Genomic DNA, 60,096 nt, shown 5'->3' with positions numbered 1-60,096 from the left:
AAAGTTTACCAAGGTTACGTATTTTAAAACAACTGCATAAATTATTTTCCTTTTAACATGCAAAGGATGGTATTGTTAAAGTGATTGGCAATCTTGAGAGACTTTATAAGATCAACACTGATGTCTGGATCTAGTTAGTTTAGGCCATATAGTTAAAAAAAAGTGGATTCAAAAGTGGCTGATAGTCAGCACTACAATCTTACCTTTTGCATAATGTTGCTCAGAAGCATTTTCTCCTTGAAAGGTAGCTAGCAGAATAACAGTATAAGCATGGAATCAAGTACTGCAGAAATCTTTTCACTTGTAACAAGAGGTGTAGAATTTTTAATTAGCGTAATGGATTAAATTAATTTGAGTTGTTTTTAGGAATAAGTCCATATCATTCAGGACTGGTTGTCTTTAACTAAGAGTGCATCCTCATATTTAATTACTCATTATGAAAAAGACTGGTACATCATCACTTGGCCTATGTTGTGCTCACTATTATATTGCATACAAGGGGTGGTCAAAAAGTTTTGAGTTTAACCCATTAAGAGAAATACCAGTAAAACAAAACAAGTCTCGTTTTTCAAGATAACCACTGAGAACACTAATGTAGCATTCACAAAGCTCTTCTATTTGATTCCGATTCAATGTTTCGTCAGTCTTGTGCAAACACCCCTTGGTAACTGAACTGACCTCTGCATCATTGGCATAGTGTGATGCATGGAAGGGCCAAATATTAAAAATGGGTTTTGTGTGGCAACTCTCCACATCCACACTATCCCAGATAACATATTGGAATATCTTATCTGTTACCTAACAAACAAGCCTAATGGATTAAATGATCATTTGCAATATTTCTTATGTTCTAATGAATTTTACTCCAAATATTACTTTTAAAGTATTAGGAGTGAGTTTAGATCCACGGTTGTACAAGAGATGTACAAAATGTTTTGTCTAAAATGGGCTGAGAATAGGGACATTCCAAGAACATTTCACCTAGCGATGCACTCACAGATTGGATAATGCCCTGGGTATATTTTTGACAATTTTAGATGAGATGTATGTAAAGGATAAACATATTTTTTGAATGTAGTGTTATACACGCGCAAATAGGGGGCAGCCAACACGCTCGACGCAATGTGAAAATACAAAATGGGGGGATTTGACACTGAGTGCTAATGCCTTTCTCCCTTATTAACCAGGAAAACAGAAGACTAAGATAAATACCTTCCGAAGCTCCTCCAAGAATAAGATCGTTGCAAGTCCCACGAATCGCTTATCTTCTGGGTTCCAAACATCCAACTCTCACGGATGACCTCACTTCCGGTCCACTCCTGATGATCTCACTTCCGTCTACTGCTTGTGTCATCATCTCCGTCTCATCCAATCAACGTCACATCTTTCATCCATGTCATTTCCTGCCTTGACTCCATAAAAGCTTCAGTTCAACCCCTACTCATTGTCTCTCAAATGTCTGTATTGTGCTGTATATGTTCGATATCAGTGCCAAAAGAGTTGTCAAGACCAACAGACAGTATACGGGATGGCATCCCAAACCTTTATTTGTGTCTCTTTGCTTTCTTTTCATTACACTAGATACACTATTGTTATTTTCCATGTCTCTTGTTATCTGTTATTGAGAAGGAAAATATTTTTGAAGTGCAAAAGTACCTTAATCTTATATGTAGGACAAATGAGGGAAGATGGGACAATTTTCTCTTCTTTTTAGTTCTCTTTAAACTTTCTCTGGAAATGATGAATGGATAACTGTACTCCAAAAGCTTTCTTTTGCCAAAATTTAGTTGGATTTTTTTTCACTTTCACAGGTAGTGCAATCACTTTGTGTTGAAGGGTGTTACACTTTGAGTAAAATGCAGTTTTTAGGTCCATCACCACTGTTCAAGTTCAAGTTTAGATGGCTCCAATGATCTTTTCCATTACGACTGCATTCCAGACTCCACTGAACATGATGCTAATACCATAATATACAAAAAATATTCATAGTTGCGTATGCTTAATGACAACCATTTGCATTTCTGGTTGTAAGTCTGTGTAAGTGTGAACTATGGTAGACTACTATAAATTTCACAGCTGAATCTGGCCTTGTGCCTAATATTACCAGAATTTGGTCTGGCTCCCCATAACATTAGAAATGAATAAGTTAGGAAAACTGATATTTGAATTAACTCCATACTTTATTAAGAGCACTGACAAAGCTCTTCCAGCATAATATTTCCATCTGAGTATATTTTAATGGGACAAAATACCTTTTTTGTGAAAGGTTTTCAGTTGTGTTATTAAATAATATTGTAAATATTGATGACTTTGAATTCAAGCAAAATGGTCTATGTATGTAATGTATTTCCAATCCACTGAGCAAGAACAATTTTTAAGTACTAACAAAATAAAACAATGTTAATGTTATTTTATGATATTTTCCAGGTAAGGAAGACAGAAGCTTCAAAGTTAGTTAGCTATACTCACTAATCATGGCACAGGAGAGTGTTGATGTGATGCAATTAAGAATTTCAGTGTGCTCCTTACACATGACAGTGATGACCATATCAACCTATCAATGCATTAAACAAGCTGAAGATGTACTGATTAACTGCATGGCCTGAAAGCTTTGTTTGTTTCTCAGCCTTGTTATTGTCTGTGTATAGGTTTTCATAGGGTTTCTCCTAAAATATGTATATTGTATTAACTGGTGGCTCTTAAGTGGCATGAAATAAATTGAATGTGGGTTTTTTATGTGACTTTGCCCTGCACTGGATTGATGTTTCATCCATGGTTGGTTCCTGCTTATGACCAGTGCTAACAGGACAAACATCGTCTACAGTTACCTTGTAATGCAAGAATTTAATCCATAAAATCGATGGATGCATGAATAAAATCCATGTTTGAATTCAAACCATAAAACTAGAGCTTGTTTAAAGATGCAAATCAAAATTATATGCAAGGTTATCTGAAGCAGAAGGGAACACATGTAGCCAGGGATAATGTGCAAGTTTGACGAGGAGACCCATTTATTTTGTGACCTTGCATATACCATTACAAAGCTGAAAGATGTTGGTACGTGTCCTGTCTGATATGCCAGGATAGGGCAATTGCAAAAAAGAAAATCCACTGAAAGAAATAAAAATAAATCAGTCTGTCAAGTGGATAAGATGACACCAGCTGTGATACAGAAAAAATCAAGAAAGCAACACAGAAATGTATCCCTCTAAATATTTGTTCTCAGCCCAAACTGCAGCAGTACCCAGGGTCTCATGGTGAATGAAGCATCCATAGAACATTAAAAGAAAAAGAAATTAAGTGCATAGCACTGGCACACTACACTGAACCACTAGCCCAAGAAGAGGGCAATTAGATTGTTTGAGTGAACCAAGAAAGACACCATTTTTAAAGACAGTACTGTACTGTAAAAGTGCAAGAAATTTTACTTTGCAGTTGTGAAATGGGAAAAGCCACCTCTCATTGGTTTAAAGCCTTGAAAAATCACTACTTTTAGTAAAACAGAAATCAGGGATTGGCACTCAAACTGATGGATACCATGATCACCAGTAATTTCAGACATTTTCCGGGGCTTTCAAAGTTTTAGATTTTTTAGATTTATTTGTATAGGTTTTTTATGGCCTTTTTGTCTTGATGACGTGAATGAGTTTGCCTTGTAGTTTGAGTTTTCCCAGGGTGCTATTGCACATGCTTCAACTGACGACACTATGGTTATGTTAAAACATTCATCTGAACTCGGCTCAAAAATAAAAATAAAAAAAAATCCATGCCACATTTTTTTTCTGAAAGATGTTTGCATAATTTAAAGTGTACATCAAAACATTTGCATGTTTGCGGTGTGGCAGAAGGAAAGGAAGTCAACAACTGTGTCATCAGTTTATCGTCCCCCCCCCCATTTGTTACCTGGACAGAACCTCAAAACACTCCTTTGACACGTGTCTGACAGGAAGTATTAAATAAAATTCCCGACTGTGAGGTTTACAAACTTGGGATGCTTGAGGATTGCATTGCTTGTCTACTTTTTTATTGCTCACTTTTTTCTGATTTATTTTTTTTTTTCATCTAAATTCCTTTAACCGTCACACTAAAATGACCCCATATGAATGAGTATGTGTGTGTACAGTATGATCTGCAGCTGACTTGCATCCCATCCAGGGCTTTCTTCTGCTTTGCTCCCATTTATTGAAGTGTAGGTTTGAGCATCCTACAGCCTTATATTATATAGAGGGTTCTAAAAGTTGATGAAAACAAATACCAGATAATACTGTATATGCTGCAGTACTACTAATTTTGTGTTAAAATTGTTAACAGGTTGATCACTGCTAATGGGTTAAAGAGAGCTATAGAGCTATGAAAGTGTGCTGACCTTGATGGATGTTGCCTGAAGCAAGGGCACCATCAACGCTGCATGGGAAATAACCACACAAAAGAAAGAATGGCATCCACACTGGCAAATAGACAGAAACTTGGCATGATAGTGTGAGAAATCAGGAGTTACTCTGGGCCATTAGACAATCAGGCCAAGGACCCTAGAATGTAAGAACTGATTCTTGACCATTTCCAGAGAGAGAGAGAGATTGGGACCATGAGGGCTGATAGGAGGTTACAAGGCATACTGACTTGTATTGTAGGTGACAGCAGGGTTCTTTCCTTTTGATGAAAGTAACTAATATGCCTCCTCAGAGAAAAACTAGACACTATAAAGTCTGATAGGAAGTTGGAAATCTCCAGGCGATGAGGGTTCACAATTCTGAGAAGAAACAGATAAGGCTGCGCTGTCAAATTACAGAAAGTAGGCAGCTGAGGAGCATACCTTGGACACCTGGTTCTCTTATGAGCTACTAATTTTTCAGGAAAACCACCTTGGCAAGAACCTGTGATGCTGAGCCGATGAGCACAAGCTGAAATTATGAAAATGAGAAATTTAGCCAGCAGAAGTAAAATAATATTATTGTGTGCTAAAATACTACTGGTACTTGAGTGCAGACCTGGGATGTCGTTCTCAGCTCTTTTACTGTATTTCAGTAGGTTTAGCGTCCATCAGTTTTATTGATGAACTTATTTTCATGCAGGGGCCTGGGTTATATCAGATGCAAGGCAGGAACCAGCTCTACAAGTGGTGCCAGTTGTTTGCAGAACAAACTCACTTAGTCTAGGCCAGTTTAAGTTCACAGATCAACATATACTGTGTTTAGACTTTGGAAAGAAAACTGGGGTGATTGTGCCAAATTCGAGGTGAAGCACTTGTGTCAACTACTGCGCCACCGTGCTCTCGAAATTAACCTACTTTTGCTCTTGCCCAATAAACCACGATACGCTTATTGACTACTAGGGGGCGCTAATTTACTTCAGATTTCAAAATGCGCTTCCTTAGCAGGCAAAAGTTAACAGTCACGCAAAACGGTCACACTGCTTTTATTGTAAATGATACACACTTAAACAGTATTAGGTGACTGTGATGTGAGGATGATATGAACACGGACAAGTGAAACGTCCCACGTTAACTCACAAGTCTTTCAGCGGTTTGCAAATCTGACCTTAAAATACTATCTTTTAGCTTTTTGTTTTCAGAAAAATGAACACACGTTAAATAGTAGACATCTGAAGTCCTGTCAAAAGGCTGTTTATATAGTTAGCGGTTGATGTCGCTATCCTGCTTGGCACTTTAGCAAGGGACGGCCGCTATATAAATACAATTAATTATTATTATTTGTTAGGGTTGCCAGACGTCCCTTATATACGGGACATGTCCCATATTTGCTAATTTTGTCTCCTGTCCCATACTGACCTTTCAAGGACACCCAAATGTCCTGTATTTAGTTCATTTTCAAATTTCGTAATAAAAAATATTTTTACTACCTTCTTACGGTACTTAGTTGTAATTTTATAAGTAATTATGTATACCTTCTTTTCTCAGATTCTCTTGATGAAAATAACCCAAATGTAGCGAGGAAACTAATGTTTGCTGCCTGTTTGCAACTTGTTCAGCTGCTATGGTTGGCTGAGGACAGCGACACTCTTACCGTTTTGCTCTCCAGCCGCGCTGCTGTGCAGTTCTGTATCAGCATTGCAACATACAGGGTCAACAAAGTGTGTTGTTACTACTTGCCACGGCCCACTATTTTTCTAACTGCCTGTATTAAATAATATTTCTCTGCTGTCTGTATTAAATAAATATTTTCAAATGATTTCACTTTTACAGAATTTTTTTAGCTTGTATTAAATCATTTTCAAATGATTTTACTTTTGTTTTCCTCATAACACATTAAAATCCTTGCTTTATGTTTATAACTCATGTCTCTACTTTTATATCTGGGGGTGTAGGGGGCATGTATAAATTTATATATATATAGTAATACAGAGAGAGATTTTAAGAGTGTCCCGTATTATTAATTTTAGTATCTTAGCTGCCGACTGGAAGGGGACAATTTATCTAACCGTTTCAAAACAACAACAACAACAACATTTATTTATATAGCACATTTTCATACAAAAAGTAGCTCAAAGTGCTTTACATAATGAAGAAAAGAAGAATAAAAGACAAATAAGAAATTAAAATAAGACAACCTTAGTTAACATAAAAAGGAGTAAGGTCCGATGGCCAGGGTGGACAGAAAAAACAAAAAAAAAAACTCCAGAAGGCTGGAGAAAAAAAATAAAATCTGTAGGGGTTCCAGGCCACGAGACCGCCCAGTCCCCTTTGGGCATTCTACCTAACATAAATGAAATAGTCCTCTTTGTAGTTAGGGTTCTCACGGAGTCACTTGATGCTGATGGTTATACAGACTTCTGGCTTTTAATCCATCCATCATTGTTGGAACATCATGGTGCTTTGGGTAGATGGTGGTGGCACAAGCCACCACCAATAGGACACCGGAAAAGGAAACAGAAGAGAGAGTAGGGGTTAGTACAAATTTTGAATGAATAGTTATTATAATGAATTGGATATACAGAGTGTCAGGATTAAATTACAGTGAAGTTATGAGAAGGCAATGTTAAAGTAATGTGTTTTCAGTAGTTTTTTAAAGTGCTCCACTGTATTAGCCTGGCGAATTCCTACTGGCAGGCTATTCCAGATTTTAGGTGCATAACAGCAGAAGGCCGCCTCATCACTTCTTTTAAGTTTTGCTCCAAGTCTGATTAGTTCGTCATTGATCATGGCGTTAGAGAGCTGCTGCGTATTGCCTGTTGATTAGATATAAAGTTGCAATTTCACTGAACTTGTACGTGAGATTTTTGGAGCGCCCCCTGCTTCTTTACGTTTATGGATAGCCCCCCAAGGTCATTCCTTTATTTGTTCATTCTTTTCCCGTCCTTTCCCTAATTATTGAAATACGGAGCCTTAAATCATTGCTTATCTCTTAGGTATGCTGCCATTGAAATAATCCGCTCAGTCCTGCCTGTAAGAAATAAACACAGTAGACAAATAAGTAAAAAAATACATACATTGCAACACACATTAATATATTTTTCTCTGCTCTATTCCTTTTAGATCTGTTTGTAAGTTTTGTCTTTAGTTTTAGGCTTAGTAGTAGCTTTACGTTTAGTAGCTGGTCTCTTTGACAGCTAGTAGAATTTCATGTTGTCTTGTTTTTTAGTATTCTGAGTTTTGGGTCTATTTTTAGTTATACATCTTGTTTTTCCACTTTTACTTCCCTTATTTGTTAGTTGTTAGCTTCTTTGAATGGTACGTAACTTTGCATGTCATTCTGTTGTTAATTACGTTTTTATTTAATTTTTCCTCTTTTGAGCCTGCCCATTTATTTGGCATGTAATTCATATTTTGTTAATAAATCAAATAATCAATCAGTTATCCTTTTTTTTTTGGGATAAGGTTCAGGTAAGTTTGGCCTCTTTTGGCAATTCACGTGATTGCAGGTTTTTCTAGAAATGTGTCATCAATATCAACAGTATCATGTCTGCTTCTGGCTCTTTCACTTAGATCCACAGAGGAGAGAGCTTTTTCTTGTTATGCTTCTTACCTATGGAATGCCCTGCCTGGAGGTGTCAGAAACTCCCTAACTCTTGACTGCTTTAAGAAACTACTGAAAATACAGTACATTTATGCTATGTAACTTTTAAGATTTTTTAACAAATTTTTTTTTTTTTTTTGCCTTTACTTCTTATGCTGTATGTTTAATTCTGTTTTATTATCCTGCTTTCTTTGTATATTTGACTGTATGCTACATATTGTTTTCATTTTGCCATTTGCTGCTTAGTTTATACCTTTAATTCTACTTTTTTGTTATGTCTCGTAGCTCTTTGGGTTAACAAAAGTACATTATAAACAAAATGTATTATTATTGCTATTAATAGTATGACATGATATGTTAGCCTTAATGCTTTATTGTGAGAGTCCCTTGGACTGTAAGTAATAATGCAGTAACAGCAGCACTGTTAGAAATAATTGTAGTTTTAGCACAAGTACAAATTACAATGAAAGTCTGACTGGTCTAATCAACAGTCAACCTGTTGCCACTCTCCAATGCCATGATAAACAGGAATGTGTATGGTGTATACAATGCTGTCCTCTTTGTCTTATTTTTTGTTGTAAATATAGCTTTCATTCATCAAATACACTACACTGATAAAGTATCACATACTACCAGTGAATCCTTCAGAACATTCACTTTCTTGTTTCTTCACTGTTTCCTGCCATCAATCCATTGTCTGAGCATGCCTATTTTAATTTAGGAATGCAAACAACCTGAGTCTAGTCAGGACCACCCCTGGATAGGATGACTGTATATCCCACTCTGCAGGTATCACTGGCTCAGCTTTAGACTGGTTTTCATCCTATTTAACTGACTGGAGTTTTCAGTTTGTGTGGGCGAGTTCACGTCAGTCAGTGCTTTGCTGTTTTGTGAGGTGCCTCAGGGTTCTGTTTTTGGGCCTACCCTTTTTTCATTATATTGTATGTGCTACCATTAGTTCATATTATTAGTTCTTTTAAGGATATTTCTTATCATTTTAATGTTGATGACTTTCAGCTCTGTTGTTCTTTTACTGGGCAACAACTATACAAGTTTGCTTTTCTTGTTGATTGTCTGATGGAGACTGGCTTTTAACCAACAACTTAAAGCTAAACTCTCATAAAACACAGCTTGTAATTTTTGCCTCTCCTGACCTGTGCACGGCAGTTAGTCAAAAGCTTTCGTCACTTTCTAGCTTCTCTCAGATCTTTCTACACAACATAGGTGTTGTTTTCGAACAGTCCCTGAACTTTGATGCCCATGTGAGGTCCCTTAGTCACTCCTGCTTTTTTCACTTGAGAATTTTATTCAAGTTAAGAGCTGTTGTTTCTAAAGCTGAGATGGAAATGCTTATTCATGCTTTTATCTCATCGGGCATTGATTTTTGTATCTCTCTTTTTATCTGTCTAAGCAAATCTGGTTTAATTCGCCTTCAGACCATTCAAAACACAGTCCCACACTCCCATAAGTGGACTCAATGATTTGAGATATAGGATGAAAACCAGAGAGCCAAAAGAAACACACACATGCAAGGAGGCCATGTAATTTCCACAGAGATAGTGACCATGACCAGGATGTGAACCACAGCCTCCTGGAGCTGTCACCTCTGAGCACGCAGGTATGTGTGTATTTCTGTATATTCAAAATATTGTGTGTATTTTCCAAAAGGTGTTTTGAGTAGCTCCACTACAAACATTCTGTATAAAAATATTGTTTTATCAGTATGCAGGATTCTGATAAGTCTGAGGTTTAACTGCAGATAGTATGATTATATCTAATTCTGTCAGCAAACCAAAACATTTCAGATTTTACATGAGTGGTGTAAAACCTCCCACAGTTGTGTTATTAGATAGATAGATAGATAGATAGATAGATAGATAGATAGATAGATAGATAGATAGATAGATAGATAGATAGATAGATAGATAGATAGATAGATAGATAGATAGATAGATAGATAGATAGATAGATAGATACTTTATTAATCCCAAGGGGAAATTCGCATACTCCAGCAGCAGCATACTGATAAAGAAAATATTAAATTAAAGAGTGATAACAATGCAGGTATACAGACAAACAATAAGTTTGAATAATGTTAACGTTGACCCCCCGGGTGGAATTGAAGAGTCGCGTAGTGTGGGGGAGGAACGATCTCCTCAGTCTGTCAGTGGAGCAGGAAAGTGACAGCAGTCTGTCGCTGAAGTTGCTCCTCTGTCTGGAGATGATACTGTTCAGTGGATGCAGTGGATTCTCCATGATTGACAGGAACCTGCTCAGCACCCGTCGCTCTGCCACAGATGTCAAACTGTCCAGCTCCATGCCTACAATAGAGCTTGCCTTCCTCACCAGTTTGTCCAGGCGTGAGGCGTCCCTCTTCTTTATGCTGCCTCCCCAGCACACCACCGCGTAGAAGAGGGCGCTCGGCACAACTGTCTGAAAGAACATCTGCAGCACCTTATTGCAGATGTTGAGGGACACCAGCCTTCTAAGGAAGTATAGTCATATTAATTAATTAAGTATTAATGCTGTCCATCTCCAAGGATTTAGGTTTAAATCCAGACACAATTAATTTCTGAGTGGAATTTGCACGTTCTCCCTTTTTCTGTGTTGTACTCTCCAGACCGACCCCACACACTCTTTACAGGTGTGTTACAACATAAAACATGAGAACATAAGAAATATGACAAATGAGAGGAGGCCATTCAGTCCATCAAGCTCATTTGAGGAGCTCATTAAATAAAAATAATTTAATCAGTGCCTCTAAATTTGAGCATGAGTGTGCTCTGCTTGAACGGTGTCCTATGCAGTTGTTTTCAATCCTTTTTATTAGTGTAGATGACCTTGTGAAACCTCTCTACTATGTACTGTTCTGATAAGTTAGACATTTGGTTACACAGATTTGTGCACATATTCTGTTAAACAAATGGAATGCAAGGGAAATTTGAAAAAAATGGAAGAGGATTATCATGATGCCAATTAGGGAAAGCACGTAATGGTAATGGATGGAATATTGAAACAGAATGATAACATTAGCATACCTGCAAATTTTAAGATTCAATGTAAACCTCCCACTACTTCAATGGAGGAACTTCAATCCAGGCAATATTGTATGTGCTGCACAGAAAAATATATCTCTGGGTGCACCATCATATTTATTGACACTGCTTAGGATCTGATTATAGCATCCATATGAAGTAACAAAAGAATAAATTTTTTTTCCTATGAATTCTCACGCTGATAGGTCTTAGATAACAATGTAAATGGTTGACGTAATAGTAGGTTACTTGGGTGAGCAGCTATTTGCAGCCTTCCTTTGACGTTTCGTCTTTGCGTAAGACAGTTTTGTTTTTGTAACCTGGTCTAATGTTTTTCTTGATTACACCCAGTTTAGGAAGAAGACCACTTCCCCATCAAAAATGAACTGAGAAAACATCTGTCATTTTGCTTCGGATAGAGGGCTTTACCAATTGTACTGTTTCAGTGTCCTTTCAGTTTTTAGACAGTCTGGTCAGAAACAGCACAACAGAAAACCGGGGAATTCCCTTCCACTGTGTCATCTGGAGGTAAAAGTGCCTCTTGCATCTAAACTGTTGATTTCTGAGAAACTGTTCAGACTTAAGGAAGAGTGTTTATTTACAGGGGAAAATGAAAGTACCAAAAGATATTTCTTAAATATAAAATATGATGTATCCACAAAATGTTTCCCAAATTGCTGTAGTCAATGCTGATGTAATGGAAGGATGACAAACCTGCATCATGTGAAGTGAAGAAGTCAAAGGAATATATATATGGCACTATGCAAAGGTCTTAAGCACATGTGAAAAATCTGTTAAGTGAAGATGTTTTTTAAGAATAATTAAATGAAAAAAAAATCTAAATGTAAAAAAAAATATTAAAGAGCAGTAAACAGTAAAAATATAAAGCTAATTAATATTTGTTATTATCACCGTTTGCCCATTCCTAGGGATCTGCACTGGCAATTGGAAGATTGCCGGTTCGAATCCCGTAAATGCCAATAGGAACTCTGCTCTGTTGGGCCCTTGAGCAAGGCCCTGAACCTGTAATTGCTGAGTGCTTTGAGTAGTGAGAAATGTGCTATTTAAATGCAAAGAATTTATTTTATTTATTTATTTATGTCCACTGTCATGTAGGTTCATAGGTAAATCAGCCGGTTGCTTGTTTCAGGCATTTTGATGAAGTCGCCCTGTTTCTTTTGCAGACTTGCAGACTTGCTGTCTCAACTAGTAATCACATGCACATGCAGCCTCGATGATGCTGAGATCAGGGGCCTGTGGAGGCCATACTATCTCTTGCAGAACTCCTTTTGTCTTCTTTTTGCTGAGAATAGTTCTTTATGACTTTGACTATGTGTTTGGTGTCATTGTCAGACATCTCCCAGATTATACTGTGTGATGGATGAGAATCTGCTTGTCCTTCTCAGTCTTGAGGATTCCATTACTCCTCACAGAACTCCTATTGCAGAAATGCAGCCCAAGACAGGTAGATAACATCTACGTATAATGCTATCCAGCTGTTCTACCAGCAAACTATCTCCAATTTGAGCAAAAACTTTCAAATGTTCACCCATCTGTTCAGAGCATTGTTGTTCAAAACACACGTGCTTGTATTTTTGCACATAGCTGAGTCTCTTGGCCTTGTTTCCACCTGACTTTTTGGCAGCAACTCTTCCATGAAGACAGCAACGAAAACATTTTTTTTTTCTTTTATAGTCCTAAAACTCACACAAGAAATGCCTTAATGGGATTTAATAGGTTCTGTTTTTTGAGAGCCCCCCAGCCTTGACTCCCTTAGAAGACAAGAACCCACTGCACAAAAAAAACTCTAGGGTAAAAAAATGGAAGAAATCTTAGAAAAGGCAATTCAGAGAGAGAGAGAGAGACCCCCTTCCAGGCAGGTTGGGTGTGTTATGAGTGTCCAAAACTTGGGTAAGTAAAACACACAGAACAGAACACAAGTCATCCTCTTTACAGAGCTAGATGGTTAATCTATCATGGCCACCTGAGATATATAATTCCACAGTACAAACTACTTTGTTCTTGCCCAGCGCTCCTCACCAAGTGCAGGCACAGAGCACCACGACAGCTCTCAAGGCAAAATGCAAGAACGGATTATAAATCTCACTAAATACAGAACTATCACAAGGTAAAGATTTATTACAATTTATTACAATACATAAAAATAGAAACTAATTAACATACATGAAAAACAACAGTATCTGCCCATCAGCTAATTGCAGAACCACTGACAGATTGTAGAAAAGGAGTCAAACAAGCCAGACACAGTGAGAGAGTTGGAGACCTCGGCCAACTAGCCACCATGGCCATTCTACAGCTGAGTCTCCTTCTGACCCCTTCTGACAAAACGTCTCTGGACTGTCGAGTTCACAGCTAACAGCATTGCTGGAACCTTTTTTCCTTGCCTACTTAGAAAGGAACTGTAGCGTTTAGTATTGTGTGGCCTTGATACATTAAATAAATGTTGCCATTTCTTTTCTGTATAAAAAATAAAATAAAAAAGCTATTAGATTAGCCATGTATTTTGATTATGTAATGTTTATATAAGATGTTACCCAACTGAGCCTTTGCTAGCATTTACAGTAAAGTGTGTCTCACAGGTACTTTCACTGCAGTCATGATCTCGTCATTGGGCATGGCTGGCATGTTTCGGCCCTTTGTATTTAATTAATGCCATTAATCTCAGAAAAAACAAAATACATCTGCATTCTTGAGTGGTATGAAATAATCTGTTTAGTGAAATAACTGTATAAAACAAAGTTATTTGAAAAGATCCTTCTTCACTCTGTCCTCGAACTGTCCCCTCTTTGACCATAACACCACTGCATTTTGTGAACAAAGTGAACATTTTTGGGGTTATTCATAGCCTGGTGCATGCAAATGCTGAGCGGCCTTGAAACTCTCCTCATTCATCTGCTTAAGGGCGGATGAAAAAAACAGTAAAATAGTAAATCAATAGTCAAGCGACTTCCCACTGCATACTTTGCAAGCAAGGCACCAGCTAGTTTTATTTATATATGCATAAGTGCCATTTTATGTCTTTAATCTTGACTTTTCTATTTATTTTGTGCTTTTTTCTTTAATTTGTAACCTGGATGCAGTGTTTAACTTTCATTTAGTATATGTATTTATGTAGTTTTTATTTCTCCATGCTAACACTGAATATTTACAATTTAACTACACAATATTAAGGTGACAGGCGTCCTCATTTTCTTTGTAATACAAAGCTCCCTGCAGCTATTATTGTCTGCAAGAACTTGATGGTTATCTTCATCAGAAAAACATTATTCATTTATTTGTAGCATCTTTCTATGGTAATGACATGATATTATTTTTTTTAATAATTTAGATTGGTTTCTTTTAGATTTCATTTGTACAAAGAATATTTTTGAGAAAGGATTGTTCTTTGTCAAGTAGTGGGTCTATGAGGAACCACTTAAAATAGGAAACTGCCATTTAGGAATCATTATTTTTAAGAGTGTAGGAGGGATTTTGGACATATTGAGGTGGAAGCCAATCTTGACTTCACTTTGTTCTTTATGTTACCTGCCAACTACACTCCACCCTCTGAGCCTGAAATCAGAGGACAAGTAAATAAACTAAATCTGAAAATAACAATGTCAATATCAAGCAAATGAGAAGCTAGTTATTGTCTCTAGAGATATGATTTAGTTCTGAAGCACATTAGCTCTTAGAATTACAGTCTCAGGGTTTTACGCCCTTGGGCGTTTGTTGACTCAGTAATCAAAACTAATGTGTCACTTCACAGAGTTTCAATGTGTTGCCTCAGGCTTCTAACAAATAGCCTACTAAGCATTTTAGTTGTGTCATTCAGGCATTTGAATAATAATTAGTTTCAATTTTACGCAACTTGTGTTTATTTTTTTACCAGTCTTCCTGTGATTTCATGTCTTTGGTTATTTTAGTTGAAAACCCTTCTTTTACATTGGTTATATTTTACTTGTTGTTTTAGTGCATCTTGGCCAAGACAATACTGGGACAACAGTGAAGAGCTCTGAAGTGGGGTCTAGACTGGAAAAAGAAGCAGAAGCTCTCCAAAAGGTTCAGGAAGAGAACTTCTGGAGCAAGTAGGAGTTTGGGGCTGATGGGAAGACACAGTGCAGGTTACCCTCATACCTATTTTTATGAGCATATACAAATAAAGTTTTAATTTTTACATTTTCACAAAGTGACATTTGAGTAGAATAATTTTGACAAGAACAGGTTGTTCCTCCCAACAAGCTTGCCAATACTATTCACTTTGAATCTTTCCCTGCTTGCAATATGAAGATAATGGGTATAGGAATGGATCTGTCTGGCATTTCATTTTTCTGTTGTATGCTGCACATGTTTGTCCTCCAATAAAGGGCTTAGCCCAACTTGAGTTATTAAGAAAACAATGGGATTTACAGTATATTTTGAAAATAACATCTATTCTTTGTCTGTGGCTTTTTAAATGTGTCTGGCTTGGATGTTGTATAAAAAGACGGCCAACTCTTTCAAACAAATTGGGTGGTCTACCTGCCTCAGCATTTATCCTTCTTACTCTTCAGAGAACATTTGGTTAGCATTATGCAAAATTGTTTAATTCATGCTTGGTTTGAATACAGAGCTGAACAAACAATTTTACAAAAATTGGTCCTGGCTTCAATACATAAGATATTGTGTAAGATATGTAACATCTTATCCAGGGGTAGATCCTCCCTTGCACCTCCCAGGGAACCTGTGCTGGAAACATCAGGTTTAGAAAACGGAATGATGGAGAGATGGTATTGTGACCAATCTGACCACTCCATACACATGTCAAAAGATGAAAATAGTTGATATTTTTATAAAAGGAGGCAGAGATATCTTTGAAGAGAAAAAAGAGTAAAAGAGAGACATCAGGATTAAAGAGAGTTTGTTTACAAAGGCTGGCATTCCTATAAATTCAAAAGGTCAATACAAGCTCCTAATCAAGAGACAGAAAGCATCCAAATAACCAAAAAAAAACCTTGAAAAAGAACCTTGAGAATCTTGTCTTCTTACACTGGAAAAAGTGGTCTTTCCTTTGTAAAATATAAAATGCAGATGCTTTCCGAGGCAGAGCATTTCCTGTCACAGCCAGAAGGCTAGTATAGGATTCCAGCATGGTGGGGGAACAGACGGACTGGCTTTCCAGCATGGGTGAACAGATATGACTTAACCAGCCAGAAGACCAGTATAATTGAAAGACTATATAATAATGGTGGAGTACCCTGTCTGGGATGGTTGGTGTTCAGTTTCCTGACTGGAAGGCAAAAAGAACCAAGGGGCTGTGGGAGACCATCTACATGTCATTACCCAGTACACGGAGTGGCAGCATCACTCTTGGCATGCCCTAGTTGGACTCCCTCAGGGCAGCATGAAAATTGCAGTTCAATAGAGCTGCCCTGTTGGGTTCTATGGGTGCCTTAAAGTGGAGCTGTTGGAAAGGGCAGTTCAACTCAACCAGGAAGTCTTTCTTAGATATTAATATAACTGGTGAATTTCCCAAAGGAAAGAAACAGAACATAGAAATCGAACTAACATTTTTCTGATCAACATTTTATTGTAATAGGTAATATAAGTGGTCATTTTAGAGGCTTTGGATACGGTATATTTTTTGTGTTGTCTTGGGGTTCCAAAAATATACAAATTTGCCCACTGTAGGACATGTTATGTAGAGTTGTCCGTGTGAAAGGCATGGATTTTCCAAATTGATGCCTTTAAATTGGAGTGATTCCCCTTCAGTCTTTGTAATTCACATAGCAAAATCCAAATGAATAGGAAATTGTAGCCTTTTGAAATCAAAGGGTAAATCATTCGGAATCAGCGTAATTCTTGGTATGAAAACATGTTGATGTCTTGTGCAAGGTTTGAGATGGCCTTGAAATAAAACTTTTTGAACAGGAAATTGTAGACGTTTGAAATCAAAGGGTAAATAAACCATTCGGAATCAGCAGAATTCTTGGTATGAAAACATCTTGACGTCTTGCGCAATGTTTGAGACGGCCTTGAAATAGACTTTTTTGTGGCATCGGAAGTGGATTTTCTAATGCTATGTCTTTTTTTTGGTGGCATGGGTATATTAGTGAAAAGCAGGACAATTATAATGTGTCACATGGTATTACGTACGGAATAAGCACCAGAGTGAGATGAATGTACGTTATTTACAATACATTGGAAAGCAAACAAATAGCACCAGTCAGTCAGAAAGACCAAGACTGAAATCTTACTGTGAGTCGGAAAGCGAGCAAATAGCACCACAAATACGGAAAGCCAGTCTCACGCACTGGGTCGTTCACGTTTTACATCCATACGGCAGTTCCCCTTCATGCGATGAAAGCAGTCGGCTTTCTCATACTTGGACACTTCCGCAATGTCTTGGTAATTTAAAGAAACATTGGTAAAGAGGGATGCACAGAGACCAAATGTGCCGCTAGAAAGCGCCGCCGTTAATGTCTGTTGCAACGTGCGGCCATCTTGTCGATGATAAGTATGGGGACATTTTGTGAACGTTGTGTCGGTCAAAAGGTGTCCTGCGCTTGACCAAGGACATTTTTCCCAACCAAACATACCCCATGACCTCCTCCTGGTCACAAAGCAGCCCCATGCCCAGTTTGGTGGCGATCGCACACTTGGTGCAGATTTGTATGGTGGACAAACAAACATACATAGACTCTGCTTTATATATTAGAAAATGCCGCGTTCCATTTGAAATTGGAAGTCAGATTTTCTGAATTCTTAGTTGGAACAAGCACAACAAAGGTTTCCTGGACACATCGATATTGGCATTCCAAATGTTATACTGGAACGTGGTGAACTCAGGTGTGTCGTCATTCCCAACATTTCCAAGGTAAATAGAATGCAGTATATGGCTCAGTACTGTTACTATTACCAGGCTGGGTTTAGAAGGGAGCCCTCCCGGTCACCCGGGAGTTGGAGTTGGTTATGGAGGAGAGACTAAACTCATTGGGGAGGAGTGATGATGGAAAAAAAGGGAGAAGTAAATTGTATTGTGTGAGAAGCTTGTGACAATGTTATTTTGTCTTTATTAAAAAGGGTGATTTGAACCTGGGACTTTTGCCTTAGCTTTGCAGTGGTGTCAAGGATTTGGGCTCAGTTATGCTGCACCAGGAAGAGAATAATTTAATAACAAACCTAAGGATGTATAGTCAGAATTATGTTTGGAGAACAAAATGGCAAGTCAAAAGTCAAAAAAGGGAAAACATAATTAGAGCCAAGAAACACAAAATGAAAATTCTGATCAGAGGACAAAAAAGCTGTAACAAGTAAACTGAGAAAACTAACAAAAGGTATTTGTATCACGGATCTAAAACTTGGATGACTAGTTACAAGCGGTGCCGGCTTTTTAAAATGTCACACTAGTTATGTCATATGATGTGAAATACTATGCTGTTTTTAGCAATTTAACAATGCTAAAACCACCTGAAAACAAAAGAATAATATAACTAGTGTTATGTTATAGTCAGTAATTGTGTATTGTAATAAGAAAATTTGACTCAGACACGTCAAAAAGAATTGGGGAAATTGCCCTGTATAATGTCCATCAGACTTGATAAAAGTTGAGTGAAAAAAACGGATCAAAAACCAAAGCATTTGACAACATACAGTACTGAGATGGAGATATTTATGCAGAAAATGGCGACAGGATGTGATTTGGCAGAAGATAACATCAAAACTTTAGGCCGGCAGTGATGTCATCATGAATGAGCCGGAAGTGATGTCATCATGAAGGAGCCGGAAGCAGAAATGATGTAGACTGGCCATTTTGAGAACTTGGAAATGATGGAGGTAAGTGAGTAGAATTATTATTTGTTTTCGTTGGGTATGGTGAGAGAGAGAGAGAGAGAGGGAGACGTTAGTACTCGAAATCAACCCTTCATCTCGTGGTGGATCAATCACCTTAGGGCTTGTTGGCTACCTCCTAAGTGCACATGTGTGACAGTATTTAAAGGTTGTTGTCAGTATTGAATTATTTCATTTTCAGATTTGTATATTATTTCTGTCAAATTTGTTTATAATTGTTAATTGTCTACCACCTCTTTAGGTTTTCCATGTTCCTTGTTCTTTGTGGATGTAACCCCTGGAGGCGGAGCCACCCTTATGTCACCACTCCTCAGCCCTCCCTCTGGAGATTGAAGGCTCAAGAGTAGAAGATCATTCAGTTTGTGGAGGAGGTTGTAACTATTGCTGTTTTCTTTGTTTTTTTTTCTTAATTTATTTTGCTTCTGTTAATGGCTTTTGCTTTTAGATTGGATTTGTTTGCTGTAAGACTGTCTTTTAAGGTAATGAACAGTGTGCTGGACTTTTGATGGAAAAGGACATCATGCTCAGTAAAGGAAAAGGAAAGTGGAAGAGAGGAAGGCCCTGTCCCTGGCGGATTGACACAGTGGCTGGAATAATGGGTTCAAACGTGGAAGAAATGGTGAGAATGGCTAAGGGTTGGACAATGTTTCGCTTTGTTGTACACAGGGTGGCTATGAGTCAGAACTGACTCGACAGCACCGACCAACAACAGCAGCTCCCTAGCTGTCTATTGTTTATGACTTATTCCAGGTCCGTGAGGGTGGGAAAGGTTATGAACGAGGCTACCAAGAGCAGCTGTTATCAGGACAGCACAAAGTCAGTGTGTTACTGGACCTTGTAAAGTTCATCAATCACTTTTGCATTCTTTTACTCAATCCTTTTTGTCAGCCTTTGCATATTAAACACACTCCCAGATGTTTCTAAAAAAAGTCTATTTTTATTTATATAAAAGTATGGAATTTCATCCATATTACTGCAGCACTTGTGCAATGAATATCTGTTAATTATAGCATTTGACAAAATATAACAATTTACAAGAACATATTATCTTTATCAGAGCAGCACATTGAACAATATTACACTTATACATGAGCACTGGAAAAATAAATATTATTTACAAGAGTACCAGAGCTTATAGAAATTGACTCCTTTAACATCCTTTTCAACTGTACAGCTTTCATTATAATAAAAATAATATATTGACATTTTCTTTTATTATTCATGCAGCTTTCTCCAGGTTGGTCCATACAGGAGAAATTAGGCATCTGAAATCCATTTACAAGTTCATGATCACATTGCTTTTATATCACGTTTTTAAGCCACCAGACCTGGCAGACACTGAAGGCAGGGCAAAGCAGAATGAGATGGAGTCCAAATAAAATCTGAAGAACGTGAAGGCCCTTTTACCCTTAGGATTAACTTTGTTATGTCTTCAGAGACGGGATTGTGAGCGTCTGGAAAACAACATAAAATGATTATAAGCACAGATCCTGCCAACACATTTCCCAGGCCCATCTATTCATGTGCTTACAACAAGCTTACTTTGATATTGGGTCATGAGGAGTCAAACCCTATCATGGTCAGAAGATAAGAACCAACTCTGGGTCGGGCACCAGGCAGTTCAAAAGAAATAACTTATTTTATAATAAGGATGATATTAAATCACACAATAAAAAGACAAATGCCTGATTATTTTTCAATTTTGAATCCTGATGTTTAAAAGCAAATGACTTAACAACTATCTAGTCCATTATAGGAGTATAATCTTACATAATTTAAAACATACATACAATATATAACATAACATAATACATTTAAATAATAAAGTAAACAAACAGAAATCTGGATTTTCTGGTGCTACATAATTAACACAATAAGAAACTGTTTTGTTAAGAAGTAGACTGACACTAGTTACTGTAACCTAGTGCTGAATGAAAGAGATAAGCAGATGACTTTGGTGTGCAGAATCACTGCCTTCTTTTTTTAATTACCTTGATTTCTTTGCATTTTTCATGAACTTCAGGGTAAATTTGGATTTGGGATTCAAGCATTTCTTTGTTTTATCTTTCAGAGTAACACTGAAAATTAAAAAAAGAAAAGATTAGCTGTTGGCTTAAAACACATTTTCAGAAAGGCGATTCTATCTGCTTAGTTGGATGACAGAAACCATTAAGCTTGGGACTGAAAAAAACAGAAATTACACTATTCATGTCACCATTTAGATTCAGCTTTATCAATTTGCAATAGACAAGTAAATTCAAATACTCACATTATCTCGAGCTGTGGGCAGATTGCAGAGGATGGAAATATTTCCATCGTCTTGATGTGCGCTGGAGAAATAAAGTTAGCCCCGCTTCCTATGCAGATGCAGCGACCCTTGCTTGGAAGTGGGGATCCTGAAAGAACCGAGAGATGAAAGTCAAGACCACAACATCACAGAGATCATCAGAAATGACACAAAGAAAAGATCAGACATTCTGATTCAAATACTCACCTTCAATGGCAGGATGCAGGAGAAAAGCAAGGAAAACAAATGCTATACAGATCATTGTATTTAAAGAGTCCTGCGTCTTTGAGGATAATTCTGATTTCTTGAGATTAATGCTGCATGCTATGCCCATTAGCTGGCCCTCTTTGAATTTATACTCTCTTGACACCCGGTCCTGCTGACTGCAAGCAGAAATTCTGGAAAAAACAGGGATTTCCCTAATCTGTTGTCCATTGTGCAGTCTGCCTCTTTCTACAAGAGGATTATTTCCTGTAAGCAGTGCACACTGTAGGGAAAGTAGAAATGAAAATATGAAATAAAAAGAAAAGAAAGTTTGCAAGTTGAATTTGGAAATGCATTAATTCAATAATGAAAATAAACAGTTCGTGTGTTTGAGAGGTGGAAGGTAAACCAGTTACAAAATCAAATTGTCAACATTTTTTTATATAGCACATTTTCACACACAAAGTGTAGCTCATACTGCTTTGCACCAAGTTAAAGAATGGGAAACACTTTAGTTAGGGTACTGCAAAAATGTATCTATTACTCATTTACTCTTACGTAACAAGACCTTAACCAAGGTTTCTTTAGGTCTTCATGATTTATCAGTAGATGGGGTATTCACCTCTGTGCAGTGTGGCATATTGACATGATGGTAAGATTACTTATTAATATGAAAGATTCACGGGTCTTATGCTAAATATGGAATATCATGAGAAGTGTGTCTCAGTTAAGGCACCCCAGACCACCCCAAAGGGGCATTTTGTTAGTTGGTCACATTGCAGAGATGAATAAACACTTTACTCATGACTTGTAAGTGTTATGAAGATCCAACGAAGTCTTTGTTAATACCTAGTTACATATTTGCAAATGAGTGATACGACAGATGCATTTTTGCAGCGCCTAAAGTATTATCAGAGAAAGAATTACAATAACAAAAAGGTAAGCCTATTGTAAGTAATTATTAACAAAACAACACATTTTAAGTCTCTAATAGTTATGAGCTATAGTCAGATGGACAGACAGAAGAGGAAAACAGAAAAATGATGAGATTCTGGAAGAAAAAAAACCTGAAGGAGTTCCATTGCCAAAAGACCACCACACTCTGGGGATTCTACAATACATCCATCCATTACCCAACTCACTATATCCTAACTACAGGGTCACGGGGGTCTGCTGAAGCCAATCCCAGCCAACACAGGGCGCAAGGCAGGAAACAAACCCTGGGCAGGGCGCCAGCCCACCGCAGGGCACACACATACACACCCACACACCAAGCATACACTAGGGACAATTTAGGATCGCCAATCCACCTAACCTGCATGTCTTTGGACTGTGGGAGGAAACCCACGCAGACACGGGGGAGAACATGCAAACTCCACACAGGGGGGACCTCTACAATACATAAATGTGATAAAGTTATTCATTATTGTTAGAATGCACTGTCTTAGTAGATTTGACGTAGAAGGTCTCATCAGCAGCTGGAGTATCCACATTCCTCCCAAAACCAAAAATTGACCACAGAGTGCAGGAAGCCACCACAGAAACTAGAAAAAGAAAACCAAGAACAGCAGTGGTTAGAGACCAGAGCAAATCGCTTAAGTGTATAATATTGCAATGTCTATTACAGGCAGTCTAAAAAAGAAATTACAGTATGAAAAGGCCAAATTGAAGAAGTGGGTTGTGGGATGTTTTTTTAAATGTTCCACGGTGTTAGCCCAGCACATGTCTATTAGTAAAGCCTTCTGGATTTTTGGTGTAAAGATCACCTTCTCAGTTCTCTTATTCTTTGCTCTTGGAATAATAAACAAACCAGTGTTAAAGGATTTAAAATTACAGTTAGAAGTGCAAGGGGGGCATACAGTCCACAATAATAAGAAAGTTTAAGATTTTTAGGAGCCTTATATGTAATTCCAAGCATTTTAAAATCAGTTCTTAACGATACAGACAACCAGTCTAATTAAACTAAGACTAGTGAAATGTGCTCAGATTCAAATTAGCTGCAGACAACTGTCAAGCATGTGAGATTAGGATGTATATGATGGGAATGGGCTTATCAAATATTAGGAAAGACTTGACTGTGACACTTCCACTAACCCAATTTCCATTTGCCCTACAAGGGAGGGCAGAGTTGGGTGGAGTGGTGGCTCTTAGACTAGGGAGCTGCACTGGTCATCAGAAGGTTGCCGGTTCAAATCCTGTAAACGCCAAAAGTGAATCTACTCCGTTGGGCCCTTAACCTGCAATTGCTCTGTCCTGGGTGTGACGTTAATCTGCATCTAGCCCTGCATGTAGGCCCTCCAACCTACAGGGAAAAACTTGGGGGTTGGTGGTAGAATTGGCACTCCAGCCACCATAAAAAAACCTCACACTGTTCCATTCCATCTGAGCTAGTGTGGTGCTGAGGTGTCACCCATCGCATGGCTGACTTCGGGTCCTAATCTGGGATCCTGAGTTGGTTTGTCATGTGGTGGGTGTGGCAATGAGCTATATCAGTGTGTGCTCCTAACCTCTCTCTCCACAATGGAGTAGGACAATTCAGATGACCACTGATGTAATTTTTGCTGGGATTATCAACCACCCCTGCTCTTTTCACTGCTGTTCCACCATATAAAAACAGTGGTTACAGGAAGTTTTCATACCTGTGGACCCAACCTTCGTGCAGACTGGTTCCCTGAAGAGCTCTGTTTTTCAACAAGACATCAATACTGGTGTATCTTTTCTTTTTTCTAAAAAAAGAACTCTAACTTGTACATTAAATTGGGGTTACCTTCTGGCACCACAAATCTTTATCCTGTTATGTCTTTATCAGGTAGTCCTGTTAGGGAAAAATACAAGATAGTTACAGTTTCTTAATAATGCATTTTATTTATATGGCGCCTTTCCCATGCTCAAGACGCTTCACAGAGTCTTAGAAGAAACAGCAGGGTATATGTAACATTGGATACAAATGTTTTCTTGAATAGAACAATGAAACAGATAACAAAGCATTAAACAGAATACTGTAAAGGACAATAAACCAGAGTAAAATACTAAATTTAATACTAAAGGAAAAACCTAACAAATAACCTAATTTGTGATATAACAGACACACAAATTATCCTGAACACCTGGACAGAGTGGTAAACTGAAAGAAAGGGCAAAATGTTAAGTTAAAAGCCTTCCTAAATTGATGAGTTTTAAGTTGTTTTTTAAAAGAATTCATGGAGTCGGCTGATGTAATTAATTTTGGGATGTCATTCCAAAGTCTGGGTGCTATGGAGCTGAAACGAAAAGTGTTGATAACAGAGAAGAGTGGCAGCAACATGCGTGCGCCAGCGTCCCCTCCACAGTTAACCACTGAATGTTGAGATTTTTCTGTGTAATTTTTATGGCATTGAAGTACTGTACTGCATTCGAATGTCGTTTGAGTCGTAACGCGGAAATATTTTTGACCCAAACGGTATTCCATACACACCTGTCGTGTTTAGAGCATGTGCAGTAGAGCCAAGCCTACCCGATCCACGGTCGCGAGCTCTTGTGGACTCTCCTGCCCAGCGGCTATTGAGCCAGCGTGATGTCACCCGCGCGTACCGGGAGCTGTGGTTGTGCGGTGGGTTCCCCTCTACTGATGGGGGCCTGGCTGCGTGTAACGATGTCGCGACTTTCTCGCTCGCAACCACCATGGAGCTGCACGCCGGGATTTCGCCGCTCCTCATCGCGCTTTTCCTCGCATCTCTATTCACCTGGCTGATCCGCTTTTCTGTCAGCATGTGGGGCCGCTGGGGCAGGCGGAGCGATTCCAGTGGGCTTTGGGGGTCTGTGCTGCGAGCGGACGGGGAATCGCACCTTGCTCTGCGGGAGCTGCTCGTATCGCTCTTCTCCTTCAAGTCTTTCCGTGAGAAATGGCAGCGCACTTACTGTAGGTCCAAGCGCTCAATGAGAAGGCGTGTCGGATAGGGGTGAGCAGGGCCGGATTTTCCTATAGGCTAACTAGGCTTCAGCCTAGGGCCTCAAGATCAAGAGGGGCCTACATTCAAATTGTTAGCAAAATTAAAAATACACTATTCTAAAAACAGTGAACACTAAAACACTGAACCGAAAATAAGGAGAAATTCTACACATATGACTAATAAACAAACATAAAAATGTATTGGTTAAGATCAACGCGTATTACGTATTTTATTATCTCTCATGTAATTTACAAACTTAAAAATGGAAGGTGAAAGGGCCTCATAAGTGGAATAGCCTAGGGTCACTTTTCATATAAATCTGGCCCTGGGGGTGAGTGTCTTGGTTATAAAACCTGACAGCTAATATCAATTAGACAGAAATTCGCCGAACGAGAGTCTTCAAACTCTTCATCTTCAAACTTTTCTTAAACACATTGTGGGTGTCACAATTTTGAATGAAGGTGGTCAGTTCATTCCACCAGCAATGAGTTACATGTGAAAATAAGCTGGATTGAGATTTGATGCCATGCAGAGGTGTCAACACCACATGCTGTTCATCAGCAGACCTGAGTGGCCAAGAAGGATCATAGAACCTCACAGGTGTGTCCATAAGTATAGGTGCTGACCCAATGAGTATTCTGTAGAACTTAATACTGTATGTGCTGCATCATGTAGCCAATGTAATGATCAGAAAAGAAGAGTGACATGTGCCAACCTCAGCTGGTTGAACACCGGACATGCCCTGCATTTTGGAATGTCTGCAGGTGTTTGGTGACATATGCTGGTACTCCTGCCAGAAGAGAGTTGCAATAGTCTAGACGTGACAAGACCGAAGCCTGGACCAGGAGCTGTGCTGCATACTTTGTCAGATACAGTCTGATCTTGATCTACAATGAATATTGTATAGAGTGAATCGACAAGACTGACAGACTGCTGCAACATGGCCAGTGAAGGACAGCTGGTCATTGATCAGCACCCTAAGGTTGTGTATGGACTTAGCAGGTGTTAGTGGTAATAATCCAGGCTGAGTAAAAATGGGGTGCTGAATGGATGGATAAGCCATTTTAACAAGAAGGTTCGCCATTGCCATGTTCAGCTGGGGATGAGGTTTCTTCATCCAGCTGAATGGAGGGAGCAACAGCTGCATATCATTGACGTAGCACTGATAAGAGGAAACATAGGTGGGGATGATAGGACCTAGTAAGAAGGTGTATAGAAAGAAGAGGAGAAGACTTTGCACCAATCCTTGGGGCACCCCCATGCTTTCCTGGTGCACTCTTGACATCTATCCTAACCAGGACACATGGTAGGATCTGTCCGAGAGGTAGGTAGACCACCTGAGGACAGTCCCAGTGATGCCAAGGTCAGAGAATGTGTCCAGGAGGATCTGGTGGTTGACAATGTCAAAGGCAGAGAAGAGATCTAGCAGGATGTGGACAGACATCTGTTTCCCAATAATGGAAATTATTCTACTGAAATTTTTGAGAGCTACATTTATGTCTTTTAACACCTATAACATGATCAACAACAAATACAGTAAAATATTAGTGATTTTAAAAGGAGTGGGCTATTTTTATAAAAGTATCTTGTTAAATACATGGTAGCATGTGAATAAAAGTGAAGTGGGTAAAAGCAGAAGCAAAGAAGTACAAAAGTTCAGTGCTGAACATTTTGTGGTTTACTCTTAGCACCCACTCTGGTTTCCTTTAGGTTTTGTAAATTCCATGTTGTCAACTCTCAGACCACTGAAAGAGTTTAAGATCCTCTTGCCATACCATGTATTTAATGAGATCGTATCCTCTGCCATAGTAGTGTAGTTGTGTTTTGTGTAATGTTCATTTTCCTGCCTACCCAGCTCTAAATAAAAACGGATACTTCCAAAATGCCAGCGCTGCAGCAGAATGCCAAGTTCCCGTTTCAGTTTTGCAGTGTTAAAGGGAGATTCCTTATCGACAGACAGCAAAGGCTTTTGAAACAGTCTTTCTTAAGCTTTGTAGTTTATATCTTATTTTTCTGCTCTGTCTAAAAACAAACTTCATGCAAGAGACAACCTTGTCATTCTGTAGACAATTATTTTCCCTATATGTGTGCAATATGGGATGAATATGCTGAGATCGGAAGTGTGCTGCCAAGAATGTCTGTGTATTTCAAGGTCCTATACAGTAGTGAGCATTGTCCAACAACAAAAACACCACCTTACTAATATCCATATAATATTGAACAAACGGAGTCTAATTTGCAATGTGATCCATTACAGAATACTTTGGAATGCTGTGCTGAAGCTAATTCAAGGGTTATGATTGTTGTAACACACTTTTTTCCCATCTCTTATATGTGGCAGTCAGGCCACACTTTTGGAAGTGGGCATTCTTTTAGGTGTGCCCCTCAAGCTGTGGCTTCTTAGATGATGAGGTCATTCTGGAAGAATGAAGTGTAAAATAACGAGCCAACAGGCACAGCTGGCTTTGAGGCCCCAGACCGTGATAAAGCAAAGCATGGCAAGTCAACTGACTTTCAAAGAGAAGTTTTACTTTAAGTCCGTCACTCAAAAGAGTAATCAAAAACGTGCAATACAGTATCATTAGCCTATTGTGACTTTTAATCATTTTTATTTTTTCCTTAGTTTTTACTTCTATGCTCACTAAGCAAATTATTAGGTTCACTACATGAATACCTGAGGTGGGCTGGCGCCCTGTCCAGAGATTTATTCCTGCCTTGTACCCTGTGCTGGCAGGGATTGGCTCCAGCAGACCCCCTTGACCCTGTGTTAGGATATAGCGGGTTGGACAATGACTGACTGACTATATGAATACTGTGTAGGGCCTACTTTTGTTCTTCAAACAGTCTCAGTTCTTCATAGCATGGATTCCACAAGATGTTGAAAAAAATCCCTTGAAATTTGGGTCCATGTTGACATGATTACCTCACACAACTTACATTTACATTTCTCGGTGGCCAGCTGTGCATTCATTCAGTAAATCTGCTCTTCTATCACATTCCAAAAGTGTTCAATTTGATTTGGATCTTGTGACTGGGAAGGCCACTGAAGAACAATTAACTCATTGTCATGTTCAGAAAAATAGTTTTGAGATGACTTTTGCTTTGTTACATGGTGCATTATCATGCTGGAAATAGCTATTAGAGGATGGGTAAATTGTGGATATGAAGGGATCCACATGGTCAGCAAAAATACTCAGAAAGTCTGTGGCTTTCAAGCGCTGATTGATCGATATTAACAGGCCCAAGGTGCTTCAAGAAAACATTTCCCAAACCATTACACCACTTCCACCAGCGAGAACTGTTGACACAAGATGGTTTGGGTGTATGGATTCATGTTGTTGGCACCAAATTATGACCCAACTAATTGTGTGCTTCAGCAGAAGATTCATCAGACCAAGATACTGTTTTCCAGTCTTCAACTGTCCAATTTTGGTGAGTCTGTGCCCACTGCAGCCTCAGCTTTCTGTACTTTGCCGATAGGGGTGGAATCCAACCTGATCTTCTGCTGTTGTACTCCATGCGTCTCATAGTCCAGCGTGTATGCATTCTGAGATGCTTTCCTGCTCACCACAGTTATAAAAAATTGTTATATGAATTAATGTAACCTTTCTTAAGTAAAATTCTAGAGAAGGCAGTCATTATGCAGTTAAATGAGCACCTCAATAAACATGCTATTCTTGATAAATTTCAGTCAGGTTTTAGAACAAATCACAGCACAGAAACTGCACTCGTTAAAGTAGTAAATGACTTGCGGGTAAATGCAGACAGAGGCCATTTATCTGTTCTCATCCTCTTAGATTTGAGTGCCGCATTTGACACTATTGATCATAATATTCTTAAGAATCGCCTTAGTCAATGGGTGGGCCTCTCTGGCAGTGTCTTAAACTGGTTTGAATCCTACCTGGCAGGGAGAAAATTCTTTGTTAGTTGTGGTAATTATAACTCAAAGACACATGATATTCTATATGGTGTTCCACAAGGCTCTATCCTGGGTCCGCTGTTCTTCTCAATCTACATGCTTCCATTAGGTCAGATTATCTCGGGACATAACGTGAGCTACCACAGCTATGCTGATGACACACAGCTGTATTTATCAATAGCACCTGATGACCCCAAATCTCTTGATTCGCTAACACAATGTCTAACCTGTATCTCAGAATGGATGAATAGTAACTTTCTCAAATTAAATAAAGAAAAAACCGAAATCTTAGTGATTGGCAATAATGGATACAATGAGGCTATTAGAAATAAACTGGATGCATTAGGATTAAAAGTCAAATCGGAGGTAAAAAGCTTAGGGGTAACCGTTGATTGTAATCTGAATTTTAAATCGCATATTAATAAAATGACTAGGACAGCATTTTTTCACCTAAGGAACATAGCAAAAGTTAGACCTCTTATATCATCGAAAGATGCAGAGAAATTAGTTCATGCGTTTGTCTTTAGTCGGCTAGATTACTGTAATGCACTCCTCTCAGGACTACCCAAAAAAGACATCAATCGTTTGCAGTTAGTGCAGAATGCAGCTGCTAGAATCCTTACCAGGAAAAGAAAATCCGAACACATTTCTCCAGTTTTGATGTCACTACACTGGTTACCTCTGTCATTCAGAATTGACTTTAAAATTCTGCTTATGGTTTATAAAGCTTTAAATAATCTCGCCCCGTCTTATATATCGGAATGTCTGACACCTTATATTCCAAATCGCAACCTCAGATCCTCAACTGAGTGTCTCCTTAGAATTCCAAGAGCAAAACTTAAAAGAAGTGGTGAGGCGGCCTTCTGCTGTTATGCACCTAAAATCTGGAATAGCCTGCCAGTAGGAATTCGCCAGGCTAATACAGTGGAGCACTTTAAAAAACTACTGAAAACACATTACTTTAACATGGCCTTCTCATAACTTCACTGTAATCTAATCCTGACACTCTGTATATCCAATTCATTATAATAACTATTCATTCAAAATTTGTACTAACCCCTACTCTCTCTTCTGTTTTCTTTTCCGGTGTCCTATTGGTGGTGGCTTGTGCCACCACCATCTACCCAAAGCACCATGATGTTCCAACAATGATGGATGGATTAAAAGCCAGAAGTCTGTATAACCATCAGCATCAAGTGACTCCGTGAGAACCCTAACTACAAAGAGGACTATTTCATTTATGTTAGGTAGAATGCCCAAAGGGGACTGGGCGGTCTCGTGGCCTGGAACCCCTACAGATTTTATTTTTTTCTCCAGCCTTCTGGAGTTTTTTTTTGTTTTTTCTGTCCACCCTGGCCATCGGACCTTACTCCTTTCTATGTTAACTAATGTTGTCTTATTTTAATTTCTTATTTGTCTTTTATTCTTCTTTTCTTCATTATGTAAAGCACTTTGAGCTACTTTTTGTATGAAAATGTGCTATATAAATAAATGTTGTTGTTGTTGTTGTTGTTCTGTCAGCTCCGACCAGTCTGGCCATTCTCCTATGACCTCTCTCATCAATAAGATGTTTCTGTCTGCAGAACTGATGCACACTGAATGTTTTTTGTTTTTCTCACAATTCTGAGTAAACTCTAAAGACTGCTGTGCATGAAAATCCCAGGAGATCAGCAGTTACAGAAATAGTCAGACAAGCCTATCTGGCACCAACAATCAAGCCATAGTTGAAATCACCGAGATCATGTTTTTTCTGCTATTCTGGTGTTTGATATGAACATTAACTGAAGCTCATAACCTATATCTGTATAATTGCATGCATTGTGCTGCTGCCACATGATGGGCTGATTAGATAATTGCAAGGATATGCAGGTTCACGGGTGTTACTAATAATTTGTGGTTCATAGCGATTACTTCTGACTTTGACCCCTGCTTGTACTCTTTAACAACAGTTAGCATTTTGTTTAAACAACTGGTTTTCTTTGCTCTTGTGGTATTGACCTTACTTTGTTTTCCTGACTATCTCTTTCTCCCACTCTTTCATAACAAAAATATAATGATTTATTCTCTAGTCAGTACATAGTAAATAATATCCACACACACACACACAAACATACAAGACAATGGTAAGTCTGAAAAACAGACTTCTTCTTTCGCCTGCTCCCGTTAGGGGTTGCCACAGCAGATCATCTTCTTCCATATCTTTCTGTCCTCTGCATCTTGTTCTGTTACACCCATCACCTGCATGTCCTATCTCACCACATCCATAAACCTTCTCTTAGGCCTAAAAGGTCAAAAATACTACAACATTTTGCAAAAACAATAAAAAAGAAAGTACTAGAAGCTACTTTATGTCTATTTTAAAGGTGTTAAAGCATGATTTTAAAGCAACCACACAAGAGTTGAACCGCTTTTTCATTTTGTGCCCCACCTCGGCATTATTTGCAGTTCAACCAGTAGAGATGAGTAGAATGAGGCAAAAACCTCACATGAAAGCCAAAGCTAAGAGCAAACGTCAAGCTCAAATGTGTCCAAAAGGAGGAGCTACGGGCAGAGTTGCAGCCTAATCCTGATGTGTGTGTACATTAAATAGAACAAAGAAACAAAGAAGGGGTAATATATGCAGTAGGTGTTGTGAAACTAGAAAGTCCCAAAAGCACAAATTCAAAAACACTTTCTAAAGTTGCCCACTAGTTGGGGGGGGGGGGGATACACAAGGGCTGAGACAAATCTTTTTGAAAAAATAAAAGGTCTATTTTCACAAAGGCACTGTAAAACAGAAGGTTTTGAAGAGCTCAAAGGAGATGCCTGAAGAGGCAAAGCAGACACAGCAAAAAAGCCACAAAACAGAATCCAAAGGTGATGGTCAAATCAGAGCAGAGGTTCAAAATATCAATAAGCACATTTTGTAAATCCCAATGTGAAATCCAGAGACGTAGTGAAAAACTGAGCACAGGTTCAAAATTCCAGAAAATCAAAACACAATAGCAAAGACAGGAACTCACAATAACTTACCACTCCCTAGTGCATTCGAATGATCCACCAGGAACTATGGGAGGTCCTCACTTACAGTAAATAAGGCTGGAGGACCATTCCTGGCAGTGATTGACAGGTGGCCCCACCTCTTGGGGAACCACCCTTAAAACACAATGGACATAACCAAGGCCACATTCACTTACAAACGAACACAAAGAAAAATGTATGTAATAAATCGAAGAGACATAAATACAAATAAATCACATGAAATTAGACACTACAAACAAAAAAACACGACTGTGAACCTCAACCAAGGAGAAAATGCTGGAAAAAACATGACAGTAGGTAACAAACCCAAACAAGGAAGAAGAAGAAGAAGGCCACGTTCACACCAAGGACAAGTTGTCTCAGGATTCACAGATTTAATTTTTAATAGCATGAGTGAAGCACCTCCAAGACCAAGGCCCTTATTTCCTGGTTATTCAGTTTGGCCAGATGGCCAATTCTAGGAAGAGTTCTGGTGTGGTCAAAGTTCTTCCATTTCACAATTATTGAGGCCACTGTGCTCCCAGAATACTCAAAGCTTTAGAAACAGTTTTATCCCCTTGCCCAGATCTATGCCTCACCACAGGCGGTCTACTGAGACTGAGATATTATGGTTTTCTTTTTGTTCTGACATGCAATGTGAATTATGGGACCTCACATACACAAGTGTGAGTCTTTTTAAATGATGTCCAGTCAAAAGCATTTGCCACATGTCGACACCAATCAAGTTCTAGATGCATCTCAAGGCTAATTAAATCAAACAGGACGTACTTGAACACAAGTTGGAGTAGAACAGCAGATGGTCTGAATACTTAAATAAATGAAAGATTTTGATTTTGAATACATTTTCAGACCTTTCTGAAAACATTTTCACTTTGGCATTATGGGTTATTAAGTGTAAATTGATTTGAAAAAATGGAAAATGTATTTATTTAAAATTAAGTCTACAACACAATAAAGTGTACCAAAGAGTTCAGGTCTGAAAACTTTCTTAATCCAGTGTAGAATGCAAGAATGACAAGAAGATGTTATTAATATTAACTGAAGCAAAATTAACAGCATTAGAAAGTGTAAAAAAGGAGAGTTCTTGGATGGCTAAACCTCATATAAAATCTAATAAGAGTAAAAAGTACTGACATGTGAAAACTGAGAAGGCTTACTAGATTCTGTCATGACTATGATTATCAAATTGAGCCTGATGGAGTGGGCTCAGGTAGGGACAGAGGTAAGTGTTGCGAAAACAAGCCCAAGAGGTCACATCTGTCCATTTCCCTTTCAGCAGCAAAGTTAATTGCCCTGGATGAAGACCAGTAACATCCAACCAACTCCACCTACATCCCTGGAAACCACCACTTTAAAAAGATCATCACTGCAGCCACAAGATATCTGTCGTGACCCTCTGGGAAGAAGGAGACCTTGATCTTTGTACAATTCATAACAATAACAACAGCAGCGCATTTACATCCTTTGACCTACTTCACAGTTATCAAATGAGCCTTTCCCACCTGAAATCCCACCCTTTTCTGAATTATCTTGTGTGTTTTTGTTCACAGCCCAAAATGAAGTTTACTTTAGGGTGATGCAGCAGTTAGTACTTCAGCCTCAGTTGTCCCCTCTAACGTTTATTTCTAGAGTAGGCCACGTCTTGTATCCATACATCCCAAATATCCCAAATATGCAGAAGTTAATTGGCAAATCTGAACTGCTCTCCGAGGTCCTAACATACTACTGTTCATTTAAAAATATCCAAACCACATTTTGAAGGAATTCAATATTTTTCAGCCACCTGAAAAAGTCTACACAGATGAACGCATCCATCAAGAATAACCTAAAATGGATTTAGTAGCCAAAGTGTTTATTCACATGAGAAGTATAGGCAAATGACTAGGGCAGCAAACTATGCCCTATACTCTTAAAAATAAAGGTTCTAAAATGGTGCTTTACTGGGTTGTGTGGTTCTTTGTAGAACCATCGATTGATAAAGGACCACTTTATACCTCGAAGGGTTCTTTGCACATGGAATTGGTTCTTTGGGTATTGTAAACATTGTGACAAGACCACTAGGGAGCGTACCAGCCACCCAACCCGGCACAGACAGACACAGGAGGCACATGCATATAAAACAAATAAATGTTTATTTTTTTTCACCTGTGGGCCACGTCTTCACCGTTCCCTCATTCACAACACAGTCCAAGCACTTAGGCACAAGACACAACACACATTTTCTTCTTCTTTCCTCCACTCCTCTTCGGCAAGCCTTGTCTCCCTCCTCCCAACTCTGGTTTCCGAGTAGTGGCTGCTGGCTCCTTTTATAAGGCACCTGGAAGTGCTCCAGATGCTTTATCACTCATTTCTGGCAGCACTTCCAGATGTGGCGATAACACTGCCCATAAAGGCTCAGCAGCTCCTGTTGCAGCACCCCCTGGCGGCGCCTGCAGATCCCAACAGGGCTGCACCACACTCCAACTCCCATGAAACCCTGCGGGAGTCCGAAGCACCGCTGCCACCCAGGGGGGTTGCCATCTAGGGTCCCAGGGGAGGTAACACTCTGGCCAAGGCTGCTCCCCCAGTCCTCCCAGTGTGGAGACACCCCGGCCGCACGCTACACTGTTCCTAACATGTGGAAAAATATGAAATCTGTAATGTATAGTGGGTTAACTAGCAAGATACAGCACATCAAGAAAATGTGAACTTAGTCAGTGTGATTGTATGTAGGAAGAATCCTTTTAAAGTCTTTTTAAAGTAAGGGACCCAGTGGTATTTTATAAATTTGCTATTATCTGTTTATAATCTAAATAAATAAAGGATCTTTCTGGAATTTGACATGTGGATAGTTCTTTACAGAACCAAAAATAGTTTGACGATCAACCGTAGCACCTTTATTTTTAATAGTGACATTGCTGTATAATTAAAAAGGGGCATTTGTAAGAGGAGTGCACATGCAAATCATAGAGTTTAGGGCATGTGTGGTTAAAGAGAAAAGATGAAGATACGGTAACAGAAAACATTGTACCCTGCATTTTCACAGGGCTCAGATTCCCACCACATGAAGTGCTACAAGCAGAGTTAACACAAACCACGCTCATTGCACTTTAAAGCAGAGGCAATCACCCCACCATTACAAACTCTCATTAATGCAAAGTAAGAAGAAAAGTGGTTCACACAGCAAACACCGTGTCACCATTAGAAGAACAGAAACATCCATACCAGTTCACATAGCCGGCCTTTTAGGGGGTAGCAACTCAAATTTGTTCTTTATTTCACTTTATACAATTTCTTGTATTAGAAATTTTAAATTTTTTCACATACCCCTTGGGGTCAGAGCACAGGGTGAGCCATTGTAGAGCACCCCTGAAGCAATTGCAGGTTAAAGGCCTTGCAGAGGAGGATCTCTTTTGGCAGTAACAGGGATTTGAACCGGCAGCCTTCCAGACACCAACACAGATCCTCATCCTCAGAGCCACCAGTATGTCAGCTCAGTTCAACTGTCTTCACTTCAATTATTTTCTCCAAGAACTCCCCAGTTTACTAGAATAAATCTAATCTTTACTAATATTCCTGTTTTTGTCCAAACAGGAAGATTCTGATAAAAGTACTGCAGCTTGTCAGAGAGCAGAAAGGAAATACAAATGGCTATGCTGACCTTCTTCAGTGACTCTGCTTTCACTCAGATTCAGTCTGTTGTTCCTGTTTTGATTTACTGCATCCTGTAAATTAAACTGCAAACTTTAACTCTAGTAATTCTCATAAACTTACTGAAAATAAAAATGCTTCTCTGCGGTGGGCTGGCGCCCTGCCCGGGGTTTGTTTCCTGCCTTGCGCCCTGTGTTGGCTGGGATTGGCTCCAGCAGACCCCCCGTGACCCTGTAGTTAGGATATAGCAGGTTGGATAATGGATGGATGGATGGATGAAAAATGCTTCTGTTGTGGTGTGACATTTTGCATACAAGTTGATAAATATTTTGTAGTCTTTATCTGTAACTTAGGCAAAGCAATGTAATATTAGTATTTCATTAGTGAGAAACATTCATGTTTACCCCCAAGGACTAAGTCGGGATAGTGAATTTTACGACAGGGTTGGGGGAACAGCCTCAAACAAGTTTGGCAAGTGTTTTGCTGCAGGATTGTCTTGGTTAACCCCCACAGGAAAGCCAGACTGCCTAGCTGACAAGCTTCACCTGAAAACATGGTTTTTGGGGCAGGTGTGAAGGTGTTCTATTCCCCCATTGGTCCGAAGTATGGCTGTTTGCAATTGGCTTGTATCAGAAGCCTTTAAGTACCTTAACACCCTATTGGCTGTAGGGGTTGGACAGAAAATTTATAAAGTTGCTTGATTTACCCCTCACTCTCTCTCTTACCAAATGATGAAGGAGCATCTCACACACCATGGACAACACAATGAAGAGCACAACTCGGCAGCCATATTGAGACAGGCATGCGGCCTGTTCTGAAGAAAGCTGACCAAAAATGAGGACTTAACTAGAGACATTTTAAGTAACTAACAAAGTCTGTGTGCCACCTGAAACTGCACATCAGCATTTATCAGGCTGTATGGTTGCCAATATTGAAATGTACTTTGCATATTGTTATTATTTATGAATATTATCAATAATACATTATTTAAATTGTAACTTAACTCCTGCTTGTTTTTTACTACACCTAATTGCTCTGGGGTTATAAATGTAGAAGGGAAGATGGGGAGAGGTTATATGTACAACACCTTATAAACAGTGGTAAGTCTCGGAGATTTGAGGCATTCTGACAAAGGCTACATATTAATAATACAAAAGAGTAATATATTACTCTACCAAGACAAAACAGCTTCCATCAAAGGAAGAGTATAAGGAGTGAGACCCAGCAGTACAATTAGGCTGCTTCTTCTACAATCGGTGAAAACTTAACTGAGTTGATGTACTGAAGTGCTGCATTGGACTTCAGAGGTCTGTGGCTGGCTTTAAATACTGAAGCACAGATGCTCAATAAAGCAGACAGTTGCTTCTCTATCTGCTGTGTCTGCTACAGTCTTACAAAAAATTTGCTGTACTTCATATTAGACTTAAGGCAGTTTGTTGGGTAACACTCTCCTCACTCTTCTTTCTCACACTTTCTGCACATGCATAATGGAAACTGCACAGGACAGAGGTAGTTTACAAGTGCTTCCATGCAGTAAGGTCAGCACATTAGAATGAAGGAGAAAAATTGCAAACCCCTCAGATATGTGGCCAAAGTAACCTAATATGGATCTAACAACCATTACTGCTAAGGGCAGTATGGAGCAGCAAACAATCGGGGTGTTGTCTGCAGCACAGCTCAGCACACCCTCATCTTCCCAGTCTGCATGATCCCATCTAAACCGCTTCTTTCACCATTCTGCACTTCTTCTCACATTACATCTGTGGAGTCTGCCTCAAACTTTCTCACAGTACAGAGCAGTGAAACGACATCTAATAAAATGCAAGCATGTGACCCTGTTTACAGAAAACACACGCAAGCATGGGGAAATAATACAAGAGCAAATGATATGCAGTATACAGGAAACACTTCCCTTCTTCTGCTGACAAGTTTGAGAAATGCTGTTTATGTTTGTATGTTTTCAGAAGCAGTTTTTCACATAGAAAAAAAAAACCAGTTACCACCGACTCAAAGCTAGCAAAAGTGCTAAGTGAAAACTGACGGTCCTTGGAATTTGTGCCTTCTTATGTTCAAGAAAATCTGTTATTGTTCACCACACTGGCCACCCTTCCATGCGATCTTCTTCACTGTCTCTTATTTTCATTTTGTTTCACTCCAAAGACCTTCAGCTTGTGGAGTTCTTGATTATGATTTAATATTTTTTTCATAACATTCCCTGCATTAAACATCATCAGCTTTATTTGCACTGGAAGCCATAAAGGACCACATATTAAAAAATGAGTAAGATGATGTTTTAAATTAAGCCAACCGTTAGCCATCTTTGAATCCAGCAAACCCAGTTTGGGGTCATGGGAGCCACAGCTGATTGCAGCAACATTAGGCACAAGACAGAACCTCCAGTTAACCAAACCTGCACACTTTGGTATGTAGAAGGAAAACCAACACAAACCTGGTGTGGTGAGATGTGTATACAGTATATATAGAGTATATATATACTAGGAGGCTTTGCCCCCTGCTCGTTTCGCTCGACCACCCCCTCTCCCCCCCCAGGGCACGTTATGCACCAGCCACTTTGCATCTCTGCCGCTCGCGTTGTGAAGGGGGGGCTGAACGCACGCTAAGGAGATGTGGTCGGATCACCTGCTGGCTTGCTGCTGCTGCTGAGCTGCGTGCTCTGTTTGTCACACTGCACGTCGATCATTTAAAAGCCTGTACAGCAGCTGTCCCTTTGTCTTACCGTGAGACAAGGCATGGGTCTTGCTTCCTAAGGTTTTAATGTCTAGTCTCGCGTGACGTGAAATTGTCTCTCTGAGATGATCACTTCTTGACCCAAGATTTTTTTATTATAATAGATAGTGTAATAAAAACACAGAGCAGACAGCATAAAAAGGTTTGGGGCAGCCACCCGTATAATATCCCTGGCTGCAAAAGGTTTTTCTTTTAAGCTGACAGCGATATTTGCAATACTGAGTCCAAAACAGAACTGATTTCTTGGTGGTAAGATGGCGGCTTTAAAGGCCCATATAGAAAATGATGTCATCAAGGGGGCCGGACCCAGAAGTGTTGTGATCGAGGGGGCCGGACCCGGAAGGGACGTCATCGAGGAAGCCGGAACCTGGCAGGATTTCTCGGGAACAGTCTGCAGGGAACTGAGAAAGACAGTTAGTGCATCCTGCCACCCCTGGTCGGATGTGGTATTACCATTACTTAAGCCCTTCAGCTGCCTCCTACTCCCACGTGTGTGACAATAGATAGATATTGTGATAGGTGGCCGGCCGTTCATCCCGGCCAATACCCCCAGGCCGCCAGGTGGAGCCCTTCCTGCAGCATGGAGGTACCCCGAATGCCAGCAGGGAATTCTGGACAATGCAGTTTTTATCCACAACCTTGCTGGATGCTGTGGGGGCCGCTAGGGGACGCTGCAGGGAGGAACAAGGATTATTTGCCCTACGCCCCGGAAGTACATTCAAGTCACATCGACAGGAGGAATGACGTGCTTCCAGGGTGAAGAAGAAAGGATTTTTATCTAACCTGGAAGTGTTCCAAGTGTTCTGTTGAGTTGAGCTGGGTGGAAGGGTGGCGACACGTCTGGGAGTGTGGAGGATTGTGATTAGTGTATTGTTTATTGTTTATTGATTTATTATATGAGTATTGTGGAGTGTAGGTGCTTTGTGCACTTTATTATTTTCCGAATAAATAATTATTGGACTTTTACCTGGTGTCTGAAGAGTGGTCAGAGGGTTCAAGGGGTCGAGAGGACCTCAAACTGTCACAATATATATAAATAAATTGTATATAATTAGTTGATTAGCACTGCAGCTCCCACGATGTTGGGGTCGAATTGTTAAGTTGTTAGAATGAGTAATAAAACAGGCATTGCATTCAGTAACCCATTTGAGTCTTGGCTTTATTATGACACCTGGGAAACTGTGAAACCCCCAAATACACGGCCCTATAAACTCATGACTATTTTATGTTTCGGGGCACTAGTGTCAGAATGAGTCAATTCTGGATTGGTTTTCTATTTATAACACAGTGAACTTCACTGCAGTCTCTGTCTAAGGAATGTTCATTTTTTAAAGTGTCGCCAAAAAGTAAAGTGTCTTTCATAACTGAAGGGCCACCATCATTGCTGATACAAGGCAACCAAGAAAAAAACAGAAGTCAATTGCATTGGTATATAATTATATTTTTAATTACTCTTTGACAATAAAAATATACAGAAATTTACAAAGGATATATTACAGAATTTACAATTACATTTTATAATCTATCTTGGACAAAACTGCCCTAAATGAATTTGCCAAAATGCAAACTACTTTGAAATGAACACAACAAATCTTTAAAAGTGCAAACATTACAGTCACGTTCACACTAAAAGAAATCCTTGTGAAGATACTTGAGAAATTTTACTCTCAAAATCAATTGCCATCATTAGTAAATTTTTAAGTTTTACTATAAGCATTATTCTAATTTATTTTCTTTCAAAGAACAATGTATTGATTACTTAATAAATAATAATAAAGACTTCTTTACTGGCAGGAATGACTCTTAACCAAAAACATTTGGTTTTACTAAATTCACTTCAGGTCAGAGTAGGTTTGCCAAATTTCCTCTTTGTGGTTGAGCCTTCTTTCTTTATCACCAGATGTGAGATTCTTAATGTGAAGATCTATAAAACAGTGAAAGTTCTTTGTTAACATTAATTCATGAACCATCATTACCGATATAAATAAAACAACTAATTTGACTGTTAACATTCACTTGAGTCCTTCCATCTATCCATTCTTAGACCTTGTATCCTGGCATCAAGCACAAGACAGAAGACCACCCTGGATAATGTGCCAGTCCATTGTAGGGTCACACACCTCACACATTGTCACTTTAGTGATGTCTGTCGTCCTAACACACATGTCATTGGGATGTAGGACGACAGCTGGCGTATTCAGGAAAAACACCATGTAACACAAACACCATGTAACATTTACAGTGACCAGGCCAGCAATTTGAACGGAGTTCACTGCAGCTGCACATCATGCCACTCATTCTTAAATCACTACGACTAATATTACTAAAACTTTGCAGTGTTTTTATTATTAAATTTCATTCTTGTGTCACTGTTATTACTAAACCTTTGAATAAAAGATGCTCATCACTATGAACAAATACAAAAACTTCAAGGGAGGCTTTCAGATTATCAACATTAAAACAAATATATAGCTTATGCAGCACTTATCAACTAGACAAGTCACAGTACACATTAAGAGTTGCCAAGCCATTTTAACATAAGGTCTGAAAATGAAGGACTTGCCAGGTTACCTTTGTTTCTTTGCTTTGTTGATTATATTTTGAGTAAATCTGGATTTTGGATTCATGCACCTCTGTGTTGTATCCTTCAGGGTAACACTGAGAAAAGAAATACAACATACAGTATAAGTCGAGATGGCTGTTTTCTAAGAGTTTCTTCTGACAGTATTATGGGGAGGCAAAGCCCTTTCGATTTTGGAAAGATGGTAAAAAGCAGGAAATCACACTAGAAATATCACAGCACTTCTCCATTATGTCAATATTTTTCTGTAGTAAGATTAAATACTCACATAATTTCAAGTTGTGAACAAACTGCAGAGGATGGAAATATTTCAATCTTCTCAATTCGAGCTGGAGGAACGAAGTCAACCCCGCTTCCAATGCAGCTGCAGCGCACCCTTGTGGGAAGGGGGGATCCTGAAACAGCAGGGAAATGAGAGTCAATACTGCACCAGCATGGAGAGGAGCACGAATTATACAAAGAAAAGATGAGAGCGATTCAGATACTCACCTTCAGTGGTAGGGTGCAAAAGGAAAGCAAGGAAAAGAAACGCCATGCAGATCATTGTGACAGACACACCAACTTCTCAAAAAGAACTTTGATTTGAAGATTAATGTCAAAATCTGTCTGATGGCTGGGTGGCTGGTTTGGAATTTATATTCAGTCTGACATGTGCCATGACCAGCCACAGACCGCAAGTCTGGATCACGGGGAACTCCCCTATAATGCAGCCTGTTTCTTCCTACTAAGATGGGTATTTCTCAGAAGCAGCCAAACAAAAGCAAAAGTAAGATATAAATTTAAGTAAAAGGAAGAGAAAGTTTCCAGGTTTTTTGAGAGTCTTGAATTTTGAAATGTGTATTGTAACTTGTGTTGTACATGGTTGTCTTTTCCTTCAATTATGACATTTCTGAGAAATAGTTCAGTGCCATTATACTGATACCTGATTCCTTAAATACTGCATAATTTAAAATGGATGTTCATGAGCAGTAGGGATCCATCCATGAATTCATTGTACTTGAATAATCATGAAGTAAAAATTTTTGACAACCATATTTTTCATTCATGTAATGCTCATGCATATCCAGGATTAAGCAAAAAGCTTGCAGTGGTTATGTTGTTTGAAGTAATTATAGTGGGGTGTCTAACTCAGATCCTGGGGGGCCCCAGTGGCTGAAGGCTTTTGTTCCAGCCACATTCTTAATTAGTAACTAATTGCTACAGCTAATGGGACAGATTTATTTTACTTATTGTTTTTTTTTCCTTAACCAGCAGTCAAAGAATAAAGAGATGATCAGCTAAGTCAGGGGAATCAAATAGTCTTGGATGGTCACCATCTTCACTCCGTCCAATCTCCTGTAAAGCTCTTAATGAAACTCATTACCTAATTCTATGGCTTGTTAGGCTGATAACACACAACTGTATTTATCAATAGCACCTGATGACCCCGACTCTCTTGGTTTACTGACACAATGTCTTATTTGAGTTTCTGAATGAATGAGTAGTCATTTTCTCAAACTAAATAAGGAGAAAACAGAGTTTTTAGTGATTGGCAAAAATGGATATAATGAGGGTATTAGAAATAAACTTGATCCATTAGGATTAAAAGTCAAAATGGAGGTAAAAAATGTAGGGGTAATTATTGACTCTGACCTGAATTTTAAATCACATTACTAGGACAACATTTTTAACTTAAGAAATATAGCAAAAGTTAAATCTCTTATAACTGAGATCTAAGATGCTGAGAAATTAGTTCAGGCTTTTGATTTCAGTCGGCTAGATTACTCTAACACACTCCTCTCAGGACTACCCAAAAAAGACATCAATCGATTGCAACTAGTGCAGAATGTAGCTGCTAGAATCTTAACTAGGAAAAGAAAATCTGAGCACATCTCTCCAGTTCTGATGTCACAACACTGGTTACCTGTGTCATTTAGAATTGACTTTAAAATCCTGCTTATATTTACAAAGCCTTAAATAATCTTGCTCCATCCTATATTTCAGAATGTCTTTCACCTTACACTCCAAATCGTAACCTTGGATCTTCAAATGAGTGTCTGCTTATAATTCCAAGAGCTAAACTTAAAAGATGTGGTGAGGTAGCCTTCTGCTGTTATGAACCTAAAATGTGGAATAGCTTACTGATAGAAATTCACCAGGCTAATACAGTGGAGTACTTTAAAAAACTGCTAAAATCACATTATTTTAATATGGTTTTCTCATAGCTTCATTTTAGTGTAACCCTGATATTCTATATATGCATTTAATTATCATTATCATTTATGGTGGCTCCGAAATCCATACTAACCTCTACTTTATCTGCTGTTCAATTTCCAGTTTTCTGTGGTGGCGATCTGCGCCACCAGCACCCGATCAAAGCACCATGATGTCCATACATTGATGGATTAAAGGCCAGAAGTCCACATGACCATCATCTTCAAGTTCTTCCATGAGAACCCTGAATACAATGAGGACTGATTTAGGTCATTTATGTTATGCAGAATCTGCGGTGTGTTGGCACCCTGCCCGGGATTGTTTCCTGCCTTATGCCCTGTGTTGGCTGGGATTGGCTCCAGCAGACCCCCGTGACCCTGTGTTCGGATTCAGCGGGTTGGAAAATGGATGGATGGATGTTATGCAGAATGCCTAAAGGAGGCTGGGTGGTCTCGTGGCCTGGGACCCCTGCAGATTTTGTTTTTTCCTCCAGCCATCTGGAGTTTTTTTTTTGTTTTTTTCTGCCCTCCATGGCCATCGGACTTTACTTTTATTCTATGTTAATTAGTATTGCCTAATTTTATTTTTAGATTTTGTCTTTTTTCTCTTTCTTCATCCTGTAAAGCACTTTGAGCTACATCATTTGTATGAAAATGTGCTATGGAAATAAATAAATATTGTTGTTGTTGTTAGTGTTCTCATTCCACCACAGTGGTAATTCCAAAAATTGACTTTCTTTTTTCTAAGATCACCATCCAAAAGCTTTGTAGACCGTAAACGAAGTGCAGACATTCATTTTTTTTTTCAAACATTTTAAAGAGACAGATATTCCATGAAAGAGACGGGTGCAAATGGCATCTGAGTCAGCCAGGTCATCTGTTGGCTTGCTTTGTATCTCATTATTATTCGGCTTCTTTTTAAAGAACAAAATTAAAACAATTAAAATGGAAGACAAGGCAACGTAGTATGTTTCATTGGCATTAGTGATTGGGTGTTAATAGAGAAAGTGGCTAGAAACAAGAAGCTGCACCCCCGGGTCATTCCAAAGAATAACATTTCACTGACGTTTTATTTCTTACAGGTGTCAAAAATTAATTGTTATATTGACTGTGGTCTTTTCTATGTTTTATTTCATCATTCTATGGTGCACCATGCATGTTTATAAAATTTCACTAATTTTCATTCCTCCATAACTCAAAAACTATAAGGCATAGGAATTTTTTATTCACACCAATGACTTTGAAATGTCAAATAACTCATTACAGCAATTTCAATCAAAATCTGAGATGTAGTGGTTAAATTAAAAAAAAAAAAAACAAATGAGGTGATTTGTTGTGGAACAACTCCATTGAAGAAGACTACATTGAAGAAGGCAATCCAGACAACATAAGTGTTTTGGGGCACTTTGAGGCTAACCCTATATAAGTGAAAATACAACTTTAAAGAAACTGCGTGTAAAATGCAAAATGAGTCTTCTGTGTTATTCAGATCAACTGCCCAAGATGGTAGCTCTTCCACTTATGAGGTATTCTGGGGGGAAGAGGTGTGTTCAGGTTGACAGACCACAGAAGTGACGTCAAAAGTGCAGAAGCCGATGGTCTTTCTTTCTGCAGAGGGAGGAAACGAGAGATTGTTATTACCTCACATCACCTCCTGTCTCTGTGGACAATTACCATCATCCACTCCATTAAGGTGTCTCCCATGTGCATATGCATGACACAGTGGTTACCCAGACCTCCTTGCTGGTTGTGAAGGGGTCCCCATAACAGTTCAAGCTTCAGACCCCAAAAATCTTGGTCTGCCACTGCACACATTACTCCACAGTGTTGTCAAGCTAACTTTCTGACACAGGATAAAGTCTTCACAGTGCAGGAGAATCTGACAGTGCATCGCCTTCAAAGAAATAGGAGCCAAGTAATGTGATTTGGGCATCTAGCAAAGATAACCCTGAGTACCTACTATGGAGGGATTGCTGTGCAAGGCCTGGTAGAGGAGACTCAAAGGCAGAGCAAATAAACACCAGAGGGAATCTCTTTGATTGCCTGAAAGCATTTAGGAATTTCAGAAGATCTGAGTAATGAGAAGTCTGATCTGACCCACTGAGTAACCACTTCAAACTTGACCTGGTGATGCAGTTACATAAAACAAAATACAGTACACACTTTACATATATGCATGTACACCATTTATATTAAGGTGAATTTGTGTTAGTTTACAGTGCCTAAAAAGAGTACTGTATTCACTTTTCACATTTTATTGTTATACAACACTGGATCACCAATGGATTTCATTGGGTTATTTTGACACTGATCAACAGTAAAAGAGATTTTAATATCAAAGCAGAAACAGATCTCTGCTAAATAGTCTAAACGAATTAGAAGTAAAAAACACAAAATAATTGAATGCATAAGTAAACTTCTCAAAAAACTTAAAGGAACACTTTAAAAACATATCAGATCTTAATGGGAAAAAAATCATGCTGGATATCTCTACTGATACAGACTGATATGGTAATGTGTTAGGAACGAAAGGATGCCACATTGTTTGATGGAAATGAAAATTATTAACCTACAGATGGCTGAATTCAAAGATACCCCGAAAATCAAAGTGAAAAAATGAGGCTCATCCGTTTTGTTCGAAATTTTATTGCAGCAACTCAAAATCATACTCAGTAGTTTGTATGGCCCCCACATGCTTGTATGCATGCCTGACAACGTCGGAGAGGGCATGCTTCTAATGAGAAGACGGATGGTGTCATGGGGGATCTCCTCCTAGATCTGGACCAGGGCATCACTGAGCTCCTGGAAAGTCTGAGGTGCAACCTGGCGGCATCGGATGGACCGATATCAGTCAATGGTATCAATTCCTTCATCCTCCACGAACTGCCTGCATGCACTCGCTACATGAGGCCAGGCATTGTCATGCTCCAGGAGGAACCCAGGACCCACTGAATCAGCAATGGGTCAAAAGATTTCATCCCGATACCTAATGGCAGTTAAGGTGGCCTGACTGTAGAGGTCTGTGTGTCCCTCCATGGATATGCCACCCCAGACCATCACTGACCTACCACCAAACCATTCATGCTGAATGATATTACAGGCAGCATAACGTTCTCCACAGCTTCTCCAGACCCTTTCATGTCTGTCACATTTGCTCAGGGTGAACCTGCACTCATCTGTGAAAAGCACAGGGCACCAGTGGTGGACCTGCCAATTCTGGTATTCTATGGCAAATGCCAATTGAGCTCCACGGTGCCGGGCACTGAGCACAGTGCCCACTAGAGGACGTTGGGCCCTCAGGCCACCCTTATAAAGTCTGCTTCTGATTGTTTGCTCAGAAACATTCACACCATTGGCCTGCTGGAGGTCATTTTGTAGGGCTCTGGCAGTGCTCATCCTGTTCCTCCTTGCCCAAAGGAGCAGATACCAGTCATGCTGATAGGTTAAGGACCTTCTACAGCCCTGTCCAGCTCTCCTGGAGTAACTGTCTGTCTCCTGTAATCTCTTCCATGCCCTTGAGACTGTGTTGGGAGACACAGCAAACCTTCTGGCAATGGCACATATTGATGTGCCATCCTGGAGAAGCTGGATTACCTGTGCAACCTCTGTAGGGTCCAGGTATCGCCTCATGCTACCAGTAGTGACACTGACTGTAGCCAAATGGAAAACTAGTGAAAAAACAGTCCGAAAAGATGAGGAGGGAAAAATGTCAGTAGCCTTCACCTGTTAAACCATTCCTGTTTTGGGGGTCGTCTCATTGTTGCCCCTCTAGTGCAACTGTTGTTAATTTCATTAACACAAAAGCAGCTGAAACTGGTGCAGCCAATGGGTTTTACTAGTTATGTAATTATGTGTGGGGTTTCAGTCGATTGCACTATAAATGCACCTTCTTTGGTAGGCCCAACTTGTGCTGAGTCAGTATTATGACCCAATGAAGACAAAAAGAAAACTCCAAGCAACTCTGTGAAAAAGTGACTGAAAAGGACAAGTCAGAGGATGGGGACAAAAATCACCCAAGCCATTGACTATCCCATGTTAAATCAGTCATTAGGAAATGGGAAAATTATGACTCAGCTGTAAATCTGCCAAGAGCAGGCAGACCACAACAACTGAATGATTGTACAAGAAGGACACTAATGATAAAGGCCACTAAGAGATCTATGAAAACGCTGAAATGTTATAGTTCAGCTAGTATTCCTTCCCTGGCTGGGGTTCAATCTTTGTTTTATTTCCTTTTTGTTAATTTTTTATTTTTTTGTTTACATTAATATTTCCTGTGTTTATTATTTGTGTATGTTTTTCATTTTTGTCCAGGTATCAATGCCTTGGTAGTTTCCATGTATTTTGTGGGTGGTCCCCACGAGGTTTGTCCACCAGGCCTATAAATCCAGAGGGTCTCCCACAGTGCTTGGTGGTTCATTCGAAGTGTTTTGGTGAGTTTCTGTGTTTCTACTGTGTTTTTTGATATTTCCAGATTACTGATCTCCTGCCCTGTGTTTTGACCTTGCTTTGGATTTGTGATTTTTTGGGGCTTTTTGCTTAGGATTGCCTTATTGTACAGGCAAATCCTTTACACCATGTGTGCTCTACAGAGCTTCACGGTTTGACAGAGCATTTTTGTAGAAATAAAACCTTTTTATTTTTATAAAGTTCTGTTTATCCTTGTTACTAACAAGGTTTGACAGTTTATCCCTCTATTGGGCATTTTCTGGAAGTGTTTTTTGGGGCTTACATGCTTTGGGACTCCTAAGTCACAACATGATGGAATTACACGTTTAGTGGATTGGACTGGACACACCGTACCTGGTTGATTCACCAGTCGCAGTTTTAGTGAAGACTGGTAAAGAGAAAGTTATTGTTAAAAAATACAGCACAACATCTTGGCTAGTGTCTTTCAGGTGGCACATGGAAGACACTGAAGTCAGTTGGAAGAAGGTCCTATGGTAATATGAGATCAAAACTGAACTTTTTGGACATCAGACTAAACAGCATGTTTGGAAAAGCTAAACACTGCACATTATCAAAAAACACACCATTCCCACTGTGCGGCACGATGGTGGCAGCATCAGGCTGTGCTGGTGCTTCTGTCCTGCAGGCCCTGGGAGGCTTTTGAGGGTAGAGGTAAAATGAAGCAGCAAAATAGAAGGAAATCCAGGTGGAAATCCTGATGCAACCTACACGAAATCAACACTTTGGGAGAAGATTTGTTTTCCAGCAAGACAATGACACCAAGCTTAAAGCCAAAGCTACACAAGAATAGCTTAAAAAGAACAATGTTAATGTCTTGGGGTGGCCAAATCACAATCAAGATCTCAATCCAATTGAGAATGTGTGGATACACTTGAAAAGGGCTGTTCACACTGTAAAAGAAATTGTTTACGTAACACTTTTTAGCATTTGGACTATTAGATTCACAAGTCTTTAACTGTCTTAAACAAGCTGTTACTGTTCTAAGAGTGCCAGCTGTGCCATCCTCAACTTTGAAAGAATGCCATATAACAAAAGGTGCTTCAGACTGTTTTGCACCTTTCTACCCTAGAAAGCTACTGTTTAGCAAGGAAATGTCAGCATAATGATGTGCTGAAGAAAGAGAACTGTCTCCTACCTTGTGTTATGCTCCAAAGATATATTAGATAAATAAAACCTTTTATATACAGTGTCCTCCATAATGTTTGGGACAAACACATTTTTCTCTAACTTAACTCTCTGTCCCACAGTTTAAAATTACAAATCAAACAATTCAGACATGATAAAGTGCACATTGTAGACTTTCATTTAAGGGAATTTGCTTTAATTGTAAATGATAACACTTTTTCCACATTTCAGGGGACATAGAGATGTTAGCACTGTGCTGTATATTAAAGCAGTTATATTTAGTACTTTGCTGCGTACGTATCCCTTACATGCAATGACTGCATGAAGTCTGCAGTTCATAAACCTCACCAGCCACTGAGTATCTTCTCTGGTAATACTTTGCCAAGCCATGAAAGCAGCTATCTTCAGCTCCTGCATGTGTCAGAGGCTTTTTTATGCTTCTGTTTTATGTATTATGTTTATGAATTATGTTTTCTCTTCAGCATACATAAAGCATGCTCAATTGGATTTAAATGGGGTGACCAGCTTGGCCATTCAAGAATTTTCCATTTTTTAACTTTGGGAAAACTCATGTGATGTCTAAATAGTATGTCTGGGATCAATATCTTGTAGTATGATGGAGTGTCATCCAATGCGTTTGGAGTCATCTACAGGAACTTGAGCAGATAAGGCATTTCTATACACCACAGAATTCATTGTGCAGCCATATCACCATGTTTAACAGAAGAGATGATATGTTTTGGATCTTGGGCAGTTCCGTTTCGTCTCCACACTCTGTGCTCGCTATCACTCTGAAGCAAGTTAGTCTCTGTCTGGTCTGTGCATAAGACCTTTTTCCAGAATTCTGCAGGCTCTTTCAAGTACTTTTTTGCAAACTGTAATCTGGCCCTGCGGTGGGCTGGCGCCCTGCCTGGGATTTGTTTCCTGCTTTGCGCCCTGTGTTGGCTGGGATTGGCTCCAGCAGAACCCCGTGACCCTGTAGTTAGGATATACTGTAGCGGGTAGGAAAATGACTGACTCGCCATGATGTTTTTGTGGCTAGGTAGAGGTTTGCATCTTGCTGTGTGGTCACTCTATTTCTATTCATGAAGTCTTCTGTGGATTGTAGTCTCTGACACATTCTGCCTCCTGAAGTCTGTTTCTGATCTGTCGGACAGGCGTTTGGGGCTTTTTCTTTACCACAGTGAGGATTCTTGAGTCATCAGCAGTGGTGGTCGTCCTTGGCCTACCAGTCCTGAGCTCACCAGTGTGTTGTTTCTTCTTAATGATATTCTAGGCAGTTGATTTAGGTAATCCTAAGATTTTACAAATGTCTGTAATGGTTTTATTCTTGTTTATCAGTCTCACAATGGCTTCTTTGAATAACATTGGCACAGCTGTTGCCCTCATGGTGAACAATGGAAACTACAGACTGCAAAGGGGAGAAGCAAGCCTAGTATTCTATGCCTGCACTAATGAAACAGACCTGTGATGCCAATTACCCCAATCATATAGGGCCCTGAAATGGGGAGACCATGTGTAAAAAAAAAGTATTGTCACTTCTACATGGTGCTAATAGTGAACCCTCGCTATATCGCACTTTGCCTTTCGCGGCTTCACTCCATCACGGATTTTATATGTAAGCATATTTAAATATATATCGCGGATTTTTTGCTGGTTCACGGATTTCTGCGGACAATGGGTCTTTTAATTTCTGGTACATGCTTCCTTAGTTGGTTTGCCCAGTTGATTTCATACATGGGACGCTATTGGCAGATGGCTGAGAAGCTACCCAACTTACTTTTCTCTCTCTCTTGCGCTGACTATCTGTGATCCTGACGTAGGGGGATTGAGCAGGGGGGCTGTTCGCACACCTAGACGATACGGACACTCGTCTAAAAATGCTGAAAGATTATCTTCACATTGCTATCTTTTGTGCAGCTGCTTCCTGAAACGACATGCTGCACAGTGCTACGCATACTTAAAAGCTCGAAGGGCACGTATTGATTTTTGATTGAAAAACAAACTCTGTCTCTCTCTCTCTTTGTCTGCTCCTGACGGAGGGGGTGTGAGCTGCCGCCTTCAACAGCTTTGTGCCTCGGTGCTTCGCATACTTAAAAGCAAACAGCCCTATTGATTTGTTTTCTTTTCTCTATCTATGTGACATTCTGTGCTCCTGACAAGCACTCCTTTGAAGAGGAAGATATGTTTGCATTCTTTTAACTGTGAGATGGAACTGTCATCTCTGTCTTGTCATGGAGCATAGTTTAAACTTTTGAAAAAGAGACAAATGTTTGTTTGCAGTGTTTGAATAACGTTCCTGTCTCTCTACAACCTCCTGTGTTTCTGCGCAAATCTGTGACCAAAGCATGACAATATAAAAATAACCATATAAACATATGGTTTCTACTTTGCGAATTTTCTTATTTCGCGGGTGGCTCTGGAACGCAACCCCCGCGATGGAGGAGGGATTACTGTATCCTTAAATGAAAGTCTGCAATGTTCACTTTAATCACATCTGAATTTTTTGATTTGTAATTGTAAACTGTGCACCAGAGGGGTAAATCAAGGAAAAATATGACTTTGTACTGAACGATATGGATGGCTCTGTACATATTGCTGGAGTCTAAAGAGCTGGGGTTCAACTCCCTGATTAGATCCTCATGGGAAGAGTTTAATTCACAACTGACTCAACTCAACTGAAAAAGGGGGCTTGAATTCTGTTTCATACTGAGATTTTGGGTGTCGAAGATCCACGATTAGAGAAAAAAGGTGAGTCCTATCAGGGCTGGTGGGTAACTTGCAATGCTTTTTGCATGGGGTCTTCTAACTGATTAGCAATAGTCTTTTTAAAGAAAAAAGCCAGCAAAGAAATAAATAGTGCTCCAAAAAGAAATGGAATTTTTGCAAAAACAAAAAATAACTAAGAAAAGAATTTAATAGAAGAAAAAACAAAGGAAACAAAGTTATAACATGTAGAAAAAGAAACTGAAATTTATAACACGTAGACAAAAGGAATAGTTAGTTTTTTAATGCCTGCACAATCTGACGATGCAGTCTGAGGGCAGGCAAGAAGGGGCCGGGTGGAAAGACACTGCTGAGGGACCATTAAAAGTAATTTGAGATACAAGGCAGCCAATATTGGTCATTACTTTGTGAGGCGAAACAAGTGAGAAATGTGCAGTGGTCTTTATACAGTTCTTTTGAGGGGGAAAGATGGAAATTTTGTCTGATCAATTACAAGAAGAGTTAGAGTGGCCAAAGTGGCAAGACAAGGAATCTGTTAGATAAGAGACTGTCTGCCATTGAAGAGAGTGTGATGACCCGACAAGGAAAAGAAACAGATAATGGAGTATTTATGTAAGGCTGAGACAGTGAAAGCTTTGGTGTTACAGTACACTTTGAATGATTTGAAGAGTTTGAAAGGCAACACACACTCCAAGAAATAATTAAGTAATAATAAGTTATTATTTGAATAAATGAGAAAATCTTACACACAGCGAGAATGTGCAGCAAGACAGATTGTAAAAATGCTTGTAAAAAAAATGAGAATTACAACAATGTTGATTATGTGTGGATGGAGAGCTTAGAAAAAAGAAAATCAGATTTGGAAATGGCTGGTGTAGCAGAATGAGAACTCTAAAAAGCCATAGAATTAAACACCGGCTTTCATTAACAGCTAAACAGGAGACTGGTTGGAGTGGAGATAGTGGTCTGAATTAGCTTGTTATTTGTTTATTCTTTGGCTGTTGGTTAAGGAAAAAACATAGCAAATCAAAACAAATGTGTCCCATTAGCAGCAGTAAGTAAGAACACGGCTAGAACAAAAACCTACAGCCACTGCGGCCCCTCAGGATCGGCATTAGATAGCCTGCTTTAATTATTTCAGATAACATGGCCACTACAGGCTCTTTGTTTAACCTGGATGACTACAAATATTACATGCATGAAAAATATGGTTGTGAAATGTTTTTTCATGACTGCTCAAGTGTAATGAATGAATGAATGGATCTCTACTGCTCATGAACATCTGCTTTAAATTACTGTATGCAGTATTTAAAGATTCAGGTATCAGTATAATGGCATTGAACTATTTCTCAGAAATCGTCATCATTGAAGGAAAAGACAACCATGTACAGTACAAGTTACAATACACATTTCAAAATTCAGGAGTCTCAGAAAACCTGGAAACTTTCTCTTCCTTTTATTTAAATTTATACCTTACTTTTACTTTGTCTGGCTGCTTCTGAGAAATGCCCATCTTAGTAGGAAGAAACAGGCTGCATTATAGGGGAGTTCCCCGTGATCCAGACTTGCGGTTTGTGGCTGGTCATGGCACATGTCAGACTGAATATAAATTCCAAGCCAGCCACCCAGCCATCAGACAGATCTTGACGTTAATCTTCAAATCAAATTTCTTTTGGAGAAGTTGGTGTCTCTGTCACAATGATCTGCATGGCGTTTCTTTTCCTTGCTTTCCTTTTGCACCCTACCACTGAAGGTGAGTATCTGAATCACTCTCATCTTTTTTTTGTATAATTTGTGCTCCTCTCCATGCTGGTGCAGTATTGACTCTCATTTCCCTGCTCTTTCAGGATCCCCCCTTCCCGCAAGGGTGCGCTGCAGCTGCATTGGAAGCGGGGTTGACTTCGTTCCTCCAGCTCGAATTGAGAAGATTGAAATATTTCCATCCTCTGCAGTTTGTTCACAACTTGAAATTATGTGAGTATTTGATCTTACTAGAGAAAAATATTGACATAATGGAGAAGTGCTGTGATATTTCTAAGGTGATCTCCAGCTTTTTGCCATATTTTCAAAATCTGCATAATACTGTCAGAAGAACCTCCCAGAAAACAGCCATCTTGACTTATACTGTATGTTATATTTCTTTTCTTAGTGTTACCCTGAAGGATACAACACAGAGGTGCATGAATCCAAAATCCAGATTTACTCAAAATATAATCAACAAAGCAAAGAAAGAAAGGTAACCTGGCAAATCCTTTATTTTCAGACCTAATGTTAAAATGGCTTGGCAACTCTTAATGTGTACTGTGACTTGTCTAGTTGATAAGTGCTGCACAAGCTATATATTTGTTTTAATGTTGTGATAATCTGAAAGCCTCCCTTGAAGTTTTTGTATTTGTTCATAGTGATGAGCATCTTTCATTCAAAGGATTAGTAGTAACAGTGACACAAGAATGAATATCAATAAAAACATTGCAAAGTTTTAGTAATATTAGTCATAGTGATTTAAGAATGAGCGGCATGATGTGCAGCTGCAGTGAACTCCGTTCAAATTGCTGGCCTGGTCACTGTAAATATTACATGTTCTCCTGGTGTTTGCCCGGGTTTTCTTCCTGGATACACCAGCTGTCGTCCTACATCCCAATGACATGCGTGTTAGGACAACAGACAACACTAAAGTGACCATGTGTGAGGTGTGTGAGCCTGCAATGGACTGGCACATTATCCAGGGTGGTTTTCTATCTTGTGCTTGATGCCAGGATACAAGGTCTAAGAATGGATAGATGGAGGGACTCAAGTGAATGTTAACAGTCAAATTAGTTGTTTTATTTATATTGGTAATGATGGCTCATGAATGATTGTTAACAAAGAACTTTCACTGTTTTACAGATCTTCACATTAAGAATCTCACATCTGCTGATAAAGAAAGAAGGCTCAACCACAAAGAGGAAATTTGGCAAACCTACTCTGACCTGAAGCGAATTTAGTAAAACCAAAAGTTTTTGGCTAAAAGTCATTATTGTCAGTAAACAAATCTTGATTATTTGGATTGATTAATTATTAAGTTATTCTCTGCAAGAAAAATAAATTACAATAATATTTATGGTAAAAAAACAAGTTCCAATTTACTGATGACAGTAATTTATTTTGAGAGTAAAATTTCTCAAGTATCATCACAAAGGTTTCTTTAAGTGCAGATGCGACTGTAATGTTTGAACTTGTAAAGATTTATTGTGTTCATTTTGAAAATTTGCATTTTGGCAAATTCTTTAAGGGAAGTTTTGTGCAGAATGGATTATAAAATAATTTTTTTTGTAAATACTGTAATATATCCTTTGTAAATTTCTGCAAATTTTATTGTCAAAGAATAAATAAAAATATAATTATAGTGCAATTGTTTTGTGGTGGACATTCCTTAGATAAAGACAGCAGTTCTGTTCACTGTGTTATAAAAAGAAACACAATCCAGAATTGTCTGATTCTGACACTCGTGCCCCAAAATATTAAATAATTTTGAGTGTATAAGGCAGTGTGTTTGGGGGTTTCACAATTTCCCAGGTTTGTATCAGTTTTCTTCATAGATACAAAATTGTGCAGGTTTGGTTAACTAGTGGTTAACAGGCAAATAATGCAGAGCAGTCTTAATAGTCTGTTATTATAACATTTCACCTGAGATGAAGTCAAACTGCACCAAGACTGATGCGGTATATTGCTTACACTCTTAAAAATACTGGTTCTTTAATGGCACTTTATGGTTCTTTCCTGGGTTGTGTGGTTAATTGTATAATTAATGCTTGACAAAACACCATTTCATTCCAGGACAGGTTCTTTTTGAAAATCTGCTAGTGCTTTAGTACTTCTGTGGATCAGATATAAACAGTACCATATCTGCATATAGTAATATTTTCTGTTCAATCCTTCTCAGAAAATACCCCTTTATCTCTGATGCATTTCGAAAGTAAACAACCAATGGCTCAATGGCAATTGCAAAGAGCAATGGTGATAGGGGGCATGCTTGTCGAGTACCACATTCTAGTTTGAAGGAGTCCAAAATATTATTGTTAATACAAACTGAGGCTTCTGGACTAGTATAGAGTAGTTTGATTATGCACATATGTTTGGGCTGAACCCAAATTTGTGCAATGTGGTGAACAGGTAGTCCTATTAACCATGACAAATGCTTTTCTGCATCCAAAGATAACAAGATCTCTGGGGTGTTAGATTTAATGGGTGAGTAATATATTAAACAAATGTTGAAGATTAGAAGCTAAGTGTCTGCCTTTAATAAAGCTGGTTTGGTCTCGGTTCTTCTGGCTAGAACTTTGAAATGTATCTTAATATCATTATTCATGGGAGACTTAAACGCTCACGTCGGCAATGACAGTGAAACCTGGAGAGGCGTGATTGGGAGGAACAGCCTCCCTGATCTAAACTTGAGTGGTGTTGCAGTTGTTGGACTTCTGTGCTGATCATGGATTGTCCATAATGAACACCATGTTTGAGCATAAGGGTGTCCATAAGTGCACTTGGTGCCAGGATGCCCAAGGTCGCAGCTCGATGATCGACTTTGTAATCATGTCATCAGATCTGTGACCTTATGTCTTGGACACTCGGGTGAAGAGAGGGGCTGAGCTGTCAACTGATCACCACCTGGTGGTAAGTTGGAATCTGATAGCGGGGGAGGCTGCCGAACAGACCAGGCAGACCCAAACAAATAATGAGGGTCTGCTGGGAACGTCTGGCGGAGGAACCAGTCAGAAAGATCTTTAACTGCCACCTCCGTCAGAACTTTAGCCTCATTCCGAGGGAGGCGAAGGACATTGAGTCTGAAAGGGCCATGTTCCGAGCCTTCATTGTCGAAGCAGCAGAACAGAGCTGTGGCCGCAAGGTTGTCGATGCCTCTCGTGGTGGCAATCCATGAACCCAGTGGTGGACACCTAAGGTTTGAGAGGCCGTCAAGCTGAAGAAAGAGTCCTATCGGGTCTGGTTGACCAGTGGGACTCCAGAGGCAGCTGAGGGGTACCGGCGGGCCAAGCGTGTGGCTGCATTGGCTGTTGCAGAGGCAAAAACTCTGGCATGGGAGGAGTTTTGGGAAGTTTGGGAAACGACTTTCGGTCGGCACCAAGAAGGTTCTGGCAAACCGTCAGGCGCCTCAGGAGGGGAAAGCGGTGCTCCACCAACACTGAGTACAGTGGAGATGGGGCCCTGCTGACTTCAACTGTAGACGTTATTGACTGGTGGAAGGAATACTTTGAGGATCTTCTCAATCCCACCAGCATGTCTTCCTTAGAGGAAACAGAGCTGGAGGACTCTCTGGGGCCATCCATAACAGGGGCAGGTTAAAAAGCTCCGAGGTGGCAGGACCCCTGAAGTGAATGAGGTTCACCCTGGGTTCCTCAAGGCTCTGGATGTTGTGGGGCTGTCCTGGTTGACACGTCTCTGCAACATCGCATGGACATCGGGGGCAGTGCCTCTGGATTGGCAAACCAGGGTGGTGGTTCCCCTTTTTAAGAAGGGTGACCGGAGGATGTGCTCCAACTATAGGGGGATCACACTCCTCAGCCTCCCTGGTAAGGTCTATTCAGGGGTGCTGGAGAAGAGAGTCTGATCGATGGTCGAATCTCGGATTCAAGAGGAACAATGCAGATTCCGTCCCGGCCATGGAACACTGGACCAGCTCTACACCCTGGCCAGGATCCTGGAGGGGGCATGGGAGTTTGCCCAACCAGTCCAAATGTGTTTTGTGGATTTGGAGAAGGCATTCGACCGTGTCCCTTGAAGCATCCTGTGGGGTGTGCTCCAAGAGTACGAGGTACAAGGCTCATTGTTACGAGCCATCCAGTCCCTGTACAGGAGGAGCAGGAGCTTGGTCTGCATTGCCGGTAATAAGTCGGACTCGTTTCCTGTTGAGGTTGGACTCCACCACGGCTGCCCTTTGTTACCGATTCTGTTCATAAGATATATGGACAGAATTTCTAGGCGCAGCCAAGGAGCGGTCTTGTTCGGTGATCTCAGAATCTTGTCTCTGCTATTTGCGGATGACATGTTTCTGATGGCTTCATTGGACAGTGACCTCCAGCTCTCACTGGAGCGGTTCGCAGCCGAGTGCGAAGCAGCGGGGATGAGAGTCAGCATCTCTAAATCCGAGGCCATGGTTCTCAGCCGGAAAAGGGTGGAATGCTCTCTCCAGGTTAGGAGCACACTACTGCCTCAAGTGGAGGAGTTCAAGTATCTCGGGGTCTTGTTCACAAGTAAGGGAAGAATGGAGCATGAGGTTGACAGACGGATCGGTGCGGCATCCGCAGTAATGCGGGCTCTGCAATGATCCGTCGTGGTGAAGAGAGAGCTGAGCCAAAAGGTGAGGCTGTTGATTTACCAGTCGATCTACGGTCCTACCCTCACCTATGGCCACGAACTTTGGGTAGTGACCGAAAGAGCAAGATCGCGCATACAAGTGGCCGAAACGAGTTTTCTCCGCAGGGTGGCTGGACTTTCCCTTAGAGATAGGGTGAGGAGTTCAGTTATCCGGGAGTGACTCGGAGTAGAGTTGCTGCTCCTCCGCATTGAGAGGAGTCAGTTGAGGTGGTTTGGGCATCTGGTTAGGATGCCCCCTGGACACCTCCCTGGGGGGGTATTCTGGGCATGCCTCACTGGGAGAAGGCCACGGGGCAGACACAGGACATGCTGGAGGGATTATATCTCCCGGCTGGCCTTGGAATGCCTTGGGGTCCTCCCAGAGGAGCTGGAGGAGGTGGCCGGGGAGAGGGAGGTCTGGGCTTCCCTGCTTAGGCTGCTGCCCCTGCAACCCGACCTCAGATAACCGGTGGATAATAGATGGATGGATGGATGGTATAGTTTGCTGTTTTTTTTTATAAAACAATAATTTAAATGGTGTCGTCAGTGCTTTGGCCTGGTCATGGACATTCCATAGCACATGGTACATTAAGGACCGTTAAGAGCAGTCGCATCTGACACAGCCTCCGAGAAACTGCTGAAGTAGCTCTTTTCTATGTTATGACACATGTTCTGAAAAGACATAGCCATCCCTCCATCATCCAAGCATTTTCTTTCTGATCTCCTCATACAGCTCTCTCCTTTGTTTTCTCTGGTCCATGGTTTGGTGTGGGACACGTGTTGATACCAAACAGCAGAGTGACTGCTTTTCTGCATTTAAATATGCTGAATGACCGATTGCATGATTAGAGACAATTTAAGAAAATAGCTAGTTTGAAAAAATCACTCTAATTGAATTATTTAGGATCTTTTCTAAGGGTACCAACAAATGTGTCTAGACAACTTGACAATATCTTTGTAGAATAAGTAATACTTGATCTCTTTTCACAGTTGCTTTGCTTTTTCGATGACATATCAAAGGTATGCAGGTACACACAGGACAATTGCTTTTCATTTAATCACTTTTCAGGAGGCATATACAGTAGCACATCTATAAGGGGAAGAGAACCAATAAATCTGTCCATGTCTGTAGCAGTGCTAACATTTAAAACTGTTTACTTAAGCTGCTGCTGGGATGATTTGTGAAAGAGAAAATACTTTTGGCTGTAATCCAACAATAAAGGGACTTTCTGTTTTTTCCTATTTTGGTTTACATGTTCTAATTTATAGATATTTAGTTGCTTGTTCCTTAAAGTAACTGAATTCTGAAACTCATAATGGATTTAAAATAAATGTAATAAATAACAGAGGAAAGTCTTGTTCTGAGGGGTCATTCCATCAAATTAGAGTTTTCTACACAAAGTTCTGCTAAGGAATATTGAGGAAAACAATCTATCTTCTTTATACAGGGTGTACTGTATGTGTGTTTTAATTAGAAAATCAGTAATACATCCATCCATCCATTATCCAACCTGCTATATCCTAACACAGGGTCATGGGGGTCTGCTGAAGCCAATCCCAGGCAACAAAGGGCATAAGGCAGGAAACAAACCCCGGGCAGGGCACCAGCCCACCGCAGGGCGCACACCAACCACACACTAGGGACAATTTAGGATCGCCAATGCACCTGACCTGCATGTCTTTGGACAGTGGGAGGAAACCCACACAGACACTGGGAGAACATGCAAACTCCACGCAGGGAGGACCCGGGAAGCAAACCCAGGTCTCCTAACTGCGAGGCAGCAGCACTACCACTGCACCACTGTGCTGCCCCTCTCAGTAATACAGTACATATTGAGCTTTATTCTTACTAATCAGCACAGAAATAAAATATGAAACTGAGGTAGTGTCTCCATTTTAGCATTCTGCATCATTTGAACCTGTGTGCATAATTGTCAGAATTCATGCTACAACTAAGGGAGTAAACTTCACAAAAAAGGGTCAAAAAAAAAAGAAAAAATTGTAGAAGAAAGTTAAGCATTTAAATCTGTCACATAAAATGCAAATTTTGGAATTAATTCCAAATATTAATATC

General features: G+C 39.7%; 3 protein-coding genes across 3 annotated transcripts; 1 reads left to right on the top strand and 2 right to left on the bottom strand.

The window, feature by feature from the left end:
* Positions 1-19,755: 19,755 nt before the first annotated feature.
* LOC114655147 (C-X-C motif chemokine 11-1-like) lies at positions 19,756-21,610 on the bottom strand. The gene is made up of 4 exons (XM_028806010.2): positions 21,333-21,610; positions 21,108-21,234; positions 20,830-20,916; positions 19,756-20,292 (listed from the first exon to the last, which is right to left on the bottom strand). Exons 1-4 carry the CDS (start codon positions 21,457-21,459, stop codon positions 20,271-20,273), a joined length of 363 nt encoding a protein of 120 aa, XP_028661843.2. The 5' UTR covers positions 21,460-21,610; the 3' UTR covers positions 19,756-20,270.
* Positions 21,611-40,005: 18,395 nt separating this feature from the next.
* LOC114655146 (C-X-C motif chemokine 11-1-like) lies at positions 40,006-41,783 on the bottom strand. Its single transcript, XM_028806009.2, has 4 exons — positions 41,647-41,783; positions 41,426-41,552; positions 41,148-41,234; positions 40,006-40,500 (listed from the first exon to the last, which is right to left on the bottom strand). Exons 1-4 carry the CDS (start codon positions 41,699-41,701, stop codon positions 40,488-40,490), a joined length of 282 nt encoding a protein of 93 aa, XP_028661842.1. The 5' UTR covers positions 41,702-41,783; the 3' UTR covers positions 40,006-40,487.
* An 11,530-nt stretch (positions 41,784-53,313) lies between these two features.
* LOC114655145 (C-X-C motif chemokine 11-1-like) lies at positions 53,314-55,062 on the top strand. The gene is made up of 4 exons (XM_028806008.2): positions 53,314-53,424; positions 53,519-53,645; positions 53,821-53,907; positions 54,558-55,062. Exons 1-4 carry the CDS (start codon positions 53,370-53,372, stop codon positions 54,568-54,570), a joined length of 282 nt encoding a protein of 93 aa, XP_028661841.1. The 5' UTR covers positions 53,314-53,369; the 3' UTR covers positions 54,571-55,062.
* Positions 55,063-60,096: the final 5,034 nt, after the last annotated feature.

This window comes from Erpetoichthys calabaricus, chromosome 7 (assembly GCF_900747795.2).
Source record: "Erpetoichthys calabaricus chromosome 7, fErpCal1.3, whole genome shotgun sequence".
Taxonomy (NCBI): Eukaryota; Metazoa; Chordata; class Cladistia; order Polypteriformes; family Polypteridae; genus Erpetoichthys; species Erpetoichthys calabaricus.
Note: the sequence above shows the minus strand (reverse complement) of the source record. Positions and strands in the feature narration are given on the sequence as shown.

Coding starts and splice junctions, on each gene's coding strand:
- LOC114655147 (XM_028806010.2), bottom strand. CDS start 21,459: ATGGGCATAGCATGCAGCATTAATCTCAAGAAATCAGAATTATCCTCA. Junction 20,917..21,107: donor TGCCCACAGCTCGAGATAAT/GTGAGTATTTGA, acceptor TTTAATTTTCAG/TGTTACTCTGAAAGATAAAA. Junction 20,293..20,829: donor AAAAATGCAAAGAAATCAAG/GTAATTAAAAAA, acceptor GTTGTTTTCCAG/ACGCTCACAATCCCGTCTCT.
- LOC114655146 (XM_028806009.2), bottom strand. CDS start 41,701: ATGATCTGCATGGCGTTTCTTTTCCTTGCTTTCCTTTTGCACCCTACC. Junction 41,553..41,646: donor TTTGCACCCTACCACTGAAG/GTGAGTATCTGA, acceptor CTGCTGTTTCAG/GATCCCCCCTTCCCACAAGG. Junction 41,235..41,425: donor TGTTCACAACTTGAAATTAT/GTGAGTATTTAA, acceptor TTCTTTTCTCAG/TGTTACCCTGAAGGATACAA.
- LOC114655145 (XM_028806008.2), top strand. CDS start 53,370: ATGATCTGCATGGCGTTTCTTTTCCTTGCTTTCCTTTTGCACCCTACC. Junction 53,425..53,518: donor TTTGCACCCTACCACTGAAG/GTGAGTATCTGA, acceptor CTGCTCTTTCAG/GATCCCCCCTTCCCGCAAGG. Junction 53,646..53,820: donor TGTTCACAACTTGAAATTAT/GTGAGTATTTGA, acceptor TTCTTTTCTTAG/TGTTACCCTGAAGGATACAA.